This window comes from Pinus tabuliformis, chromosome 9 (genome assembly GCF_031772625.1).
Source record: "Pinus tabuliformis cultivar Carrire ecotype Pingquan chromosome 9, CPIR1, whole genome shotgun sequence".
Taxonomy (NCBI): Eukaryota; Viridiplantae; Streptophyta; class Pinopsida; order Pinales; family Pinaceae; genus Pinus; species Pinus tabuliformis.
Window position 1 is genome coordinate 975,103,978 of NC_142307.1, and position 72,089 is coordinate 975,176,066.

The following is a 72,089-nucleotide window of genomic DNA, read 5'->3' on the forward strand; positions in this document are numbered from 1 at the left end:
AGAACTCTACGAAGACAAGAAGGCGAGAGATGCAGCTTCTTCTTCAAAGACATGGAAGAAGGAAAAAGGTAAAGGCAAGGCTGATAAACCACGCTCACCTCCATCATCTCCATCATCCTCTTCTTCTTCTTCTTCTTCCAGTGCAGAATTTGCAACAGAAGAAACCGAAGAAAACCTCTCTTTTGAAAATGGATGTAAAATTTGAATTACCTATTTATGATATTGAAATGAATCCTGAAAAATTAGATAATTGGATTAAGCAGTTAGAAGTGGATTTTCATATTCAAAAAATCTCTAATGATAAAATGAAAATTTAGTTAGCTACAAAGAATGGGGGGAACAAATTTAATCTGGTGGGAGAGTAAAACTCAAATAGAAGTAAAGCGAAAAGGAAAAATTGTCTCTTCTTGGTCTATGTTTTTAAAATATCTTAGGAAACAATTCTATCCTTTGGCATACATGCAACAATTTGTTATTGATTGGAAGAAGCTGAGGCAAAGTAAAGGGCACAGTGTTCAGGAGTTTGCTCAAGAGTTAAGAAAGAAAGAATCGGCACTTGGTACTTCATTGGATACACATGAAACTTCATTAAAATACATCCACAGTTTACATTCATATTTGTAGCATACATTTTTTATGTTTAATCCTGATGATTTTGATGAAGTGTGTGTTTAGGCCATACATATTGAATCAGGTGGCAGACCATTCAAGTTTTCACAAAAACCATCCAGACAATTGGAAATCAAGGATTCCAAAGACAACAAGAAGAAGGGTAATCTAAAGGGAAAGAGATCAGCGACAGTTCAGAAGGAAGGTGAAAGACCTACTTGTACTTATTCCGAGAGGATCGGACATGATGAGTCCAAATGTTGGAAACTTCACTCAAAACTCAAACCGAAAAAAGTTTCAGAAGAAGGAAGGTGAAAAGAAGGCCAATACAACAATCCAACAAGATTTGGGCTCTGACTCAGGTGATTAAGGTAAAATAACCGCAATGGTTTCAACAGGTAAGAGTTCTGATACTGGTTCAAGTTCTAACACTTATATGCCTTCTTCAAACCAAAATCATCTAAATGAGGATAAAAAGGTTGAATTATTTCACATAAGGATAACTTCTAATAACACAAAGATAGATACATTATTTGACAGTGGATCACAGGCAAATTTAATTTCTGAAGATTTAGTTAAGAAATTGGGTTTGGAGACACATAATCATCCAATACAATACCCTCTAGGTTGGCTGAATAAAGAGACTTAGATTAATGTCACAAAGCAGTGCTGATTAAAATTTTCCATAACAAATCACTACATTGTTGAAGTAGATTTAGATGTGATTCTAGAAAATATATGTGGAGTAGTGCTAGGAAGCCCTTATCTCTATGATCGTGATGTAGTGTTTTATAGCAAAGAGCATAAATATCATCTTAAGAAAGATGGGATTGAATTTATTATCAGGGCACATAAACTTAAAACACACTTGGATTTAGTTTCATTTAATCAGATGAAGAGATTAATAAGTTCAAGTAAGAAATATGTACTTATGGCTGTGAAAGAACAACATAAGGATTGATGGAATGTTTTTTTATGTTGTGAATCTCAGTTCAAAGATAGATTAGTTAAAGTGGTATATTCTTTTCAAAATCTATTTAAGGAATCAAAAAATCTTCCTCCAAAAAGAAAAATACAACTTGAAATACAATTAATGCCAGATGCCCCTCTTCATAATATTGGAATGTATCACCTATCAGTTATAGAGAACGAAGAAACAAAGAAAAAATACAAGAATTGGTTGAAAAAGGTTTTATTCGACCTAGTTCATCTCCATGTGGCTCACCCATAATTTTGGTTCCTAAGAAAGACAAGACATGGAGAATGTGTGTTGACTTCAAGACCTTAAACAAGATAACAATCAAAAAAAGGTATCCTCTTCCTACGATAGATGATTTGCTTGATCAACTGAAAAATTATGTCTATTTCACTAAGCTAGATTTAAGAAGTGAGTATCATCAAATCCACATCGTAGAAAATGACATCTGGAAGACTGCATTCAAAACTAGACAGGGACTATTTGAATGGTTGGTAATGCCTTTTGGTTTGTGTAATGCACCAACAACTTTCATGCAGGTTATGAATGATGTTTTCCACCCATACATTGATAAATTTGTCATAATCTACTTTGATGACATTCTGATTTTTAGTTCTAGTATAGAAGAACATGTTAAGCATGTTAAGCAGCTTTTTGAAGTATTGAATAGAGAAAACTTGTACCTTAAACTTTCCAATTGTGAGTTTGGGAAAACTTCACTAAATTATCTTGGTTACATAGTTGGAGGTGGAAGTCTAAAAATAGATCCAGCTAAAATTGATGTGATTGTTAAGTGGCCAAGACCATAGAATGTGACTGAAGTTAGAAGTTCTTTAGGTGCAATTTAGTATTGGAGAAAATTTATTGCTCATTTTTCTTTGATTGCTTCACCGTTACATGCTTTAACATGTTATAAAGTTCCCTTTCAGTGGGGAGGTAAACAACAAAAATATTTTGATACACATAAGCATAAAATAGTCACAACACCAATATTAGCTTTACCAGATATTCAAGAGCCATTTGAAATTGAAACAAATGCTAGTGGTTATGCAATGGGTGCAGTCTTACTTCAAAAAGGGAAACCAATTTGTTTTCATTTAGAAACTTTTTCTAAGGTAGTAATGAATTATCCGACATATGATAAAGAACTATTTGCTTTGGTTGAAAGTGTTAAGAAGTGGAAACATTATTTAATGGGTAAGGAAACAATGATTCACACAGATCATTAGTCGCTTCAGTACTTACAGTCTCAAACTAAGTTGCAACAATCTCGTCATTACAGATGGATGGGATTTCTTCAGCAATTTCACTTAGTAATTAAGTACAAGAAAGGTGTCACAAACAAAGTAGTTGATATGTTATCTAGGCCATCTTTGAATTCTTCGGGACATTTTGGAGTAAGAAAAACAATGGCACAAGTCCAAAGGTATTGTTACTGGACTTGTATGTATGAAACTATTGCCAAATACGTTAAAGGATGTGTGATTTGTTCGACTAGCAAACCAGGCAATCGAAAGAATGGCTTATACATGCAACTTCCAGTTCCTTTGTGACCATGGGACAATATTTCCATGGATTTTGTTGGAGGACTTCCTATGTCCAGCAGAGGGCATGATTACTTGTATGTTGTGGTTGACAGATTTAACAAAATGTGTATTTTTGTTCCATGCAAAAGGCAAGTGACAGCTAAATTGACTGCAAAGATGTTCTTTGACCAGGTATGGGTTCATTTTGGGTTACCTACTTCTATTATTTCTGATCGAGACACTCATTTTGTAGGAGAATTTTGGTCCACTTTATGGGAACTCATGGAGACAAAGCTGAAGAAGAGCACAAATTTTCATCCACAAACTGACGGACAAACTGAAGTGGTGAACAAGACCGTCATACATATTCTCCAAGGGCATTGCAATAAACATCCTAAATTGTGGGATGAATCTCATATCTATGTGCAGCATGCTTACAATCGAGCCTTACATTCATCCACTAATTGATCACCATTTGAAACATGTTTTGGGTATCTACCGAAGTCACCAGTGGATTTCATGTTTGGTGAAGAGGATAAAGTGGGTGAACATGATGATTTGAACAAAGCAGTTAAGTTCTTTCAATAGATACAACAGATACATGCACAAGTGTAGGATCAATTAGAAAAGAGTCAGGCCAAGTATAAAATGCACCATAACAAGCATCAAGTCGATCATCATTTTCAGGTCAGTGATCAGGTATGGTTGTACATCAGAAAGGATAGGTTGAAAGGAGAAGGTAAGAAACAAAAACCCATCAGGTATGAACCTTTCAAGATTATGGAAAAGATTGGAAAATAATTCTTTTCGATTAAATTTACCTCATTACATGTGAATTTACTCAGTTGTAAATGTAGAAAATCTGAAATTGTATGAACCTCCGATGATCATGGATCCTGATGAAGATACACAGATTCCGACTATTGATGATTTGGAACCTGAGTATATGAATGAGTTGCAGCAAGATATCTTGGACAGGAAGATTTGATCTTCGAGGCATGGAGATGTTGAATATCTCTGAATAGGACTCAAGGGCATGAATCCAAGCAAGGCAAGGTGGATAGAAGTCAGAAAAGTGAGGGAACTGTACCCTCACCTCATATCTGCTTAAATCAAACTTTTGTAGTACAAAAGCTTTCAAGTGGTGAGGATTGATCCAGGAGGATCTCATCAGATCAGTTGCACAGGTTCAATTCATCATCAGTATGCAATTCATGGGAAACATTTAGTCCTCATAAGCAGGGTTGATTCAGTGTTTTGGTTCATGGTTTTTCATGTAGTGATTAATGCCACTTTCTCACAAAAAAATGTATAAGAGTGTTACGTAAAACTGTAAATTCATGACACTAAAAGACTAAACCTAAATCATTATACTAAGAACTATGCATTGACCTAGACGTAAAAAGCTAAGGTGCAAACCTAAACATTAAACCCTAACACTAAAACCCATTCGGGCCATGGTAATACATTAGATATAAAAAACATAACAAAACAAACCCATAGGTCTCACCGCAAGCGGTTATAGGCTCATGTGAGTAGATATGTTAACAATAGGGTTAGAGTTTGCAGCAGAGGTTAGTAAATAGCCTAACCATGTGGAAGATAAACCTTCGTAAGTTACAGTGACATGTGAAAATGGAAAACCGCCAGGTGTAACCGCAACGAAATGTACGCCGAAATTGTCAGGGAGATGTGTTCTCACATGGCACATCACAAAATACCAACTGGAACCGTCAGGTGGATAAACCAACAGATGTCAAACAATAGTTAGACCACCCTGTTCACATGCAGGCAGTCAACCTCCTCCACCCAGTCAGCAAGCCGCCTTTGAGTTCCACTTTATCATAAAGTTTAAAAATGGGTTTTGTTACAAAAAATTTTAAAACATTCATTCGAGGACCATCAACCTTATCCTAGGTGTCAGTTCATGACTAGACCAAGACCCAAAATAACCCCAAAATGCAACTTGTTCATCCCAAATTTAGCCTGGGGAGGTTTGATTTTTTTTGCAGGCTTTTAAAAAGGCAGTTTTCTCATATAAGTGCATTAGAGTTGTTTTGGAGTTTTGGTATGAATATTTTGGAGGTTAGAGGTTGTTTTGTTTTCAGTGTAACAGGAGCATCCAGAGTCTGAATTGGGAACTGTGATAGGTGTTGGAAAGCTAGTTCAGAGAGATTCCTTATGACAGTGATCATAAGTGCCTACGTGCACATTCAGTCTGGTCAATTCTCTGTGTAATAGACCTCCTTGGTTTCAATCCTAATAAAGTGGTCGCCCATCTTGAAAGCAGACCCAGAGACGTATTCCATCATGGACGAACCTCGTAATCAATTTTGTTGTCTAGTATCACTTTGTATTTACTGCTTTCATTACTGGTTTGCATCTTACTTATGTTTTGTCAGTTGTCATAAAGTTGTTCTCTCAAGTAGTTCTCTCGATTTCCGCACTTTCAGTTAACAATCAATTCATTAATGGCTAATTAATTCTACATCAGTTTTAACTTATGATCATTTTAGATCACTTCTTAGCCCACATTCCTTTATTTTTATCATTACATTTCCCATTCTTCTTAGACTTTGTCTTGTGCTTTGATTTCTCATAACAGTGCTTCAACTTCATGATGGTTTCCTCCAACAATCTAGGCTCGTCAAACTCAATCATGTCTTTGAATGACACTGACAACCCACTGAAGACTCTTTGAATGTTTGATTTCTCCTCCTCAAGGTAAGGTACATATCTCAACAACTACAAGAATTTGCTACTATACTCCTCATCGATCATATATCCCATATTAAAGTCATAAAATTCCTTTGCCCTTTCATCATAGTATCTTTTAGATAGACACTTGTTCCTAAAAAGTCCCTCAAACTCACTCCAATTCAACTCCTTTTCCAAAATGCGTCTCACATTTTTCACATCTTCCCACCAGAATTATCATTTTTCTTTAAGACTGAAAGTGGTTATCTTGGCTTTCATATTCTCTAAGTAGTCATGTAATCTAAAGAACTTATTCATCCCAAGCAACTAGGCTTCTGCATCCTATGCCTTCTTCATTTCTCCATCAAATGTAGGAGGCTTCACCTTCTTGAACTCCTCTAGCAAGTATTGCTTCTCACTCCTCCTATAAACATGGTGATAGTGATGACGATGTGATGATGATCTTATCTCTCTGACTGTGTCATTCCTGTCAAACATGTATCTTGATAAAGACCTGTTTCCATATTCCACATTGGTCATTTCCTCTTGTCCATGACCAATCCTAAGTGGTCCTTGTCTCTACAAATATAATACACTTTTAAGAAAGACTACATTAACCTCTGCTTTCTTTTCCTATTGTCTAGTAAGTATTTCCCGTGGTTGAATGATCGTGTCACTATGCGACTTACAACTTTTGATCTCTGCTTTCAAGATTCTCAATGTATTTGATATGTCAGGGGAGTACTCATCACCATGTTCTTCATATGATATATAGGGAGAATCATGTGAATTGCAGTCCACCATTTTTATAGCCATATTGATCTTCTACTTCTTGCAAGTCTACCATGTCATATAAACCAAATGTAAACATAATCAACATACCTCGGTGAAGTTTAGGGGGGATATCTTGTTTGCAAAATCAATTTGGATTAACACAACAAATGTATATATAATGAAATAAACATATCAACATCATCAACCTCTACATGACGACACTACTACAATAATGATTATATGAATGCACACATTATGAAGACATAGACAAGTGACATGTGTGCAATACAAACACACTTTTCCCATCCAGTCCAAGTGGTTGAACTTGAGAGATCTCATGCCAATCTGTGGTATCAAAGAGTGGAACCCTCTCTGACTCCAATTTGTAACCACCCCTACCACATTTATCCAATTTCACTAGCCTACAAGGGTAAAAATGATACATAGAGATACTATGACATGACCTAACCTCCTAGATCCAATTAAGGAAGCGAGGCTGACAACTGACCACATACTAACATCCTAGAAGGCCTATAGGACACTCAGAGGCTAAAGAAGCACCCCAGGTGGCCAATCTGTGAGTTAAGGCTCCTTTTCACACACATTAACCCAAAAATGCATGCATGACAAGTCCTCCATGTAGTTATAGATCTCCAACGAAATGCATAAGATTTTCTCGGTGTGGTTGTGACCCAAGTTTTTCTGTTCTAAGCATGTGGTCCCACGATCATATCCATCTTTTTAGGCCTGCCTCTAGATCACTCCCAGAATTGAGTAAGACTTTCTAGAATCATGTCTAACATGGAAACAAAGCTAAACATTCAATCTCAACTCAAAACTTAACCTAGACTAACGAGAACATACTAGGATTTCATCAGACACATGGAAAACATGTAAGCTATAGGTCATGAATTCATATCTGACCATAAAAGTATGAGATTCATATGAGAATCACCGAGAAGGCCTTAATCACTCTCCATATAGCTGCAATAACACTTATTATTCCATACATTCATTGATCGATCAATAGCTAAACGATTCATGACATGAGTCATAGAAGATACACATAATATAAACATAATATAACCATAAAATAACTAACATACAAACCATGGAAACCCAACCATAACATCACCAACATATTGCAAATAAATATACATGAAGTGCCATAGAATAATAGTTCTTATTAACATATGAAAATACCAACCAAGTCAAGGACTTCAATGTACCACCCAACCATAAATTGGGCTTAACAAAATATCTCTTTTAAAAAATCACCCCTATGCCATATTCGAAGCATGAATGTGGGATATCATGGAATAAATTAAACAAAACCAAACTAGGGCTTCTAGAGGCCACACCATCTCAACCCTTAACCAATTATTCCACCTCGCGATTGGACCTCCCTCACACCTACTGAATCGGTCCCTACCTAAGTTTTTTAGGGATCCAAGAACTAGTAGCTCAACCCACAACCTTCTAGGGTTCAAGAGCATTTTTCCAACCTAGATCCAGGACTAGTAACTCAACCCACTAAGGGATCTCGAGTGTTTTTCCAACCTAGGCTCTAAGGCTAGTAATTAAACGCAAGTTGTTATAGGGCTTCCAGAGAATTTTTTCCAACCCACAACCATAAGGAATTATGAGCACCAACCATAAAAAATCAAGTGGAAAAAACCACGACACTATGGCTATCCACAAAATGGAAAGGTAAGGCTAGGCTAAAACCAATATAAATCTAGGCAATCATCCATGATGCCAATGATAGAACTTAACGAGAAAATCACATGCATATACCATGCATCCAAAAATCAACAAGGAAATCACACATGTAGCCTGTTACCTACAAATAAAGAAAACTATAGCTATTGATCCCCTTTCTCCCTTATGCTTTCTCGCTTTCCTTTGCCTTCTTTCTCTAGATCAATTGAAAACTAGAGTGCTCCAAGCATGCTACAAAAATTCTCCAATATTTCTCTAAGTGTGCAAGAGTATGAGAGAACGAGAGAATGAATGAGAGAATGAAAGATTAAACTGACAAAATCTAACCAACCAAAAGCTTTGAATTGATCCTCCAAAGCCTTTTTATCATTGATGCCTCTATTTTCTTCATTTTTCCTTAATTTTTGTTCAATTTTCCTCTTATTAAAATATGTGACCTTTCACCTTCCTTTTCTCTCTATTTACTTTATTTCATAAATAAAATGCCATTAATTTTTACTTTTCCTTTGCCAATTCCTTTCCAAATTTCCATAGCCATTAATTAATCACATGTGATCCCCATCACTATGTTTTTCCCAACATTTAGCTTGGAATAGGTGTCCCATGACCTTGGTTTTACTTTTATTTATTTAAGAAAATCAACGAGGGATTCTTAAAAATCAATTATCTAAAAATTTGTTAGATTTTATGGGTAGGGATGGAGATTTGATGCACTTGGCATAATATCAAATGATAAGGAAAAAATGGTGGAAAATATTGTTCAATATCATGTATTTATAGCCATAATTTTTAAAATGTAGAATGGATAAAGAAATAAGTTAAAGAGGAAATGGATGAAATTAAATTTATTTTATTTCTTTATTTTAGAAAAGGATGAAGGAAAAAATGTTCTACAATCTAAATTCACAAGTTTCTAAAGAAACCTTAATAAATACATTGCCCTAATGAGTTTAGATAGTGTAGGAAGACCACGAGGCATTTACTTAGTTAACTTATGACATAACCCATGCATTGATAGGATATTAAAGAATATCCCTACATTCATTAGATTTTTATAAATACCTCTTGAAATACTTTTGTTTAACTCCTTTACCAATACATATATTTACAACTAAAAGAACCCTTATTTTCACTAGATACTTCTTTTTACACCCCACAATACCTATAAACCTCCTAATACTAGACAATGCCCGAAATACATACAATATATTGACATTATTTTACACAATTTTAAACCCTCATTTATGAATGAATGTGATGGGATATTGGTGAACAAGATGAAGCCTTTGTGCGGAATACTTAACTTTGGAAATTATTTTGTACATTCATGTACCTTTGTGGGCTACAACTATACCTTCATTTAACCATTCTTTGATAAATTCATAAAGTGGTTCCATAATTATCTCATCTTCCACCCTTAGCATGAATATTTCTTCTTTAAATCCACATATGTTCTATGTTGTCATTTGGATATTAATTAATTCTCTATATTTACCATAATGAATTTTGTATTCCATCTCCATTTTCGACTTTTGTGAAACTACTGAAGGTATCAAATCATGATCCCATAGAAACATTGGTTATATTTCATTCAAGTTTGAGTAACAATCACATTTGTGCTAAAAAAATGTTGTTTATTAGGATGTTAATTTCCACAAAAATCCTTCATGATATATTTTTCTTTGGAATTGGTTGTAGCACTTAAAAAAATCAAATCTCACTATTGTCACTTTATGGACACTTCTCAATGTCATATTACCTTGAAGAGGTTGTAAACTTGAATTTCCAATTAGATATTGGGCTAGGTATTGAATTTTGAATATTTCTTTAAAAATAAATCATTTGAGTGATATTTTTGATGTCATTTGATCAATCTCTAAATGTTGATGTATTTACATATAAATATTTTTCGATTGTGTAAACATAATTTTGAGGTAGGGAACATATGGTTCAAAAGATGTGAGACATAATGTATATGCCTTCAAGTTTTCAATGTTGAATAAATCATTGTCTTGTACTTGGACATTAAGACCATGCCCCCCTCCCTTCGTACTCCTCTTGAAATTTATCTTCCTCACGTTTATAAACTCAACACTAACCAAAATGAAAGTATATTTACAATATTAGGAAAAATAATTATTTTTCCATGCAATTCCACTTGTTATTGGGGTTTATCCCCAACACCCATTCAGTTTCACTTAAATACTCATCAAATCATTTCATGAGTTCATTAGACACATATCCAGGTACACCCATGCTACATGCCTTGACAACTAAATGATACAAAATATTATCATTGCTCACACATTCTTATGTAATAACAACATGGATCCATTCACTAATTATGTAAACTATGAATGACATGTATATGATATACCACGATGACAAATCTTGGATTCAATATAAACTGTTAGGGAAATGGTAAAGATTTACAAAAGGAACTCACATATAATAAATTAATAGGAAAACATTAACCAACAGAAAGAAACTTGGCTGACGTAAGGAGAGGTATAGAGACATAATGGTTCATTTTGAGGTAGGGGACATACGATTTATATGAGAGATCACTCATCTTTGAAGGTGTGGGTATAGTTCCCTTTTGGGATATACTTCTTGTTATTGGTATCGCTGAGGAGAGAAAAATTTAGGTTTCAATCAGTATTCTAAACAATATTTTACAAATCCACATGGCCATACTTGATAAAATTATACTATAACAATATACTCTATACCACAAATCCCTAACACTATTAATAGAACTAGAAGCAAGTGTCATGCCACTCCCTTTAAGTAATTATTATATTACTTAAGCTCCTTGTGGTGATTTCATATTCTTGGGGCTTTGAGCTAATGAGATCCCAAAGAAATACACAAATATGGAATTTAATAGAATATCTTTTTGGTAATTGTAAGAATGCATGCCATCCATAACAAACATTCATAAATTATAGGAAGAGAGTGTATTAAAAACAAAATATGTTATAATATAGGGGATCCATAGGGGTTTAATACACATTCAATCAATATTACGAAAGGGAGTAGGATTTTATCAATGGGAACATCTATGAATGTTCTTAATTTGAATGTTTGTTTGATAAATCCTTAAATATGAGTTAAGCCCTTAAAGATATGATATGAGACTAAAGTCGGTATTGTATTGGAATATTGTTAAGGTATTTTAAAGGTAAGGATTTCTATGACCAAGAGAGTATTGGATGGGGATAAAGGGAAATTCCCTAGGGCACCATGGATCCCTATAGGCAGAGAAAAACTAAAAAAGGAGAGGAGATATTCCAAGTGAATTTCATGCATTTATTATAGGTAGTATCTACACACAACTTATATGAAAAAAGTTCAAATCTTATGTGGATATTTCTCTCATTTCTTTAATATTTACAATGAGTACTTAGTCACTACAATATTTAGTTTATAGCCTAATATCTGTTGAGGAAACAAGTGGAAGAGAATTTCTAAACTAATGGGAATTACATGTGATTGTATTAGGTCTTCCTTACAATTTAATTCATTTCATCAAGTATTTATACTTCAAAAATTAAATTAAAAGTAAAGATAAAGAAGAGATCGCAATGCATAATAACAAGAGACAATAGAATTAGGTCAAAGACCAGGGGAAAACCCCACAAGAGGGAAAACCCAACTAAATATTTCTTGGAGAGATTATTTAAAAATACATCAAGACAAATATTATACTAACCCAAGAAGGTTTCCAGAAGTGCTAATTATACACAACTGAATGCCCAACAAATATCACCAAGGAGAGGTTGATCCTCTCATCATATCATAGAAGAAAGTCATATCAGAATTTAGATCTAGGCTCAGACCTCGGACCCAGGATGTAGATCACTATAATAATAAGTAGATCTTGGCCATTAGATTTCATATCACAATGATAATAAGTGGATCTTGAATACCAGATTTAAGATCTCAATGATAATAAGAATATATACTAGACTTCACATCTTGATGATAATAAGAGATCTCGAATACCAAAGTTCATATATCAGTGATAATAAGTAGATATCGAATACCATACTTTAAGTCTTGATGATAATAAGAAGATCTTGAATACCAATATTAAGATCTCAATGATAATAAATAGATCTCAAATACCAGACTTTATATCTTGAATATCAAATTTTAGATCATAAGCATAGTGAACATATCTCTAATCATTGATTTTGGATCATAAATGTAATGAGAATATCCATGGATCTCAAACTAGTTCACATAGGAGAGCATATGGTAAATGTATGTGTGTTCCAATTACATACATATGAGAGCAAATTAACCTCTCTATATAGCCATCATGTGATCCATATGAGTGATTTTCTAAGGAATCCAACTAGCCATCATATGATTTGACTTAGCACTTGTGGAGCCACTTGAAAACATAATATATATATATTCAAAAATACATTTTCACCAAATAAAAAGAATGAAGAACATGCTATAATAATATTTTTTTTCTCGAGTACAGTGATAATTATGAATATTGACCATAGGTAAAAATTCTTCAACACTCCCTCTTAGCTGGGGAGGTATTCATAATCACAATCAAGATGTAATACAAGTTGAAAGGTTCTATAAGAAAGGATCAATATTAAATCAAAATCATCAAAATATCACTAGTATCACTACTCAGTACCAAATCCCCATGGTACTTTTCATTCATACTCTCCCTAAGAGGTAAAAATTAATTAGTATCTCATAATTTCATAGCCATGATACCATATAAATCAATCAATTAGTATTGCAAAATTAGAGTACTAAATTATCCATGCATGATAATAATAATAGTAATTCTTTAGAGCCAAATGTTGGGAGGCTCCTATCCAGCTTGATAACCTCTAACCTCATTCTCCTATCTAAGTCATTGTACTTGACTCATGGACTACAAGCCTATCTAGGTCACAATACAAGGCTCAAGAGAGTGGTTATTTTCCTTTAGGTTACTCATGATAGTGCGAGTTATAGGAAAATGTCCATCTTCTTATCCAAGTCAATGTATTGACACACGAATGTTAATACCTATACGCATCAAATACATGACTCAGGAAGATTCCCATATTTCTATACAGGTGATTGTACTTGACACGGGGATGTTAATCCCTATACAATTCAAAGTACAAGACACAGAAAGATGCTCACATATCATTCTCCCTATAGAGATCAATATACAAGACATACGGTAATAACCCTATACAGGTCATAATATAAGACATGGAAAATAAATGTCTATGATGTTTATCAATCTATCAAACCATTATTCCTATATAGATCACATTGGAATAGGGTCTACAACCCTATCCATGTCAGTGTGACCCAAGAAAAACAACATGATCTAAGAAGATCACTACTCCCTCTCAGTGAGAGAGGTAATATCCACAAGTCACAACTCATCTTTGAAATACATAAACATTCCTCTAGGTAAGAATTTTAGCTATTTTTTCATTACTGGAGATATACTAGAGCTTCACTTCTCCTTTTTGTACCATGTCATGAAAGTAATGATACTAGGTACCATTATGCTTTGACTTGCCATGATACATTGGATTCATATACAACTTCACCGAATATCATTGTGGTATCCAAAATAGACCAAACAAATCAACAAGAAACTTCTGAAGCAAAATTGTTTCATGAGTTACTACACATTTTACCATGCATCTCACCTCAACAGAACTTTGTGCCATAGAAGACTGATTTCTACTCTTTATAGGAAAGCCCAAACAACCTGTGGATGTTCATTTATTATCATAAGTATTTCTAGCATAGCTAGAAAATCATAGTAACCAAATTTTACCATCACCAACATACTTCAAGTAGTAATTAATAGTACCACAAAAGCATCTACGCACATGCTTTTCTATAACCTAAAGATCATGCTTGGGTTCCATCTAACTCGAGGTGTTTGCTACAAAGTAAAGGTTAGATCCAATATTGGCCAAGACCGTTAATGAATCAATTAGCTACCTGAACATATAAGAGAATCATATTATTTCCTCTTCCTCATGTTTGTTACCATGGGAGTTGGCATGGGCTAGCATTCGAGCTATCCAAACTTTTGCAGGATTTCGATAATATTGTTCCATTTCCCAAAGGTAGCTACATCTAGCTCTCTAGACTTTTAGTCTTAAATAGTAATGCCACAATCCTTCATTTAGTATCCAACTCCCTCTTATACTGAAGAATCAAATCTTCATAACATGACAGAAAAAGGTCATCCATACAAAGAAGCAAAGAAACAAGTTCATCGTTCAAAATATCGACATAAAGGCTGAAACCAATTTCACTGAGCTTTATAAATAAATATTAAATAATTTGATGAACCAATCATTGGATTCCATCAGTTCAAGAGTGGAGCTTCTTCATGTAAATGTCCATGCACATACAGTCCACCAGGTAGAACCAATATTGCTCATCCATGTCTTAATAAAGTTAGGTAATCAACTTAGAGAAGGTTCATCTTCATCAACATTCTTCAAAATATTTTTGCATATTATCAAATTCATAGTAGACTACAAAGTTAAAACTTGTTGATTCTTCCTACTCCTTCTGTGTCTAATGTCGATCAATCATAAGTATTATTTCCATCTTTTTCTTCCATCAATTGGAAACAACCAGGGAAATATTTATTATATATATAAATAGCTAAGAAAATACTCATCTCTTGAGATTATGTCAACTCCCTCTTGATGTTGGTCTTCTTACATCCTAATCATCAACGAAGCGTTAGATTTTCTTCTTTCAATGGGAGCAATCCATCCTAGATTTTCTCTAACCCTTTTGACTAGTTGAGAACTGAAAGAACTTGAATCCTTGATCTCTTTAAAATCAATATGGCCTTATGTATTCAAATATTAGAACCCTTTCCACATCAACCGAACAAGACTTTCCAAGAAAATCTTCCCAAATACCTTTATGACCTCTTACTCTTCATATAAGATTCAAGACATCGATATGTTTCAATTTTTTCCATTGTACAAGTTTTACATTCCTTCATCTTGGCATCCATTTTCATAGCCTGCAAGTGATATATGTCATGAGAATCTCAATCCACTTATGTCCTAGCTCTACCTCTTCCCACATGCTAGCAGTAGAATAGATGTTAGACAATTTCATATATGTAGCATAATTATGTGGTTCCAATTCGACAAGAGAAGTTTTTGTCCATTTTCCTAACTTTGTATAGTTATGGATTCTTGAACAACCAAACATTCTTTGCAAAACAGCAGAACTAAGTATAAAGGGAATTTTATTGATCAAATTATCTGCCTCATCCAATTTACCAATGTTATGTAGGCATAATATTCCATTCTTGGAGAGATGCCATATTGTTCACTCATGAGATCAAAGTACCTTGATTTGTCATTAAGTTTACCTACATGAATACATGCAGATAAGACTGCAATAATTGTGATTTTGTGTTCCTTCCTCTTGCATTTGTCCATAGCATGCAAGTTCCTCCATGTTATGTCCATGTTGAGCATATCCTTGTTCCAAGACTGGAAATCCTTCCTTTATGGTCAGATTTGTCACCATTGGGATATAATCAATGTTACAAAGATCAAATCTAATACCATATAGATTGAATCTACCACTACAGAGTTCATATATGTCCTCATAGAGCTCGAATCTATCATATTTCTTGGATATATGTTATAGAATTTGGATCTACTATCATAGAGATAGGACACGCCAACACAAAACATAGAATAACATCAAAAAACTCAAACTGATACCATATATCTAGGATTTTCTACCAACTAGCTTTTGCACCAGATGTTGCAAAGGAAACGCCGTAAGGCATAAATTGAAAAATACAAATACAACAAAAGAATACTTTGATAAAGAATAAAAATATATTGAATGCTCAAATCAATGCCCCATTAACTGGAAGCATTTAGTAGACATATCTATCAACATTAGGATTATGCACAATGATCAAGAAATTTTCCATATACAAACAACAACTTCCACAACAACCTTTTGTCACATCCACATTTTAAGAAATGCATTGGAACGTGATCAGAATCTTCCATATTGCCTTTTTCATCATGCAGATAAATCTTCCATATTGCTATTTTCATCATGAATATTGTTAGTTCATTGTTGTAAAGTGTTAGTGTGTTAAATTCAATACTATAAGTTCGACAAGCGAAAAACATTCCTCAATTAGCATAATATACATTTTTCTCTCACCGTGTATTTTTCAGTCAAAGAGCACAAGTAACATATTAACATGTATTTTCCCTTCATTATTTTCATCATAGAGCCAAGAAATCTACGCCTTATCTATAAAGTAACAAAAACATTTTGAAATAAGTTTAATATTTCAAGCCAGTGTCTAACCTATAAAGTAACAAATTTTTTTTGAAATAAATTTAATATTTTAAGCAATTGACTAACCTACTTTAATAATTGAAAAATTCTCAAAGATGAATTATACTCCATAATAAGAGAGCCAACATTGGAGCCCATACTTTCACTAAAACCAAAAGAAACACAACCACTTGTTAAGAAGAAATTCAAGTAATAATAATAAAACAAAAATAATAAACATTAAAGTATAAAATGGTATTTCCAACACACAAGTATAAATATACATGCTCTATGTCCATTGTTAGATTAAATGGGTGTGGAGAAAATTAGTAGAGAACCCAAAATTGTATTTCTAATTAGGAGGGGTGGAGAAATGCTTTAAATGCGAGTTGTTGTCATTCTAATGAAACCCTTTGCAAAGGGGATGTTAAGATTCTGAGAGAGAAGCTAGGCTTGGTAGAGAACACCTTCCTTGTTAAACATTCCCCTACTGTAACCAAAAGGAAAGGGCAAGAGAAACAATAATGAGGTTTTTGTTCACAAGTTGTACAAAATATATAGGTGCTATTGATGTTTGAGTGAATAATGGGAGAGATTATTTATGAAATTGTGATAAGGCGCACCTAGTTTTGTAAGAAAGAGGCATATTAATGACAAGTACATCACATTTAGGTAGCATTTGCAAAATAACACCCATGGGTAAGTACAGCCAAAAGGATAATGAATCAATCTAGTCACAGTAAATATCAATATGATAATCCAGGTAAGATGTATTGTCACTTTTCCTGATTTCAGCCCTCTTGGCACTGGTAGGTTACCTATATCCTTGGGAGAGAGATAAGGTGGTTCCTGTAGAAAGGAGACAATGGACAACAAAATATTCAATTTAATCAATTTGATTATGGTTCAAGTCCCATTTGAGAGTAGTGGGGCTTGGCAATAAGAGATCCAATGATATCTAACCAAGCCATGGAAGCCAAACTGATGTTGAAATATTTGTCCGACAAAGCGGCCTGGTGGAAAGATGGACTTCGCCATAACTATTTCAAACAAAGTCGGTGATAAAAGGATCCCCTGTCTCGCCATTCTGCGAGTCCTTGGCCCGTTTCCTTTGGAAACACCTATCATGTATCCCACGCAATGGCAAGTGCATTAAGCTTGGGAAGACAGTATGGACCATCACCTATTTCTCAAGATGTGTCTCTCTAAGACGTGAAACCCTGGATGTTGGATCAAGGTATAACAACCCTTTTCCTTGATGGCACCTTTAAAAGAAACCTGGAATGGCAGGGGCAGGGAGCCTTCATTGACTTCAGATGAAATCAAGAGAGTCGATATTACGGCAGGTTGGTATTTTCATGAACAAACAAGTGAAGGCTCAAGCCCTCTTCAAAGGCCTCCAGCTTCCTGAAGCTCAAGGGGCCTGCTAGGCAACAATGGTGGGTGATTCAATGATTATTCTAAGAGCTACTGTGCACGTCTCTTCCAAACAGTGATACACAACCCATTGGCACAAAAGAATTATTAAAAAATGCGGAGCTTCAACAAGATCAAATTCCTTCATGTCTCAAGGCATCAAAACGATCAAATTTCTTGAATCTTCACGTCTCAAGGCATCGAAACGGGAAAAAAAATTTGGGCTCTACGTTAAGCTTGGGTTATTGTCTATTAAATGGGAGCACCTTTCACCTCTCCAACAGTGCAACTTACTCTGGATCTGTCTGGAGTTGGTTTACCCCTAATGGGTGGAAGGTGCCATACTCTGGATCAGTCTGGAGCTGGTTTACCCCTAATGGGTGGAAGGTGCCATACTCTGGATCTGTCTGGAGCTGGTTTACCCCTAATGGGTGGAAGGTGCCATACTTTGGATCTGCAAAGTATCTGTCTGGAGCTGGTCCATAACTCGCTCTGATTATGTATGGCCTAGTCTAATAGGTGGAAGGTGTCATACTCTGGATCAGTCTGGAGCTGATTTACCCCTAATGGGTGGAAGGCGCCATACTCTTGATCTGTCTGGAGCTGGTCCATAACTCGGTCTGATTATGTATGATCTGTAACCTAATTGGCACAACCCCGAACAGGCGTCAAAGATGTTGATTGACCACCAAGGCAGAAGGTTGAGGTGAGATCCCATCTAAAGTTGGAAGGAAAGAAACTATGGATAAAATCCTGGCTGCTCCTCTGAATCCGGGGTAGAATAACAGTTAGGAAGTACCTTGCTCTGGTTTCCTCTTGAGCTAGTCCACATGTCACTCTGATCATGTGTGGTTTGTAACATGATTTGGTTGGAACCTATGAACAAACCTCAAAGATGTCGGTAGACTACCAAGGGTAAGATTACGAGGAAACCCGAGAGACCTCAACTCTATCGTGTAGTAAAAACTACATGAGAACATTAAAATATGAGTAGTTCAACTATATTATTATATTTAGTCATACATCAACAGACACAGAAGACAGTTAAAACAAAAAAGAGAACATATAAATTATCTTGGTACTCTGAGAAGTGTGGCAGGGGATTGTAAACTGAACCGTATAAAGCTGCCAAAAGAATTGCGAACTTGTTTTCAAGACAATTGTTGCTTGAGAGAGTGAGACTGAAATATAGCAGAAATTTCAAGCAAATCAAATACTTCCCAGACCTTCAGAGTCGATACAACTGAGATAGGTACAATTTTTAGGAGACACCATTATACCAAATACAACGCAACGTAGGTTACCACGGTTAAAGAGAGGACATCATAACGAAACAACGAATTAAACATGGAACCGTCATTTCTAAAGGAAACAATGGTACCTAAAGCTGTTCGAAACGTTCAAAGGAAGGAGCAAAATGTCATTTATAAGAAAATAGTAAACTTCGTCCACAACAACGCTACTTATGGTGGAAATTGTTGGGAAAACCACCACAAGAAAGGAACAAAAAATGGGAAGGCTAGAAATGCAATTATCTTTGCCCTTGAAATGTTTGCTAAAAGGAGAAGAGAGTTCGAAGGAAATTAAAGAACTCAAAAGGCAGTCCTGGGAGTCATCATTGCCCGATTTGAGAGAGCTTCCATTTTTTGAAAGAGTTGTTTTAATTGCACCTCCCCTCTCCATTTTGTTAAAGAGTTGTTTCACTTGTTATGCTAGAGTTGTTCGGTTGTTATGGAGGAAAGGCATTCAACAATTTTCAAATTTGAACCTCTTTAGCATTATAGTGTTCCGCCCCTGATTCAAGCACCTGAAACTCTCTGTTTTATTTACAGGAAAATAAAGAGAGTGTTAGTCTATCTGTGTTTCTCGAGATATAATGCCCCATATCCAAAATACGAAAGCTACAGGAGAACAGTTATTACACAGTACAATCTCACCATTACAAAGGAGTCGATAAAAGACCAAATGCATTAAATCTTTCCAAGAAATTGCAAAAACATACAATAACACAAGTGAAGATCAAGGTAAATCTGCAGTACATGTTGGATTGGGGATAAAGCCAATATCATAGCATGAGATTGACAATTAAATGAGTTGTAAATAATAATGGAATGATATGGAATTGAATAGCCTACAGGCTGAATATAAACAAGAGAGTTATTATTTCATTGTTATTAATTTATTATAAAATCACATTTTTTAAAACAATAACTATTTTTATTTCAATACCAACCATTAACTAATTTCTAAGAATAATTCTAATTATTGTTGTCCACTTCATCTTCTTTCCATTTCTGTACCATGAGGGAAAAACCCAATACCATTCCTATATCTTAAAATTAACATTAAATATGTCAAAATAGCTCAAGCATATTTTTGCAAACTGAATGGAGCAAAAAATCATATCCTTTTCTAGCATGGAAAACAATCATTACAGACGGATTAAACAAAGTAGAGCGCTTTGAGATCTTCCGCAAATCTTTCAGGAATGTAATAAGAGCAAAATAACACCCATGGGTAAGTACAGCCAAAAGGATAATGAATCAATCTAGTCACAGTAAATATCAATATGATAATCCAGGTAAGATGTATTGTCACTTTTCTTGATTTCAGCCCTCTTGGCACTGGTAGGTTACCTATATCCTTGGGAGAGAGATAAGGTGGTTCCTGTAGAAAGGAGACAGCAGACAACAAAATATTCAATTTAATCAATTGGATTATGGTTCGAGCCCCATTTGAGAGTAGTGGGGCTTGACAATAAGACATCCGATGATATCTAACCAAGCCATGGAAGCCAAACTGTTGTTGAAATATTTGTCCGACAAAGCGGCCTGGTGGAAAGATGGACTTCGCCATAACTATTTCAAACAAAGTCGGTGATAAAAGGATCCCCTGTCTCGCCATTTTGCGAGTCCTTGGCCCGTTTCCTTTGGAAACACCTATCAAGTATCCCATGCAATGGCAAGTGCATTAAGCTTGGGAAGACAGTATGAACCATCCACCTATTTCTCAAGATGTGTATCTCCAAGACGTGAAACCCTGGATGCTGGATCAAGGTATAACAACCCTTTTCCTTGATGGCACCTTTAAAAGAAACCTGGAATGGCAGGGGCAGGGAGCCTTCATTGACTTCAGATGAAATCAAGAGAGTCGATATTACGGCAGGTTGGTATTTTCATGAACAAACAAGTGAAGGCTCAAGCCCTCTTCAAAGGCCTCCAGCTTCCTGAAGCTCAAGGGGCCTGCTAGGCAACAGTGGTGGGTGATTCAATGATTATTCTAAGAGCTACTGTGCACGTCTCTTCCAAACAGTGATACACAGGCCATTGGCACAAAAGAATTATTAAAAAATGTGGAGCTTCAACAAGATCAAATTCCTTATCAGCTGCGAAGCTGGCGGTGCGTCCGTCCCACTTCCGCTTTCTCATTAACCGTTTAGTTTCGCTTCCTCATTAACCGTTCACCGTTCAGTTGAACAGTTTTAGATCAACTATCACAGTTCATTCAATCGTCTAACACCATAAATCGACGGTCAACAATAGAACACGGCGGCGGCTGGGGCAATTCATTTCAAATGGGAACGCCTTACGGCGTAATTATGAGCTCTTTAATATATGCATAGTAATTTTTAAAAAGATATAGGATAGTACAACGATTTAGATAGACACATGTCGCATATCGTGCAACTTTTTTGTTTTTTTTCAATGTTCTTACTCTGCAATTCCCTCGAACATCTGAATGGGGTTTTCTGCATTTTGGAATAGATCGATGATTTCTTTGTAATGTGTGTCACGGTGGATAGATCCAAACACAACATATTTGCTTGCAGGATTTTGGGTAGAGTTGCAGGAAAGTGTGCGCTTTGATTAGCAAATAGACAACGCAGTCTAAATGCTGCTGCTTCTAACACTTCCCTGATCGTCGTGCTGAAGAAATTGCCTCAACCATTGAGCCGAGAGCTTGGGATACCTCTTTTGATCAGAAATGAAATCCACGTGATAAAGACCAAATCTAATGGTATACCCAAATGCCCACTCAAAATTATCCAGAAGAGACCACACAAAGTACCCTCGAACATCTGAGCCATTTCTGTGTTAACACACGCATAAATGGTCATCAGTTTAATCAGTTAAACAAATGAAATTCAGTAAAGGCCAATAGCAAGATAATGAAAATCGTGAAAATTTGATCTTACTTGATTGCTGCAGTAAGATAACTCAAACAATCTCCATGAAACCTTATTCTCCTCACATCGTTTAGATTTTCTTGCAGAGTCGACGAGGATTCCTCAGACTCTGGATAGCCTAGAAGGCAAAACAGAGAGATAAGATAAGTACATACTAGTGTTTGACAACCTTCGGCTCAGTTATTATAGAAAAACAAATCCTCTGAGATATTTACATAATTTTTTTACCGTTCTGTGTGATAATAATAATCGGGTTGTCATAGAATTCTTTTACATACTCCACGATTTTCTGAATTCCATGAGGTACCACAAACAAACCATCCATCGCTGTCTGGGAATCATATAAAAATGGAGGAATTGCATGAGCCATTGGCCAAACTGTACTGCAAAAATCACAAATTTTTTTTAAAGAGGTCAAGGACTGGATATTCATACCCGTTCTCCGATGGAGACTCCGTGGCGCTCTCCAGTCAGATAAACCCTGGAGTCTGGATATAAATATTGCGTGTTGTCGGGGGAAAGGGGAGGAGTGCTTGTTGCATATAAGGTTGTATAGTGATTAATACCCATATAGTCGAACGATCCCCGAAGTTTCGCAGATAGTTCCGAAGATATGGAGGGTAAGCGCGATCCTAATCTTTCACGCATTTCTTGTGGATAATCTCCAAAAACAATTGGATCCAAAAACCTGCAAACCGTGTAGAAATTAATTTCAACAATTAATATGAAATCCCATTAGCCTTTTTGAGAGAGATCATTCGAATTTTCCACGGTAGAATATGAATTTTTGTGGACGTTTCCACAGTAGAATATAGAATATGAATTTGGTCCAGGTTGGTCCTGATGGTGGAATTTTTTTGGATTCTAAATCTCTACAAAATTCATATTCTACTTTGGGATTTGAAAAATAATTCATATTAGGATTCGAAAGCTCGACAAAATTCATATTCTACTGTGAAAATTCCTAATGATCTCTAAAAAAAACCACAATCTATTCCCATTAGCCTTTGCTATCGCGAGGGATACATTAATTTTACACAGACGAGGGTATAACTCAAAATCATGGCACTCACCATCGGAGATTGAAGGATAAAATTCTGTCAACAGCTGATCTCTCTTCTGGAGAATCTTCCAAGAGTTCGTACCACGGCGCGATCATAACCTCGTCGGTGGAAATATTCCGACGGTGTATCCCAACGGCACAAACAGAATGATTATTCTAAGAGCTACTGTGCACGTCTCTTCCAAACAGTGATACACAGGCCATTGGCACAAAAGAATTATTAAAAAATGCGGAGCTTCAACAAGATCAAATTCCTTATCAGCTGCGAAGCTAGCGGTGCGTCCGTCCAGCTTCCGCTTTCTCATTAATCGTTTAGTTTCGCTTCCTCATTAAACTTTCACCGTTCAGTTGAACAGTTTTAGATCAACGATCATAGTTCATTCAATCAATCGTCTAACACCATATTCATTTCAAATGGGAACGCCTTATGGCGTAAAAATGAAATCCACGTGATAAAGACCAAATCTAATGGTATACCCAAATGCCCACTCAAAATTATCCAGAAGAGACCACACAAAGTACCCTCGAACATCTGAGCCATTTCTGTGTTAACACACGCATAAATGGTCATCAGTTTAATCAGTTAAACAAATGAAATTCAGTAAAGGCCAATAGCAAGATAATGAAAATCGTGAAAATTTGATCTTACTTGATTGCTGCAGTAAGATAACTCAAACAATCTCCATGAAACCTTATTCTCCTCACATCGTTTAGATTTTCTTGCAGAGTCGACGAGGATTCCTCAGACTCTGGATAGCCTAGAAGGCAAAACAGAGAGATAAGATAAGTACATACTAGGGTTTGACAACCTTCGGCTCAGTTCTTATAGAAAAACAAATCCTCTGAGATATTTACATAAATTTTTTACCGTTCTCTGTGATAATAATAATCGGGTTGTCATAGAATTCTTTTACATACTCCACGATTTTCTGAATTCCATGAGGTACCACAAACAAACCATCCATCGCTGTCTGGGAATCATATAAAAATGGAGGAATTGCATGAGCCATTGGCCAAACTGTACTGCAAAAATCACAATTTTTTTTTAAAGAGGTCAAGGACTGGATATTCATACCCGTTCTCCGATGGAGACTCCGTGGCGCTCTCCAGTCAGATAAACCCTGGATTCTGGATATAAATATTGCGTGTTGTCGGGGGAAAGGGGAGGAGTGCTTGTTGCATATAAGGTTGTATAGTGATTAATACCCATATAGTCGAACGATCCCCGAAGTTTCGCAGATAGTTCCGAGGATATGGAGGGTAAGCGCGATCCTAATCTTTCACGCATTTCTTGTGGATAATCTCCAAAAACAATTGGATCCAAAAACCTGCAAACCGTGTAGAAATTAATTTCAACAATTAATATGAAATCCCATTAGCCTTTTTGAGAGAGATCATTCGGATTTTCCACGGTAGAATATGAATTTTTGTGGACGTTTCCACAGTAAAATATAGAATATGAATTTGGTCCAGGTTGGTCCTGATGGTGGAATTTTTTTGGATTCTAAATCTCTACAAAATTCATATGGGATTTGAAAAATAATTCATATTAGGATTCGAAAGCTCGACAAAATTCATATTCTACTGTGAAAATTCCTAATGATCTCTAAAAAAAACCACAATCTATTCCCATTAGCCTTTGCTATCACAAGGGATACATTAATTTTACACAGACGAGGGTATAACTCAAAGTCATGGCACTCACCATCGGAGATTGAAGGATAAAATTCTGTCAACAGCTGATCTCTCTTCTGGAGAATCTTCCAAGGGTTCGTACCACGGCGCGCTCATAACTAACCCTATAGATCCTCCTTGAATTTTCTGCACACAAATGCTCCGCTCTGATTCAAATTTGACAAACTATATTCACAATATTTGGCGTTATTGTAAGTGCGTGAAAAGATTCCTGACCTGATATTTCTCCCTATATTTCTCCACTGCAGCTGTGTGGGCGAGCAAAACGTGATGTGCAGCTAGATATGGCTCTGCTGACGAGCAATTCCCTGTTATGCACAAAGAATTGGCGTGAGGGGCAGCACACCTCGTCGGTGGAAATATTCCGACGGTGTATCCCAACGGCACAAACAGAATGATTATTCTAAGAGCTACTGTGCACGTCTCTTCCAAACAATGATACACAGGCCATTGGCACAAAAGAATTATTAAAAAATGCGGAGCTTCAACAAGATCAAATTCCTTATCAGCTGCGAAGCTGGCGGTGCGTCCGTCCCGCTTCCGCTTTCTCATTAACCGTTTAGTTTCGCTTCCTCATTAACCTTTCACCGTTCAGTTGAACAGTTTTAGATCAACGATCACAGTTCATTCAATCGTCTAACACCATAAATCGATGGTCAACAATAGAACACTGTGGCGGCTGGGGCAATTCATTTCAAATGGGAACGCCTTACGGCGTAACTAACTCTGATCTATGTAATATTATTTAGATATGATGCCATAAAGTTTGGATCTACCAATAAGGAACTCAATCTACATCACAAATTTTAGATCTCTCACCACCAATATTGAGTTTTCCAACAAGGAATTCGAATATGTTGCTACAGAATTCAAATCTAAGATTAATATACCATTGAATTATCTAATCACTAATGATCTTGGACATTTGTTCCAGAATACATATATATGCTACATAATTCTAATTAGACCTTCATTGAACTTGGAACTATATGTCAAAATTTAGATAAGTGCTTGGATAGATACCACGAGAGATAACAATATAATGTAGAATTTAGCGAGAATATAGAGAAGATATTACTCCTTCAAAGTCAAATGAATCTGCTTGAGAGGTGAATTTCCTTCTACAAAAGATAATTTGAATTAGTCCTTAAACATGCTCAGACGTTGATAGAGGTTACCTTTTATGTATGGAGACATATTTGAATACATGATTCCCTTAGCCAAGTACTAGACATTGACAATGAATAAGTCACCACAGTCTTCTCAAGAGATTTGTGAAGATGATAATGTAAGATTCAAATAGATACAAACTTGTATAAAGTGATGTAGATACATTTCAAATATTTAGATGTTCATATAGAAGTCCTTTGAGAATCAAATTCTTAATCTTGAAGACAATAACCCCAGTCAATGGAAATGGGTGGATATTTGACTTTGCAATAGTAAGTATAATGAGAACATCCTTAAGCTAGGGTACAAATCATATCTTCTAGGCTTTTCTCAAGGGATTTCCAAGAGCTTCTTTCAAAGGTATCTGCTAACAAGTGATCCACAACTTTCTTCCCTTACTCTTGCTCAAATACCATGTTGATAAACTAAGTGGAAGAGAATTTCTAAACTACGCAAAATTACTTGTGAATGTATTAGGCATTCTTTACAATTTAACTCACTTCATCAAGTAATTACACTTTAGAAATTAAATGAACAATAAGGAGAAGGAAGATATCACAATGCATATTAACAAGAGACACCAAAATTAGGTCAAAGATTAGGGAAAAGCCATACAAGGGGGGAACCCAACCAAATATTTCTTAGAGAGATTCTTCAACAATACATCAAGACAAAGGTTATACTAACCCAAGAAGGATTCTACAAGTCACTAGTACAAAATGGATAATTAGTTACTAAAAAAATGACTAAAATTTGCATATAAATGACCATTTTCCAGTCAGTGACCAATAGTAGCTAATTTACAGTATCTTATAACACGACCAAATTTTAGTCATTTTTAGTTTAGTCATTAATTGGTTGGCTCAAATTTTATTGTCTAGTAGTATATTTAGTCATAGATTTGGTGATTAATTTAGTCATTGATTTAGTCATTAATTGTCAGAATTAATGACCAAATATACAACAAAATATATTACTATATGATCAGCCAAGAAAACCAATTAATGACCAAATAAATATGACCAAAATGTTGGTCATGTTATAAGATACTGTAAATTAGCTACTAATAGTCACATATATGCAAAATTTAGTCATCGTTTGAAATTGATTAACGACCAAAGAAATATGACTAATTTTTTGTCATGTTATAAGTACTACAAATTAGCTACTAATAGTCGTATCTATACAAAATTTAGTCGTCATTTGTAATCACACATTTATCATTTTCAATAGTCATTTATCAATTTTTGGTAGTTTCATATTCATTATATAAATGACTAATTCAGTAGATTATATACATTTCATTTACTTTTAGTAATAATCATTATAAAAAACTAATTTAATCATATATTCATTTTATTTGTGTTCATCATTAAATAATATAAAATAATAATTTAGTAGTTTTAGATTGATTTTATGTGTTCATTATTAATCAACATAAATCAATTAGTATGCTTTTGCAACTAAATTACAAAAAAAATGTCATACAATGTGCATGTCCGTCTAATATGAAAACACAAAGTTACATATGTTAATTACAATACTAAATAATATCAAGTGCAACTACAAATAATTTCAACCACATAAATTGTATTATATAAAATGTCACGTATTACAATATGATTTTCCAACTTAATATTGGTTGGACTACAATTTACACATGAAATATTGTTTCATCACTTCAAAACATTATCATTGGGTTGCCAAGGCATTGCAGGTGAATTCACCAACTCTGAAGACTTGACCATCAGTCTCTATGTGTGTGTCTTATCTGTGATATTGGATCTATTGGTATACCGATTATCTTCTCTCTCTCTTTTTGCATTTGTTTCTCTAGAGTTATTGCTCTCATCTTTCTCCAATTCTTACTTTCTACCATCAATATTGAGTTCCTTTTCTGAAAGCAATACAAGATACAATGTAGGGTATGAGACATGAAAGATGATGAACACTAGAATATAAATTAAAGTAGACTATAAAGGATTTATACAACTTATACCTCTACATTATCAATGGCAATGCCATTTTTCCCCGTAAAAGCAAGAAACTCAAACAAGTTTTCTTCAATTGGGTGATAGTGGCTGCTATGTGTCCAGATGGCCTATGTAAACAAAGAAAATAAAACGTCACCATAGAAAAGAACAACTTAGTAAACTTAGTATTCAACCTTCAAGGAAATCTTAGAGACAATCATGCCAACTAAGTTACATGCTAAAAAGCTCAAGCTGTATATTACTTATACAATGTGGGAGTGCCAACACAACTCCTAGAACATAGCAAAACTAAGTCCATAATAAAATGAAATGAAGTAAAATGGATACAATAATAGGATAACCTCGTATACATGTATATAACTGTATAATGTAGAAGGCTAAGTGAATAATTCTCACATTGGATGTCGATGATGTAAAAAATGCCCAAGTCTGATGAACATTTCTTCAGATAAGAACTATTGTTTGGGTCCATTATCACATATGAATAAGCTAACAAGTCTATATCAAATTATTAATGTTTTTCTTATATTTCTTGATCACTACAGTATAAGAGGATAAATTGCAAATAAAATCCCCTTCCCACTGTGTTCATGACTTGTGGTATAATATACTAGTTTTGATTTGGAGCAAATTTCAAACATCGAAAATATGTAACAGTGACCACTAGTAATCTCCAAGTTAGGCATAACAAATATGTAGCAATCACCACTAGTAATCTGCCAAATCGGATCATTTTGGAATGTAATTTTCAGATTCCAGTTGTTATATGGTTCTTGAATGGAAAATCCACATTGAATTCCAACACCAACTTCCAATTTGAGGGAACACCTGTGACCAGCCTAGTGTGTTTTTTAGGCTAGATAATTCACTCCCTCGAGGCAAGACCTCTATATTGATTTAAAAAGTCAATCACTAAACTCAAAACATCAATTATCATTATAATGAAAAGATAAAATAAGAGTAGTTTTGATCTGTTTTGAAGATTTACATGCAAAGCACCAATAGTTTTCCCATATTTACCATACATGTAACTTCCAAGATATAACACATCGATTGATCTTTTACAACAATAATGGATTCAATACAAACAAGGATTTAACATACTACAACAATACCACCAGCGTTTGATCATCAATTAGTTCAAACTAGTTAGCACAAAAATTTTAGGAAAGAGAAACAAGTGGAAATAAAAAATCCATCAAATAATAATCGATAAAAAAAAATGATAAACTTTTTGCTAAAGCTTGGTAAACAACTATAAATATTGACAATCCACTACAACTAGTGTTCTTGTTCAAAGAGCAATACTACCTGGAGAACTCATCTTCCAAATTCTTTTCTCTATCCATGAAGCTTTATGTTATCCTCAAAATAGAAGTAGTGAATTTCATTGATTTTCATAAAATACTTATGGTATTGAAGAAATATAGTTTGACCATGTGATATACAGTTCAAGCAAGTGAGTAAAAATTTGTGTACAATATTTCTTAGAAGACTTCAAGTTAAAAGGAAAACTTGCATATTTAAGATAGAAAAAGTAGCTTAATAGAGATGGTTGATATTAAAAAACAATGGACTAGATATAAAATTACAAGTATAACTAAAAAAATCCTAATTGTAATAGAGTTGATTAATTATTCTAAGTAAAGCTAACTAGATACATACAATTTTTCAATTTCAACTTTCTTTCCCATATCTGTATTGGAGGTGGAGGCTAACTTGCATGCATCTCACAAGATTGTTTTAGCAAGAGTATATGTTGCATTCTCATATTCCAAACTTTCTTTTCCATGAATAATCGCATCAGTTATTGGATGAATTAGTTGCTACATCATCTGAGTTGTTAGATTTAACATTCTTTTATCCTTACCCATCTTCTTGGTTATCAATATCATCTTTCTCCTATAGCCAACATAGGAATAATTTGGGTTTAGGAAGAATAAAGATACTCACATGATGTCTTCAAATTTGAAAGGATGTATTTTTATTATTTAACTAATGGTAAACAAGTGATAGGAAGACCTTAAATATAATTAGACCTTTGTTGTGAAGCGCTTTTTTGCAGACGCCCATGCTAGCACAACATCACTGAAAATAAATGGTCAACAAGAATTAAAACTTGTTTCCATAACATGAACATTGGCTTAGTCTTCATAAAGAAACATAAACGATTAGAAACTACCCAAAATAAACAAAAGAACACGATTGATATAAATTTACAAAATACTGACAACAAGAAAATAAGTGAATTTGCTAGGTAGTAGCTCAAAACCTTGAAATGGGAAGATGTCCTCAAGCTTGAGTTATATCTAAATGTCATGGAATCAGTTGTGACACTTGTTTCTTATGTTTACTATGAATATTCAAGGGTATAACTAGGAAATACAAAGGTTACCAGGCAAAATTTTCCACTGCCACTCCTTTGGATTTCCCTTTACATTTACTAAGCATGATTTTAAGGGTAAAGGGCAGAGGCAAGGCATCAGATATTTGGGGGCATGGCTAGCGATGGAGATATTCAAGCTATTCTCAAGCCTTTTCACCACCTAGCCAATGAAGCTGAGGTCAAGACTCCGTTATAGGTTTTAGGTCATGTTAAAGTGAATTAGTGAAGACTCCTCCATCCATCAAAGTCTCCATGCTATCAAATAACTCATCATCAAGTTGGTTTACCTCAAAGTGTCATGTAGGCCTAAATAAAGTGACACACCTCTTCATATACTCATGTTGGGAAATCCAAAGGAGTGGAAATTAAATGATTTCCCTTATTAATTACATTATCTTGTGATGTTTTGTTATTATTATTAGTTCTTTCGATTTATCTTTTCTTATCATCAAGACTAATGCCAAGCAACAAATAAAATAGTACACAATATGTAGGCATGATGTCAGGGAAAAACCCCACCATAGTTCCTTCTATAGATTCGAAATGAGACGACTATGACCCTTACAACTTAGACTCAAGACCACCTCCATCCATCAAGTCAACCTCATCATTGTGCTTGCATCAAATCCTTATCATTGTGTTTGCAGTCAGACTACATTGTTGGTACTCACACTGAAATGAGTCATTGAGGTTTCACTGAGACTATGGCACTGTGGTGAGACTTCATCATTGTTTTGCACCAAAATAAGATAGGATTGAAACTATGATAAAATTGAGACTGTGATATTTGTAATAGCCCGAAAACATGGTCACCATAATTGTCTAAAATTGAGATAGAACTAAAAATTGTCCACTGTAAACACTGAAACTTCATTTCATGGATCACTGAAAACTTCTGTGAAGTTTGAGCTTCCATTCTATAATTGTACTAAAACTTGTCTTTTAAATTATGAAAATCCTTGTGTTATGCAAAGTCCTCATCCTTATATATAGCTTTTGTCCATCTTGAAATAAGCCGACATGAGTATATGAAGAGGTGTGTCATTGTATTTAGGCCAACATGATACTTTGAGGTAAGCCAACTTGATGATGAGTTCTTTGGCAATAATGAGACTTCGATGGATGGAAGAGTCCTCATAAATTCACTTTGACAATGACCTAAATCCTGCAATGGAGGCTTGGCCTATACAAATGACCCAAGAATGAAACCCATGCTTTAATAAGTCAATTTCAATAGTAAAATTATTTCTTCATTTATTTTGAAAATTATATTACATTTGACTTCAAGTACAATTATGAAGACCAAACCTAGATACATTTTCCAACACCTAACACCTAAGTTGAAGGATTTCCATGTTATGCAGTGAAAAATCTGACTTCAGGACATGTTTCTTGAGGTAATGTCCAAGTTATGCAGTGCAAACTCAACTTCAGAACATGTTTCTTGAAGCAATCTTACACACCCCATGTTTTATGCCCAAGGAAAACCCCCAACTACTTCCCCTCATTTCAGGAATGGTACCAAGGGTAAACCCTAGAATATTCAAGGCACAAGGTCAATTAACAATGAGGATTGAAGCCATTATAATGGTATACTCATTTAAGAGCTCAACATGTCACTTGTGGGAATTAAAGCTAGGTGGAGAGGATAACAATCATCCCTTCCAACCACCCAAAATAAATCCAATATATATATATATATATATATATATATATATATATATATATATATATATATATATATATATATATATATAGATATATATATATGGTGGTGACACATTTGTTGGGCTTTGGCAATAACCATGTGAAATAAAATACAAAATCCTTGAAAATTCCACTAAGCCTAAAAAAATCCATGCCATTCTGAGTGCCAAAGGAAAGAAAATCTCCATCATTGTTTGACAAGGCTCAATCTAAAGAAACACAGTCATCCCACAACCTACAGATGTAATTGAAACAAGCCACTTTCGCACCAGAAGGGGCTACAGAAATTAAATATAAAACAAAACAATTAAGAAATTATGTAACTTGACAAAAGAAAGAGTTCAACCAAAACCACAAGGTTCCAAGGAATTTTAGGTATGAGTTGTATTAAATTCTAGTTCTGGGTGGTTGTGTTGAGAATTTAAGCACATTCTTTTTTATTATGGCTATTTCAAAACTCGCCATGATATTTCAGAATATAGTGAAGTACCTGGGTTGAGGTAATAGAAATCTCCCAAGTACTAACATTTTATTTGTGACTTCTTGTGACATGCTTAGTTTCTCTTGCACTGACAATTATAATTACTCTAATGTGATGTTACAACTAGCTTACTATAATAAAATTTTGCTAGGTTGAGATTTTGTTCCAACATAAAGATTATCATTCCACTCCATTTAAAAGTTCGCAATATTTTTTTCCCATCATAAGAGGTATCAGGGTTTTTCTTTTGTGATCGACGATCTTACAGATCTGTTAGTGAACTGAATAAATAAATGAATAAATGTTTAATTCCTTCTAAAATTTTTCACACATTATGGAAAACTATAACAAAGTTGATTGCCTTTTTGTTTTCTTATATACTATGGCATTTTTGGGAAATATTACACGATAGAAAGCACAAGTTTGAACCCCAGAGAAACATTCCATTCACTCAGAAGTAAGAAAAGGAGAAATCGCAAATACCTACCTCGGCTTCATTGGCTCGGTGATGAAAGGGCCTGAGAATGGCTTGACTATCTCCATCGCTAGCCATGCCCGCAAATATTTGATGCCTTTCCTATGCCTTTTACCCTAAAAATTATTATGAATTGTTTGAAGTCAGAACTGGCATGCTGAAAGGAATAAAAACAAGGATCGGCATATCAAGAATTCAACATAATAGATGGAAGAGAAGAAAGACCCTGTGGGATCAGTTTCTTGTTACATATAGGACCCTTAGGCTGAGAGGATTATCCGGATTTAAACAGGAACGCAACAAATTACATAGTTAACCATAAGCACAGAGATGTAGTGGAAATAATACTTCATTTCATTAATGTAAAATACTGAAATATTCTTACAAACAGGAATGGAAATAAACTAGCTCGGGCGATGGTAGCTTATCTCTGAGAAGAGATGTGGTGTCTATATGCCTCTGAAATGCCTTCCAATGAGGCTCAAGGGAATTTTTATTATTGAAAAATAAGACAAACCCTAAACAACCAAAACCCTACCCTGAGGAGATGTAACACCAAGAGTTTATGGGCCTCATTGTGGTGAGTTGGACAACCAACTTCCCAAGGTTGTGACTTGGTCATATTATCTTCGTTTGAAGTGCATGATAGCCCGTTGGAAAGATCTCTCCAAGGAATACCACGGAAACGATGATTTTAGACAAAAAATCATTGGCAATAGATTTCCAAAAAAACATCGTTTAGGGCCTCAAAACGGTTCTGGAAGTTTAGGACTCGAAAAACTACTAAAAATAGTAAATTGTGCTACAACTAACGAAACTGAAAAACTAAAAGAAGCAATGGTGGGGTTCCAAGTGGAATTGGCGGGTGACCACCAATATCCACCTAGATCATTCCTTCCCCCTTAGGAAGCAATCGTCCCATTCCAATGAGTTCCTCCATGAGATGACGGAATTTCTACTGAACTTGGCCCCTAGTGAGCCACTTACCCTGGTGAAGGAGTTGGCCTACTTTGACAACCCGATATAGTTGGATATTCTATTGGAGAGTGTGCTTGATCTGTGTGTCCATGATTCGATCAATTGTAGCTTGTTCCATGCAATCTGGATTTAACTCTGTGGGTGTGAGTTGTTCTGCAATGTCAGATGTGTCTAGTAATGGTGGAAAGTATGGCCCAAGGTAGTCCACATTGAACACTGGGTGTAGGCCAAGGAATGGGGGAATGCTGAGCTCAAATGCATTATCTCCCATAGCCTTGGTAATGGTGTAAGGACCATATCAGAGTGGTCAGAGTTTCCAATAGGCTCTAGTAAGGAGTTCCTTTTGCAAATGCAACCAGACTTTGTCGCCCACCTAAAACGTGTGTGCCACCCAATGTTGATCACATCACTGCTTGTACTTGGCATTTGATTTCTCCAGAATGTCATGGACCTACTAGTGAATATGTTAGATGTGCTCAATGAATTTGTTTTCCTTATCTATTTTGAACTGGACATGAGCCGAATCTGCGTGAGTAACTGCAAATGGCATGGCCACATCAATGGGACATAATGGTTGGAATCCCAAGCCCACCTGAAAAGGGTTGTGGCCAGTCGAGCTGTGGAGAGCCCAGTTGTAGCTGTGATGAACATAGGTGAGGCTCTCATCCCATGTGCATGGATGCTTTGAGTTGTACATGTGCAGAATGTGTACGATTATCCTATTGACAATCTCTGTCTGACCATCAATTTGAGGATGGAAGGTTGTGGACTTAGTGGGTTTGGTGTCCAACATCGACCAGAGACTGGAACAAAAGTTATTGAGGAACCTACTGTCTTGATCGGAGATGATAGACTGTGGGATCCCAAAGTGTACCCACACTTGTTCAAAGAAGAGTTTAACAATGGCTTCTACTGTGATATTCTTCTTGCAGGCCGCCATAATGGCCATCTTCGAGAACTTGTCGATGACCACAAAAACACAGTGATTTCCATGCTTAGTGGAAGGAAGGTCTCACATGTAATCCATGGAGATGGATTTCCAAGGTCGACTAGGGGTAGGCAGCAGGGTATAGAGGCCTTGCTTCTTGATATTCAGTTTGGCAATGGTGTAGGAAGTGCATGATCTGATGCACTTCCCGACATCGTGTCGAAGATTCGGCCAATAGAAATACTTCTACAATACTGCAACTGTTTTCTCGACTGTGAAATACCCATCAGCCCAACTGTAGTGTGCTTCCAAAATCTTCTTGGAATGCTCACTTGAAGGAACACAAAGGTGACCCAAGTGGCATAACGAGGCATCCTGGACATGAAAATCTGGAACATGCTAACCCTCCAAGAGTGTCTGGTATGTGTGGCTGAATTCTGGGTCACTTTTGTAGAGAACTGGCCAATCGGAAGTCTCGTGCCCACAAGAGTTGAGCATGGTGGTTAACTCCATGATCGGCGGTTGACTGAGGCAATCTGCAACATTATTGGTGTTGCCCTTCTTATACTTGATATTCAAATGGAGCTATTGTAGGTACGTGGACCACTTCTGATTGTGGTCATTCTGCAATTTCCCTTGCATTTGTATGAACTACATGGGTCGGTGGTACATGTGGATGATTTTTTCCTTCTCCAAAATGTAATGCTTATATTGTTGGCAGGCGTGCACAATGGAATACATCTCTTTGTCATAAGTGGGATACCTCTCGACTGTGTCTGAAATTGTCTCACTATGATATGCCACTGGATGCTGGTGTTGAGTAAGGACTACCCCAATAACATAGTCAAAGGCATCTGTATCAACCTCAAATGGCTATTGCAAGTCTGGTAATGCGAGCACTGGTGCCAAGCAGAGGCGATCTTTCAACTCTATGAATGTCTTCTGTTGAGATTCAGACCAAAATAATTTCGCATTTTCTCCTCCCTTGGTGACTTGACTCAAGGGTCAAGTGATATGAGAAAATCCCAACACGAACCTACAGTAGAAGTTGGAAAGACCTAGAAAGCTGTGAAGCTCTATCAGAGTGGTTGGAGATGGCTAACCCCAAATGACTTAGATCTTTGCTGGATCCACATGCACCCCCTATTCATCAATAATGTATCCCGGATACTGAACATGGGTCATGCAAAAAGTGCATTTCTCCAAATTGGCACATAACTTGTGTTGTTGCAATGTTTGGAGAACCTGTCTGATGTGGCGGAGGTGCTCTTCCTAACTCCGTCTGAAGATTAGGATGTCATCCAAGTATACCACTACAAATGAGTTGGTGAATGGCTGCAAGATGTCATCCATTAGCCTCATGAAGGTTGAAGGAGCATTTGTCAATCTGAAAGGAATAACCAACCATTCAAAAAGGCCCTCCTTGTCTTTGAAGGTAGTCTTCCACACATCAGAGGGTTCGATTGGTACCTGGTGATACCCTGACTTCAAATCAATTTGGTTGAAATATTCTTCCCCCTTTAGTTGGTCCAGGAGGTCATCAATCTGTGGGATTGGGTACCTATTATAGACAATGATCTTGTTAAGTGCCCAATAGTCAATATAGAGTTTCCAAGTCCCATCCTTCTTCTATACCAACACGATCGGGCTCCCGCAAGGTGATGAACTCGGACAGATGTGACCTTTTTGCAGCAGCTCCTGAATCTGCCTCTTGATTTCATCGTTCTCTAGAACGGAGCATCGATAGATTGGTCCATTGGGCAGCGGTGCACATGGGGTCAGATTGATGGAGTGCTTGACTTGACAGTGTAGTGGAACCCCTGCGGGGGAGGTGAATATGTCCTCGTACTCCTCGACAACCTTGTCCATCTGTAGTTGTCATGCAGAGGGGCCCTGTCTTGAGGTCGTGGCCACCATCTTATTCTTTCCTTGAGGGCATATCATCAAGAAAACAAATTTCCTGGTTTTGGAAATGAGCTTACTGCATTGTTTTGCAGTAACCAAAGAGATGGTGGTAGGAAATGCTACCTCTGGTATCCTGTACAACTTATTTCCCAAGGTACCAATAACAGCAATGGGCCTTGATTCATACACAGCATGTCGCTTCCACAAGTATGGTTGTCCTAATAATACATCACAAACTTCAAGGGGAGCAATGTCACACAATACCTCATTTGTGAAGGGCTTGATGTTGTATGGAAGGTGACATTGCTAGCTCACGCGAAGATCTTGCCCTTGGGGAAGCCACCCAATGGTGTACAGTTGTGGATGAACTGTGGTCGGTAAGCCCAGTCGCTTCATGACCTCTACTGAAATGAGGTTCTTTTGGCACCCGTTGTCGACAATGAACTATAGTGGGGAGCCCTTTACCCACATCTGGGAGTGGAAGAGACGCTCCTCCTCCTCTGGATCTTCGGGTTCCTCCTTCTAGATTTGCGTGGTGGCAATGGTGGTGTTGGGCTACGCATCAATAATCTGCTTCCCTTTGTCATTCCCCTTGTCAGTTTCTGTCTCGAAGTCGGAACATGCATCTGATTCTGAAACCTTTAGCTTGGCCACGAGTGACGGCTTGGACTGACACTCACTTGTGTTGTGAGTGGAGCTCTTATGGAACTCACACCACTTTCCCGTGTCCTTTTTTAGCTTCGCGACGTTGTTCTTTGCTTGCAACTTTAGCGGGTCATCTTGGGCCACCCAGCCTTGGCTTTGTCTTTTGTTCTGTAGTTTGGGGGCACCTTTCCCTTATTTTGGATTTTCAAATCCAAAGTCTCGCTTCTCCTGTTTAAACTTTTTCTCAAACTTGATGGCATATCGGTATGTTGCTCTGAGCGAGGAGATGTTCAGGAATTCTATTTCTTCTTGGATGTACTTGTGCAGGCAGCCATGGTATTTGAGTACCAAATGCTGCTCTGTATCCTTGATACCCAACTTTGTATGAAGGTTATGGAAAATATTGGTAATCTCTGGCACGTCTTGGTCCCTTCCCTGCTGCAGCGTGGTCCACTTTATGTATTGATCCTCATAGCTTCCGACAGGGTAGTACTGCTCCTTGATGGCATCCCAGAATGAATTCCAAGCGGGTGTGGCTGAAAATAGTGAGACTGTACTTTCATCCTTCTGCGCATAGTAGGTTTCCCACCAATCCTTGACATGGGGGGCTGCTTTGAGAAGAGAGAAAATAATCTTTTCCTGAGTGGAAAAATCATGAACAGAAAAATAACCCTCTAGCATATTTAACCATTTATCGATGGCATCTATGTCTATCTGACCCTTGAATATGGGGATTTCAAAATTAACTTGTACCTTAAATGGTGTTGCGTTTCGAGAGTAGTTTTTGGAAGCCGATCCATTACCCCTGGGTAGCCGCTAAAGGATCTGGGCAAAGTTGTCCATCATCGCATTCCTTTGTCACTCGAGGTCTTCTTCGAGCAAGATTTTAATAAGATCTCCTGCCCCATCGTTTTTCTTTTCATCCGCCATGGGAGGCCATCGGGATTTGCGAGGCTGGTCTTGTAATGGTTCGACAAGTTCAAGCCCTAACTCCTTATATCCCTACCTCGTTGGGGACATGCAAAAAAAAACAGAGAAAAAAAAAGCAGACCACTCTGATACCACTGATCCGGATTTAAAGAGGAACGCAGCAAATTATAGAGATGACCATAAACACAAAGATGCAGTGAAAATAATACTTCATTTCATTAATGTAAAATACTGAAATATGCTTACAAACAGGAATGGAAATAAACCAGCTAGGGCGATGGTACCTTATCTCTAAGAAGAGAAGTGGTGGATACATGCCTCTGAACTACCTTCCAATGAGGCTCAAGGGCCTTTTTATTATTGAACAATAAGAGCAAACCCTAAACAACCAAAACCCTAACCTGAGGAGATGTAGCACCAAGAGTTTATGGGCCCCGTTGGGGTGAGTTGGACAACCAACTTCCCAAGGTCACGAGTTGGTCATATTATCTCCATTTTACGTGCATGATAGCCCGTTGGAAAGATCTCTCCGAGGAATACGACAAAAAATATGATTTTAGACAAAAAATTGTTGGCAGTAGATTTCCAAAAAAATGTCATTTAGCGCCTCAAAACAGCTCCAAAAGTTTAGGACCCGAAAAACTACTAAAAATAGTAAACTGTGCTACAATTAAGGAAACTGAAAAACTAAAAGAAGTAATGGTGGGGGTCCAAGTGGAAATGGCGGGTGGCCACTAATATCCACCTGGATCAAAGGAGACAAGACTTGTGTGTAACACCAATGACGATCCCTTCGAAGGTAAAATGGAAGCACAGTGCGAGAACGAGAAGTAAACTATCTCCAATGGAGGTCTTGTTTACCAATGAGGTTGTCGTCACCATGTTCACTATTGTAGTTGTCTGCGAAGGTGTTTGGAGATCTTGCTTATCTCAAAAATCATAGGTCACTATCAATAAAATAAAATTGTGACCGTACGTTTATCTGGTGCAATGAAGAAAACAAAATCTTATTCTACAATAATAAATAAAATCCCCAATAGTTATATACCTCGAATTTCTGATAACAAAGAAAAAAAAGCTTATTCTACAACGATAAATAAAATCCCCAATAAAACTATATATTTCGAATTGTTGATTCCCAGAATATTTTGGAATTGGAGGGACATGGGTGGTGAAACAATTTACTTTCTATGTCGATTTGATTCCAGAATATTCCCAAAATCAACAATCAACATAAAAATACACGTTATATATGACATTACATAATTAACTCACTTGCAAGTTGAGTGTTGTCTGGCCCATATGTGTGGGACTCTGCTTTCTGTAGAGCTAATATTTGGTAATTACAACATTACTGCTATCAATCAGTGAATGAAAAATTGTGTTATCCAAATGGAAAATTTGTGATATTGAAATTGATTAATGTTTATTTTTTTTGTTTCCAGTTAATTTATTGATTTGAATTATATTTTAAAAAGATATTTTAACAATTCAGTTATTCACAATCAATTCAAAATAGTATCTACTTTGTTACTGTTATAAAGAAGGATATCAAATTTGAATTGGTTAATTTTTTGGCAAGATTCTTGAATACACCCATTCACAATCAATTCGAAACCTAATTCCCAATTAATATTTACTTCCTTAATACACCCATTCACAATCAATTCAAAACCTAATTCACAGTTAATATCTACTTCCATATAGTATCTGCTGTTATAAGAAGGAAGGGTATCAAAACGTTAGGCCCTCACTGACTTTTCTTTGAAGAGGAATTATAGTGACATTTGACCCATCTTGTTTCTGATACACCCAGGCGACGGTGAGGTCTATGAGAATGATAATAAGGTAGCATGGAGTGTAGAGCATGAAGGCAAAAGGATACATCTTGTCCACCAAATCTGCAAATGTTGAAGTAGAATCGTTGAGAAAATGCATCCAAGCCATCCCCAAGAAGACACCAGTAGCGAACTGAGTTCCCAACAAAAGAAAAATGTTCTTGTAAACCAAAATATTCAATGTTAGTCTTATGTATGAAAACAAAAAGTGTTTCTCCATTTCAACATAAGAGATTTGTGGCTTTTGTTTATCTAAAGTTTTAGAAACCTGTTAAGCAACCATTTTTGTGCTCTTCAAACAATGCACAAAGGATTCCAAAAGTTCTCAACACCAAACATGTATTTTTTTGGAGACATGTTAAGCAACCATATGTTTCCCTCGATGTCTTGACAATGAATTGTTTTGGAGACATGTTGAGCAATCGTATGTTGTCCTTGATGTCTTCCCCGATATCTTGACAACGATTCTTGAACAGATAACATGTTTGGACTGAGGTGTTATACCATTCTAAATGTTTATTTTTGATTGGTTAAAAATTGAAATAACATCAAAACATCTCACATCTCTATCTTTATAGTAAAATTTTCCATCTAATAGATAAAAATGGAACAAGATCAACAATAAAATTTAGATACATAGATTTCAAAAAGAAAACCTCGACTAAGGTAATCTAAACGTTGTAAATTTGTAATTATCAAACATAACAGTACCCTAAATAAACTATTAATCTAATCTAAGCCTTCCAAACATATCAAATGTAACACCTTAAACAAATTATTAATCTAGTTTGATTCAATTCCAATATGAGCCTTTAAATCAATGGCAACCTACCCAGATAGTGTTTCACTCTCCTAGAAGCTCTATGATCTTATTCATGCATTTACATATATTACTCCATGCGATTGGAACTAATGCGTTGGGTATAGTGCCGTGTTAAATAATCCCATGGATGTAGTTGTAAACTGGCAGCCTGCTCAGATAATGTTTCAATGTTCTAGTGCCTTTGTGCTTTACACATATTACAACTCCATGTTATCGGAACTAATGCTTTCGGTAGAATGACATGGATGTAATTAACTAATACCATGGATGTAATTATAAATTGAGCTGTAATGGAATTTACAAGATAAAGAATAAATGAGAAACGTAAAAAAGCTAGCTAGAAAAAGGGTGACATTCCATGCAAATCGATTCCAAACACCTTCTTCATATTATTTATATCCTGCTAAAAATGAAACCTAACTATAGAATTGTTTATTTATGGAAAGGAAATTTCGAGGGTAGGTGAACAATGATGCAATTATTATTATTGGTGGTCAAGGACAGTCATGTAAAATTAGAGAAATAAAAAAATAATAAAAATATAAGAAGGTAATAATATATGGATATTATAAAAAGGCAGAAATTCCCCCTGCAAATGTGCCCACAAAAACTATTATGAGGCACCAGACCTTAACAAGAATTAGGCATTTTTCTCTCAAATTCGTTTCATAACTAGGACTTCCATTCTGACTGCCTCCCTGGGCTACCACTAATGGAATCAGGACACAAGTAATTATGACAATAACTGCTCTTGTAATTGTTCTGGCAGCCATGCCTGCTACTGTGATGGATGGAGTAGTAATGGAGATTTTCGGTCAGATCTTCCAGCAATAAAATTGGGTATATATGGAATCAACACCATCTGTATCATGCTGACCAACTATGATTGTACTAGCATGTGGCCTGTACTACTGCTCGCTAAAATACAGAAAAACAATAATATTGTACTACAAATTCCCTATTCCATCCTCGCTGTCAATGTGATTTTTTTAATACATCGACTGGTTCAATGAAGCCGCTCCTGTCTTCCGCGAACTATATGTTTTTTATTGAACTGTAAGGCATATTAATTATATACAGTAAGCCAAATGCGTGTCTGCATATATGACAAGATGAAACTGTAATCTAAAGTGGACCAACACTGATATGCAGTCTTGTTCGGGTGCCATGTATGATGATTGTTAATAGATTTTGTGTGCTAGGGAAAGGAAAAAACCATTGTCACTCAAAAGTGGTTCTTATTGTCAACACTCTATTTCTGGGTATGAAACTTTCTAAGGTTCTTGCATTACATTGGTTTTCGTTAATGTTGGGTGTGATTTATTTTGAGTGTTTCCTCTTTGAGAACACTGTGTGTTTGTTTTCCCCAACCATAGCACATGTATTAGTGTTTTCCTTGCCAAGGTTGAGTACAGGATAGCCTGCAACAGTTTGTTCTAAAGTTACAAACTGGTTCAAGGTTTGATTTGTCGGGTCTGTTTGAAGACTTTTGCAAGGGGTCATTGTATTTTGGGTATTTTTTTGTCATTATTTGGGTATTTTGTTGTCATTGTTTATTCCAGGCTCCTTAAGATCTCCTAGTAGAAATGACCAACTTACGTACATTGGAAACAACATTGCTAAAAATTACTAGGCCATTTGCTCTATTAATGAATTGGAGGATGCATGCTTTGCTAATATACACTAACATCAATGTGGAACACTGCTTACAGGATTTGCCTTAGGGTACCCTGCACTCACATCTGCATTCAATTCTCCTTGGAATCTTGGAATCTCAGATTCGTATCAGATTCTTGTTCTTTTGTATTAGTATATGTCTCCTGAAACGAGATCCATTCCTCGTATAAGTGGATTTGGATCCGAGTGACAGACTCATTGCAGATTTTTGAACAAGTTTTATCGTCATCTTCAGGAACAATGAGCACGAGAATTGCATAATACTTATATGTTAACATGGTCAATCTGAGTAATTTGTTCCCAAGTACCTCAGTTGAGAAGTTTAAAGGTATAGCATTAGATTATTTGCGATCATGTTTATATCAAAACTGGATCTTAGTACTTTTTACAGTGAGTTGTTTTCAGTGTAGTCTGTCATCTAGTTTACTGTAACTCTCATATTAAGGTTAATGTTCACATGCAATATGTATTTGTTTGATGGTGTTTTTTTTAACATTCAACCATCGTCGCTCATGTATGTATTATTATAGTTTGATAATTTGAATGAGTAGTGTTCACACCAGTTTTCCACTAGGAAGTTATCTCTCTTGCAATTAGAGAACTTGAGGGTGAAGACACGAAAGAAACAACATAGAAGAAAGAGCTTGTGGGATCAGTCCCCTGTTACATATAGGAGCCTTAAGCTAATCGTGGGTCACCTAGTAACTTTTTTTCATGACTATAGATGTGCAAGAAGGCTATTAATCAGTGGAGAGGATAATTCATTGTTTGTCTTCTTATCAATATTGAATCAATCGACCTCTGAACCAGGAGTTGGCATCAAAGAAAGATGAATTGACGAAGTTGCAGTTGGGGAGGGGCTGACACTTGAGCTAAAAGAGTTGTGTGTTATGTGACACATCCGTTGATATTGATGTGTGTTTCTAGAGTCAACTTTCTCCATAATAAAAGATGAAAAATGAAGATTCAATGTGGGCATACCTTGGCATAGCTTTTTGTGATCTCGGTGAGAGGAATGAGAACATCATGAATTTTTTCACCAATTAGGATCAACCAAATACACAAGAAGCAACTCAAAGTCAGTGGGAATGATATTATTTCATCAAGAGAAATATCCAAAGCGATCCAAAAAATCTTGACCGGCACTATAAGTACTTGATTCACTGGCATCCTCGTCCTCTCTCTGAATGCAAACGAGGTGGGACTTGATGATTATAGATCTACTTCACCGACACAAATTTTTTAGTGTATGAAGATTTTAACATTCAGAAGAAGATCGAGATTGAAGGCTATCTCTGGAAATAAAATAACCAGTAGGGTTTTCAACCATTCTGCACCCCACCATGCCTCACTCTTTACAGTTAGTGTTATAAATGATAGTTATTTCAAAAATATCCTGGGACAGAGCCTATCCTTCCAGTAAAAAACCCTCTATTCCCAATTAGCAGCAGCAAGCCACTACACTGAGACAGTGAGACACACCAAGGATTAACACAATCAAGGCTTTAAAGTTAAAAATTATGTTTCTCAGATTCTAGATAACAATGAATTAAAGGAGGACATGACACTCATGAGAATAAATTCCCACAATTTAAAAATCATCCTCATCGTTTCGGCCAGAAACATGGAAATGCGGAAATAAGAAAATTGCAAACAATATACCTTGGGTGAAAAATCATAGATATTCGAACAACACATTCCAATGAGTTTTTGGAGGCATTTCACGCGGCAGTATGTTGAAATGATACTTTCAACTACAGCGTTTTCTTTTCCGGAAAACTGCCATGGGTTTCCCCGCACCACCTTTTACCGAACGGTGGTATCTCTCCAAGGGCAGTGGTCACACCCATAGGCTGACAGGTGGCGTGAGCAGTTTTGCCAAAACTACTTTCCCCAGCGCGTAAAGTGCGGTAAGAAGGGCAGTGTGATTTTGCCGACAGCCGTCCAATTGATATCAAGGTTCGATGTACAGGCCTACACCATGGAGCTATTCCTTACGTGACGTGAATTTCCATTCTCATTAATGGCCAATTTTATCAATAAAATAATTAATGAAATTTACTACAATCGTAGAATGTAGGTGAAGACTTTTAATTTTATTATTTTTTTAATTCACAGGAGTATGGCACAAGTAAAAAATGTAACGTCATTTTTGTTGTTCATTGACTATGCAATGTAATACGCAGCACACAGAAGCGTGAAAGTAAGTTGAAAAAAAATTTACACACAACAGTGTAAAATTTGTAAGGAGAGACAGAATGAAATTTCTTTCTGGAATTGAAGCGTTCTTGTGTAATCCCTCTGTTGGAGGATGAATTTTTTTTGTAACAATAGTCTTGTTAATGAATGCAATGTTTTTTTTGGTGCCTTAAAAAACTATGTTTCTCTGTGTCAAAACAGAGCATTATTCTCTGTTCAGTTATTTTGTTTGGAATTATCAGAAATTCCCAACATGGTATCAGAGCTTGTCCAGGCTCTTTGAAGGTGTCAAAGAAGCTGAAGGAAGGATTTCTTGTTGCAACAGCTTCTCCAGCAGAGTGAAGACTCAGTAAAAAATGAATCCAAGGTATTTCTCAAGTTTTTTTTTGTTACTGTTGAGGACAGTCAGTTATTTTAAATACACAGTCAAGTATTTTGAAGCATAGTTAAGAGTGCAAGAATGGCTGGAGCCAGCACTACCATGGGTATCTGTAATACCCAGCTCCCACAATTTAATGGGAAAAACTATGACTATTGGGAAATAACTATGAGAGCTTTGCTTGCTTCCCAAGACTTAAGGGAATTTGTTGAGGATGGCTATGAAGAACCAACAGATGAAAATGAGTTTAATAATTTAACTCAGGCAGAGAAAGATCTATTGAAGAGCAATAAGAAGAAGGATTCCAAAGTCCTCTACTTTTTGTATCAAGTAGTGCATGAGAGTGTGTTTCCAAGGATAGCAGCAGCTAAGATCAAGGCATGGAGAAAGTGAAGACAGCAAAACTACAGTTGCTGAGGAGAGATTTTGAGACTCTCTGCATGAAGGAGTCAGATAATATTGACTCATTCTTCACACATGTGATTGGTCTGGTCACACAGATAAGGTCTCATGGAGATATTCTTTAAGAAAGGAGGATTGTGGAGAAACTATTGAGGATCCTACCCTCAAGGTTTGATGTGATTGTCACCACCATAGAAGAGACAAAGGATCTCACAAACTTCTCAGTTGATGAACTACATGCATCACTCATAACACATGAGCAGAGATTGAGTAGAAATGAAAACTCATCTCTAGAGCATGCCTTTAAGACCCAGATGTTCTTTGGAAGAGGAAGAGGTCAAGGCAGAGGAAACAAGAGAGGAAGAGGCAGAAGCCAAAACAAAGGTGGAAGAAACAGTCTAGAAAATGCTCAAGGAAGAGGCAGCAATCCAAATCAGAACCAAGGCCAAGGCAACAGCCAACAAAGTGGAAAACATCATGCTCAAGGACAAAGGTATGATAAATCCAATGTCCAATGTCACTATTGTAAAAAATATGGGCATTATGAAAATGAATGTAGGAAGAAGCAGCATGATATGAATAATAGAACTAGTGCAAATTTCACTGGAGAAAATATTAGCCAAGATAATCTGTCTTTAGCCTGTAATATGGCTGAAGCAAAGAGTGAAGATGTATGGTTTCTAGACTCCAGTTGCAGTAACCATATGACGAGAAACATAGACCTGTTTTCTATGTTAGATTAGAGTGTGAAGTCACAAGTCACACTAGGGACTGATAATAAAGTTTCTATTATGGGAAAAGGAGAAGTAAATGTCTTAACAAAGAAAGGTGAAAAGAAAACCATATCAGATATTTATTATGTTCCTGGAATGAAGTGTAACCTCATAAGTATTGGACAACTTATTCAAAAGGGGTACAATGTTTTCTTTGTCGATGATGTATGCACCATCATGGATAAAACACCCAGCAAACAATGTATTGCTGAAGTAAAGATGACAAGGAACAAGATGTTCCCTCTCAGAATGAAAGCAGATTTAAAAAATGGAGAAGAAATAGCAGCAGTGACACAAGAAGCTTTCCAAAGCGAACCAAAAGATGAAAATTGGTTGTGGCATTTGAGATTTGGACATCTCAACTTTGGAGGTCTTAACTTGTTGAATAGAAAAGGAATGGTAGGAGGATTACCATTGATAGAGAAACCAGACAACCTTTGTGAAGGTTGTATCTTGGGGAAACAACACAGAGAAAGTTTTCCATCTGGGAAAAGCATAAGGGCAAAAGCACCCTTAGAGATTGTCCACTCAGATTTATGTAGACCGATGCAAACTCCATCACTTGCAGGAAGCCACTATATACTAACATTTATTGATGATTTACTAGAAAAACTTGGGTTTATTTCTTGAAGAAAAAAGTGAAGTTTTTGAAAGATTTTGCAATTTCAAGGCACTTGTAGAAAACCAAAGTGGGCTACATATCAAAGTTCTAAGAACTGATAGAGGAGGTGAGTATATCTCCAAAGAATTTATATGTTTTTGTAGAGAAAATGGAATTCATAAGCAGTTTACCACTAGGTACACTCCGCAGCAAAATGGAGTTGCTGAAAGGAAGAATAGGACAATCATGGATATGGCGAGGAATATGTTAAAGGAAAAGCATTTGCCAAATGATTATTGGGCTGAAGCTATATACTGTGCATCATACATTTTGAATAGATGCCTTACAAAAGCAGTCATGAACAGAGTGCCGGAAGAAGCATGGAGTGGGACAAAGCAAGGAGTCACCCACATGAAAGTTTTTGGATGTGTGGCTTATGCACACATTCCAGATCAACTAAGGAAGAAGTTGGACAAGAAAGGGGAGAAATGCATTTTCATTGGATACAGTGAGGAATCCAAAGCTTATAGGTTGTATAACCCATCCACCAAGAAGCTTATTGTGAGTAGAGATGTTCATTTCATTGTGGAGGAAGCTTGGGATGGAAGCATAGAGAAAATAGTGAACGTTAAAAACTCTTTGTCTCATGATGAATATGATGAGGAGATGGCTGAAATACATCCCCAAACAGCAGCACCAACACAATGGCAGCAAGAGACACCCTTGAGGAGAAATGAAAGGGCTTCTCCAAGCACACCACAAGGAGGAAATTCAAGTGCTTATTCAAGCACTTGTACACCAAATGAAAGAGGTAAGAAGTTCAGAAATTTAAGTGACATTTATGAACAAGAGGCAACAAATGAAGGTATGAACTTTTTGTTTGCTTTATATTGTCATGTTGATGACCCTGTTCATTTCGAAGAAGCAATTAAGGATAGGAAATGGATAGAAGCTATGGATGAGGAGATCAATGCCATAGAAAGAAACAAGACATGGGATTTAGTTGAACTACCAAAAGGAAATGAAGTCATTGCAGTTAAATGGGTCTACAAGATGAAGAGTAATGCTGAAGGCAAAATAGAAAGACACAAGGCAAGACTGGTTGTCGAAGGATATAAGCAACAGTATGGGAGAGACTATGATGAAAATTTTGCACTGGTTGCTAGAATGGAAACTGTGAGAGCAGTGCTATCCATAGCAGCACAAAACAAGTGGAAAGTTTTCCAAATGGACGTGAAGTCAACATTCCTAAATAGAGTGTTAATGGAAGAGGTTTACATTGAACAACCTCTTGGCTATGAAAATAAATGCCAAGAGCACAAAGTGTACAGATTGAAGAAAGCTCTTTATGGGCTGAAGAAAGCACCAAGAGCGTGGTACAGTGGGATAGATTCCTATCCACTGGAAAATGGATTTGAAAAGTGTGAGGAAGAACCCACCCTCTACATCAAAGAAAAGGATGGTAAAATACTAATTGTTGTGTTATATGTTGATAATGTTATTTTCATAGGTAATAATGATTATATTATTGGAAATTTCAAAATAGTCATGAAAGAAGAATTTGAAATGACTGACATGGGTTTGCTAAGATACTTCTTAGGAATAGAAGTTGAACAAAATGGAAATGGGATTTTTATCTCACAAGCGAAATATGTTAATGAAGTGTTGAAAAGATTTAATATGCAGGAGAGAAAGGCAGCAATCACTCCCACAGTGATGGGATTAAAACTCAGCAAAGAGGACAACAGCAAGGATTTTGATCCTAGTTTGTACAAGAGCATAGTTGGCAGCCTCATGTATTTGACTGCAACTAGGCCGGATATAATGCATGTTGTTAGTTTGATTACCAGATTCATGGAGAGGCCAAAAGAAGCACATTGGCAGGTAGCAAAAAGGATTCTAAGGTATGTTAAAGGTACTAAAAGGTTTGGCATTTTATATATTGTTTCAGAATGTTCAGGTTTAATTAGATACACTAATAGTGATTGGGCTGGAAGTGTAGATGATCGGAAAAGCACATCCGGTTATGTTTTTCACATGGGTTCAGGAGCCATTTCATAGGCTTCTAAAAAACAACCTATTGTAGCGTTGTCTATAGCAGAGGCAGAATATGTGGCAGCTACAACAGCAGCGTGTCAAGAAATTTGGATGAGAAGGATGTTAAGGAGTTTATGCCAAGAGCAAGAAAAAGGAACTGTGATTTTTTGTGACAATAGTTTGGCTATTGCATTATTCAAAAATTCTGTGTTTCATAAGAGAATGAAACACATTGACACAAAGTTTCATTACATCAGGGAATTGGTAAACAATGGAGAAGTTGTTTTAGAACACTGTAGAACTCAGGAGAAGGTTGCAGATATTCTGACCAAACCATTGGGGCAGAAAAGTTTTGAGTTTTTGAGGAAATGTCTGGGTATGACTGATAAGCCAGCAGTTGAAATTAAAGTGGAGTGTTGAAATGATAATTTCAACTGCAACGTTTTTTTTTCGGAAAACTGCCATGGGTTTCCCCGCACCACCTTTTACTGAACGGTGGTATCTCTCCAAGGGTAGTGATCACACCCATAGGCCGACACGTGGTGTGAGCAGTTTTGCCCAAACTACTTTCCCTGGCGCGTAAAGTGCGGTAAGAAGGGCCGTGCGATTTTGCTGACAGTCGTCCGATTGATATCAAGGTTCGATGTACAAGCCCGCACCATGGAGCTGTTCATTATGTGATGTGAATTTCCATTCTCATTAATGGCCAATTTTATCAGTAACATAATTAATGAAATTTACTACGGCCGTAGAATGTAGGTGAAGACCTTTAATTTTATTATTTTTTAATTCACGGGACTATGGCACAAGTAAAAAATGTAACGTCATTTTTGTTGTTTGTTGACTATGCAATGTAATACGCAGCATGTAGAAGCATGAAAGTAAGTTGGAAAAAAATTTACACACAGCAGTGTAAAATTTGCAAGGAGAGACAGAGTGAAATTTCTTTCTGGAACTAAAGCGTTCTTGTGTAATCCCTCTGTTGGAGGAAGATTTTTTTTCTGTAACAACAGTCTTGTTAATGAATGCAAATTTTTTTTTGGTGCCTTAAAAAAACTCTATTTCTCTATGTCAAAATAGAGCATTATTCTCTATTCAGTTATTTTTTTTGGAATTATCAGAAATTCCCAACACAGTATTCATGGGAATCTTCACCATTTTTATGCAGATTTAGCTTGTCCACAACAAATTCAAATTGATTTTTTCGTGAATCTTAAACCCTTCACACCCTAGTTGCTAGAGAGGCTAGAATATCGCTCCAGTATCTAACATCTGGTATTTTCAGCCCAAAAATGATCTTAGTATGAATTAACCGTTTGCCCCATTCTCCAGTTCCCATGCTTCAATGTTATGTTACCTTTGCCTCTACCTTTTCTACACCAACAGATGACAAGGAATTAGTTGATGTATTTCTTTGATGTAATAATTCGATCCTAAGGATTTTGTGACCCCACATTCACAACAAATGGAATTGCTTTGTCATTCAATACATCCATCTCTATTAGCAGGGATGTAATAATCAGTAACTTCATCACTATCCCTTCCAAATTATCCATCATCCCTATCTTCTGGCAGTTTGTGTGGGCACACTCAATCATGCCTCCTCAAGAGAATTGCAGCCATAGCCCAGATTTTGACATGCACTCGTGACTATTGCACATGAAAGAGCTTCAAGGCTAGAGCATCCAAGTGCTACTCCTTGCAAATGATGAAAAACACCTCTGTCTGGCCTCTATACAAATTGTCGGCGCTCATGAGGTGCATTATCAAGGTTGAACATTAAAAAAAAGGATTTTTATAAACCCCTCAAGCATATTCTTAAATGTATTTCTGCTTAAATTTCAGTAACCTTTCAGCCTAACCACTTAAATTTTAATTTCCCTCTTAAATTTCATTAACCTTTTAGCCTAGCCACTTAAATTTTAATTTTCTTTGTTTTGGGTGGGTTTGGGTGGCTTTTGGTTCTTTCAGATTGATTATGTAAGCCCTAAATTTGCTCGAGTCTTATTTGTGTATAATGGTAATATTTTTGTAATATCATAAACCTCAACTTTTAAGATGTAGGATACATAACACATTGGTATTATAACCCATTGCTTACTGTAATACATAATTTTTTATTTACACTATAAGTTTATTTTTTTGGGATAACATCTTTTATTTATTATTAGAAACCCTTTTTTTGGAGGCATGGGTGAGAGTTATAATGCTTTATTATTAATTTGTCAAATTAATCTTTTAGTATCTTTATGTAATAAATAATTTTTATTATTATACTAAATACATAATTTATTATTTAAAAAGTTTTAAATTTTATATTTATAATATATATTTTTAGTATTTTAATTAAAATTCTATAAATAATCTTTTTATATGAAAATTTTTAATGGTAAATATACTTATTCAAGAACAAATTATAACAAGAGCTATTTAAGATATCTTAGATTGGTAAATTTTGAATGGCAATATCTAGTGGATTCGCGTGCCTCTTTTTTTGTGATATATTATTATTATTATACAATTATTTGTTTTTATGAAATTCATTTGCATTTTGATAGTTGGAACTAATCCATTGCATGCAAGAATTAACAACCTAATGGGAATAAGTACATTCTTCATTCTTGTATATTGACCCTTATCCAAGCACTTCTTTGCACATTTCTTTGTGATGGTCATAATGATGACTTTTTGGTATAAAGGGTATCATAATCTAGTCTATTGGGATCTTTTTATTTTTGTGAGATCTATGATAAACAATGTTATTAGAATATGTGAAAAGAGATTAAATCATATGAAAACAAATCGAAAGGGGTTATTCCTCCTTACTCACCTCAAATGTCATGATCCTCCTATAAATGAGGACAACAAAGGTATTTACATCTCCACACATACATATAACAAAAGGAAATGAGCAAAATGAGGGAAAAGATAAATCTAACTACGATATAAAAGATGCCTTTGGTCTTTGGTAGAAGGATATCAATCTCACACCTGACAAACACGATTGAACCCTTATTTTGAGGTGATAATTTAATGAGACGATCAAACAAATTCATGTGAAGAAAGTATGATTCTCAACACTCAGATAGGCATGTGAATGCAACATGTCATAATAGGCCTCTTGAATATAAGTCTTTCACTAGTTACAGGCTTCGACAACAGAATGCAACTTCTTGTCATAGGTTGGGTATCTATGAAACCCATGATAGAGTGTTTGGCTATGATAGACCATCAAATGCCTATGGTGTGTGTCTAGCTATAGAAGGAAAAAAATTCTCAAAAGGGGAAGTTTTCAATCGTTCTTCACCACCTGCAAGTCAAAGTATTCAGCAAGGCAAGCAACATAAACTAAAACTACTAAAATGCATTAAACAAGACATAAGAAAAACGAAAAACTACAACAATGTTAAAATTCCTCCCCTAAAATCTTTAAGGATATCAATACAAGAAGTTTAACTATTAAAGGGAGTGTAATGGATGGATGCGACAAATGACATTTCCATCAGTAAGTGATCTGCAAGGCTATGCGAGAAAGAAAATGGTAAGAGAGAGAGGATGACCTCTAGAAAATATGAGGGCATCTACTGTGAAGGCCCTTGAGAAGATATTAATCAGGATGATGGTGTCAAAATTGGATCTGGAAGGGCATATAAATCAAATGCAGATGGACCCACAAGCGAACCTGATGACCATACTCCTTCACTTGGTGGCAATTGAATGAGATCTCTAGGATATGGAAGATGGAGAGATCGATCAGGTCACAACCTCAATCAATAGGCATATTGAAAAAAAGGTTTCCTCTTATTTCACCAATGACACTTTCCAGCTTGAAACCTAAAAATGTTTGAAACTTGATGTTATCAGGGTTCAAAACTTCTAATATTATATAACTAAAAATCTAAAGGGAATAAAAATAGGGCATAGACACATAATCAAACATTGAGCATGGTCTCACTCTTATAAACTATATTTTACATTTTAAGCGCTAGATAGAAATGATTCTTTGAAGAGAACATTTGCATGGTGAAGTACCATAAGGTGGCCATTGTCAAAACCCCAAACGTCATCTACCCTCGGGTGTTTCCATGCATGATTCTTCAATAGATTAATGAGTACCACTCCTTTTATAATTCTTAGACTAAATCACAGATTGAAATCGCCGCAAACCCTGAAAAAACAATCAATGGGGTTTTGGGAAAAAAAGGAAAATTGAAAAACAATCAATGGGGTTTTGGGAGAAAAGAGGAAAACTGAACTCAGAAGGAAGTGTGGAAGAATTGTCCAAGTGAAAGTCCAGAGTTGAGATGGTTTTTGTGTACTTTCAGCTTGTCACAAAATCTCGCTCAAATTTATTGTGCTTGGAAATGTCACTAAAATTTAACGGGCTTAGAGGGATTATATATTTTCCCTAATTTAATAATAATATGATGCATTTATGTTGTCATTAAAATTAAAATGGTGTAAAAGAATTTTTATCTATTAACAATAGTCTTGGTCTAAAGTTTTATTTGTTTATTTTGAAACATGTAATCTTACAATTTGATTTCTATTTTCAATTTAATTTTAATAAAAATTACATTCCATGAAAATTGATTAATTTATATTTTTTCAATAACAGGAAACCCTTGTTGGCATTATGATGCATGTGTTGTAATTGATGTCAACCTAGTTGTAGCAGAACAAATCACTTGTATATGGTAACTAGATGAATCTACAGAAGAGATATCAAATGTGACAAAATGCATGGAAATTGTGTTTGCAGATGTGACAAAATGCAATGTAGTTCAAAGGAATCAGTTCAGAAGTAATGTACAATGGCAACTCTCTCAGATGACAATTCACAGTGCAGCAAGTTAACAGGAAAAAGAATGAAGAAAGAAAGGTATACGCAGGTTCACCTTGTCGAAGCTGCGTATACATGAAGGTTTACTGAACAAAAGGAGAGTATACATACACATGCACTTTCACAGAAGGAAAAGCATTTATATCTTGGAAAAAAAAGTTTTGGTCCAAGGTATTTCTTGGTCCAAGGCATTTGACCCAAGGTAATTGGTCTGAGGTATTGACCCTAGGTTTTTGGTCTATGGTATTGGTCCTAAGTAGTTTTGGTCCATGGTATTGAGAAAGGCCTAAAACTATATAAGGAGGAGAAGATCATTAGGCCAAGTAGCGTAAGGATTTGAATATCTTATGAAGTGTTGGATCATATATGCAGGTTAATGAGCTTCTGATGGGTTTCTAGATCTGATCGAAGGATGCACCTATATGGCTAATAAAGGTTGATGGACCAGGATCATAGAGGCTTAAGAGTATTATCATTATGTGGTTTGATCTTGAATAATCTAGACCTGAATACTGATGCATGTTTTATTCTGTAAATGTGATGATCTAGGTAGGACTGAAGTCTGGAATAGTTGTGATGTTTTAAGTTATCATTTACAGATCCGTGCGCAGGTTATCTTTATTAAAAGAGTGTATACACATTGGTTCAGCATATCAAAGTAGCATATACATCATAAATTTGAATTTGCAGATCTGTACGCTGGTTCCCTTTGGTAAAAGTGCGTATGCACACTGGTTCAACACATGGAAATAGTGTATACCTTATGAAGTATGATATTTAAAGTTTCAACTGTCTCTGTTTGCTATTGCAGAGTTCTGGGTTCTGCTTTGTGTTCTAGTGACTGTATTCTGGTGACAGTGTTCTGAATGATCAGATTGATTGATTGTGATTTGCTTCAGTGGTGATGGGTTGTCAAGTGATTGATTGATTCAGTTGTGGTTGATTCGGAAAGTGATGATTGGGTTTTAGTGATTAGTTGATGTAGATGTATTGATGGTTGTATTGCAATTATGATTTTTTGAGTTTCAATGTTGTTGATGGGTCCAATATGAAAATTGGATGAAACGTGGCCTTCAGATTATGGTGATGTGTTCCAGGAATATCCAGTCTGAAAATTCATGAAACGTGGTCTCCAGAGGAAGAAAGAAGGTTGTAGCCTTCTGTAGGTCGATGCCTATGTACTAGTAAACATATAGGCTAGTACAAGAGCTAGGGGGTTGTAAGCCCCTTCCAGTAGAAGCTAGAGAATGAGAGAAGGTTGTAACCTTCTGTAGGTAGAAGCTTGCATACTGGTATGAGTCTACACTAGTACAATGTTGTAAACATAATTTCTTATTATTAAAAGAAGACAGAGGTGACAATAGCAGGTGGTTTTCACCCACATTGGGTTTCCACCTTAAATCTTGGTATTCATGTGTGTTGCTTATGTGTGATGGTTCGTTCTGTTATTAACTACACATGGTTACTATTTAATGTTTAGTAAATTATTGATGCCTAGATTAAAGATCAACATATGATGAATTAACTGAATCATAAGTTCACTAGACATACGTTGGTTGCCTTAAGAACAATTACGTGCACACACGAGTTCCCTTCACTGAAGTAGCGTATATAAATATGATTATGGAAATGAAAAACATATTGATTTGCTAATATTGATTCACCCCCCTTCTCAGTATTATTTCCAACAATTAGTATCAAAGCAAGTCCTTTGGCAGAAGCTTGATCGCTTGAAGGAGATCCATAGAAACAATGGGAAAGATGAAAGCACCTCAAAAGAAGAAGGCATCTCAAAGGAACTATGACAGTGGGAGAGTCGATTAGGGATTATGTGGAAGCAACTCTTCAGATTGAGAATCACCTCAGAATGAAGATGGACAAGAAAAAGAACTATCAGGTATGAATTTGTTATGCTCTGGTGATACATTTCTCTGTCCATTTGAAGATGATGAAAGTGACAACGAAACAGCTTAATTTGCTCTTAAGGGTGAAAGAGAAAGATATTAAATAGAGGCAGAATTTAAAAAACTCACAGAAAATATTAGAGATCAATAAGATCTATTGGACAAAAGGGAGTATGCCTCCAAAGAAAAATCTACCAGAGTAAAAGCTCAACTGGAGGAAGGAAACAAAGTAAGGAAGCAGTACAAGGAAAAGGAATATCAACGTCAAAAGATGCAGGATGAAGTGACATCATTAAGAAATGAAGTAAATAAAAGGAGGACAACAATCAAGAAACTTAAAGATAGATCCAGTTACTATGAAGGTCTTGAAGCTAAGATCCTCTCTCTCAAAGAAGATCTTGAAAAATCAAATAAGCAGAATAAAGAACTACTCCAAGCTCTTGAAGAAAAATAAAATGAAGTTCTTGAATTAAGGAAAAAGTGGAAGAAGGAAGAAAAGCTAAAGAAATCATGAAGAAGCAATATCTTGAAAAGGAAGAGCAATATCAGGTTGAGGTAAATATACTAAAGGTAAATTAGAAGAAAAGGATAAGCTTTTACGATTTCAAGATAGTACTAAGATTTTGGATGATATTCTTAGTAATCAAAGGTCTCCTACCATCAAATCTGGTCTTGGTTTTCATGAATTTTTTGAAGGTGAATCTAGCTCACAAGATGAGGCAAGGAACTCTAATCCAAAATATGAAATGCTCAACAAGGAGATTAGAGGTCAACCCAATCAACAACCAAGGAAAAAAATTCTTCAAAGAAAATCTTTTACTCCTAACTATGGAAGTGATAGTCAGTTATTTCCTCAAATGAATAATGTTGAATGTTTTATATGTCATAATCTTGGACATGTTGCAGTGAGATGTGGAAGTAGGGACCATCACACAGAAATATCATCATCTTCTAGGTACTTTAAGGGATATTGTTTTTCTTGCAATATGTTTGGTCACAAAGCCATTGACTGCTATAGAAGAAATATGAAACATGCAAGATGTTATGCATGTAACGAGTTTGGACATATAGCAAAGGAATGCAGGAGAAAATTTCAGACACCATACCAAAAGGAGAAAACATCGTCATCGAAGACATGGAAGAAAAAGGAAGTACAATAAAAAAAATGTGGCATGGCACAGTGTACAGACATAACAAACTCAGGGGGAGCTAAAAGTGTGAAACTTCAATTTTCTAACTCTCATACGCAAGATCCATGAAGAAAAGCCACATATATATGCGAGTTTGAAGCTACACAGTCATGTATATGTTGTTCTAAGGAAAAATGCAGTGGGACAGACTCAAAAAAATTGATTTCATATGATTCAGATAATTATTAGTTATCTCTTTTGTCGTGGTGATAGATGACTACAGTCTGCGGATGTTATTTAGAAGTGTTTTTGGTCCTCACAAGTTGTTGATATCTTGATGTATATCTGATTGATGATGATGCCTTGATACTTCTTACTGATATATGCAATTATCAGATCTGACAATGAACAGGAGGAACAGGTTCAGGGGGAGAACATCTTATGCTTCTAATAAACCATTATTGGCATTATGTTTAAAAGTCTTTTGGTACCTAATCAATGATGATGATGCTTATGTGGCTAAACGATACATCTTGCTATGTTACGGTTATGAGTTGCCCACGATAAAATCTTAGATGATACTTGGGGTCACATAGTTGGTATTCAGATTAGATTTATGGATGATTGTGAATGACTTTTTGATGATGCATATAGTACATACATGTTGCTTACATGGTGATCTTCATAAGGACAAGAAGAAGTACAAATCTTGAGTACACAACTTCATTATTTGATGATGAGCCACTCATTTCTTTTATGTTATTTTCATCATGCCTTCAAAAATGCATAAAGTTCATATGGTGCAGTTATGATGCAGGATTCCTATAGTTCTTGGCTCTCACATGGTTGAGGATTGTTGATGTTGATGATATCAAGAAATCTTGACAAATAAGCATGAGCTCATGATACACATTGCTATCTCTTTGATGGTTATATAGTATGCAGGATACATGGATGATTACTTAAGTTGCATATTGATAAATATTGTTGGTTGGCCAAGAGAATGGTGTCATTGTAGGTCACATGAAGGCATAGCTATTTGAAGACATGGATATTTGAAGACATGGCTTACTTAGACACATAATGATGATGATTTCTTACCTTATGATGATATATTTATACTCATTGATTATCATGGTTGATGGTTATCAGATGTGGGACGTTCCCCAGTGATGAAACATGGTTGATATATTAAGGGTTCTTGTAAAAGATCATGCAGTTCTTGATGATGATGTGATGACTATGGTGTTTTCACATATGATATGATGTGAATGATTTTGTGTTACTGCTTGGAGATATGAAATATGCTTATTTGATTCATTGAAGGTTATGATAAGGCTCTTTCTACTAAGGAAACGAAGCAAGTTGATCTTGATGAGATCAAGAGGATGAGTTGATATCTATATACAACATACTTAGTCATAGGTTGATGATATTTACTTTTTCATATCTTCGGAACTAATGATGGACATATACAAGTTACAGGTCTGGATGTTTTTGACAGATGATATGGTGCATATCATACATGGTGTATGATAGTTGCTGATGACTATCATGGCCTTGTTTAGACATTTGGTCTTTGCTATAAATTTCACGCATATCATTCGATGTAAAGGTCATATAAAGACCCATGATGTAATAATTTGTCTTTTGATGAGTCCTTTCTGGTCATATGATGTAATTTGTATCCCCACTTTGCATGGGATGGCTGATGTAATTATATTTCTATCATGTATAAACAATTGGTATATCCCCACTTGGTTGGGAGGATGAGTCAAATTCGGTATATCCCCACTTGGTTGGGAGATTGATATATGTATGAGTCGTTGGTGATAGGAAGGTCAAAGTCACTTAGTTGAGCTATAGAGTCATGTTATTCTTTTGGAAAATATTTGCAGACTCTACATGTGCTCAAGGGGAGCATGGATGATATATGTAGTGCCCACTCTAGTTTTCTGACTCTATTATGACATTATCTTACATACTTTAGTCTATGAGGAACTCAGGCTGAGGATCCAGAAACGTGACTCTAATATCAGTGAATGTGATGGTTATGTATGTTCTCTATTAATATTATGATTATGATATAATTAATGGTTATGTGTACTCTCTATTGATATCATGACGGTGATAGTAGTAAAGGATAGACATATTTCTATTGATGTTATAATGATGATAACTTTGATCTATATGTATAATTCCATTAAGGTTATGATGATGCTAGCCATGATGGAGGTATCCCCTATGTTAGCTACTTACATTAGTTCTGGTTCACAATGAACAATGATGTGAATGACTAGGTGATGGTAAAAATGCTATTATGACAATGACTAACACTGAAAAACCTGGTTACTGATTATTATTGAGTATGGCAGGAAACCACCAGAGGCACTCGCACATGACGAGTTGACGACACCTGGTTTGATGAAAATTTATATTATTTTATCTTGGAAGTTCTAATCGATTTTGAAACCTGCTATATATGTTTATCTATATTCTGATGATATGATAATGGTTGCAGGCACAGATGAGTTGCTTGGCCGAATGACTCACATATGGGTGATGGGGTTGTACAAGTGGATGGAACTACATGGGAGGGGTGGGACAGTGTCCCTGATCTCACCCACTAGCACTCCCGCCGTGACTTGGGCTGGAAGGGTTGAAACACCTTCGCCTTGAAGATCATGATGCCATGAGGGCAAGTCCCCAAGTTGGGGCGCTCATGAGGATTTTACCGGGGGGCGCGCATCAAGGCGGATTCCTTGATCCCCGACACCATTAGTCTCACTATAGCAGGCAACATAAGAGATGCTAGCGGTCTACGATGTTGCACCTATACTTTCCCCTCGTAGTCATTGGATGCTTGAAGGGCAAGTGGGGTGGCACCCTTGGAACTTCAGGGGAATTTCTTGAAGGGCACGACCAACTTGGCATCCTTGGCATCACAAATAAACTATTAGGTGTGGCACCCTTGGAACTTCTAGGAAAGTTCTTGAAGGGCACAACCAAACTGGCACCCTTGGCATCACAAATAAACTAGTAGGTGTGGCACCCGTGGAACTTCTAGGGAAGTTCTTGAAGGGCACAACCAAACTGGCACCCTTGGCATCACAAATAAACTATTAGGTGTGGCACCCTTGGAACTTCTAGGGAAGTTCTTGAAGGGCACAACCAAACTTGGCATCCTTGGAATCATTAAAAATAAATAATAATAAATAAATATAAGCAAGGAATGAAAACTAGGTAAATTTACATCAAGGGTAAATGATGATTAGAAACCAATGTAATTAAATCAAAAATAAAACTTGGAATAAGGAGGATCATAGGAAGAATTAAAATAGAGTACCTTGAAAACTCTATCCTTCCCATGTTGGAAAATACTAGGAAGATTATGTGGTTTAATTAGGAAAAAGGGGAAAGACAAACATAATGGTAAGGATAAAGATTAATCCTAAACTAATTTAAATCTAATTAAGAAATGAGGAAGGTGAATTAAAATGAGAATAATAAATTAAATTTAGAGAAATGTAGAGAAGCTCCATGTGTCAACAACCAACATAAGAATATCCATCTAGGAGATAACCTGAGTTAAATTAGGGAGTAGATTGGGGATAAAATCTTGACTCATTAATTGACTTCAAGTAATGAACACAAATTAAGGAATAAAAGGGGGGGAAATAAAGAGAGAACTAGGAGAAGAAATAGGAATCTTGTTGAGGTGAGGAAAATATTAGTTTTCAATAAAAATTTAAGTAAATAATTTTGGGAGACCCTTGATGTGAGAATGACACGTGGGTGGGTGAATAATCAAGCTATTGAATTATAAATAAATAATTAATTATGCATGACATGACAAGTGTCACCTTGAGCACTCCTATAAAAGAAGGGGAAAGCGATGGGAGAAGGGACTTTTAGGGGGAACCCTATTGTTGGATGGATGAGATGATGTCAGAGTAGTGATTACGAAGCTATAGTGAGTTTGGTGAGGTAGAGGATTTTAGAGAGGGGACTCTGAAGCCAAGGTGTGCTCTCCTCTACCAGCTAGTGCTTTCCTCCATTGTACAACCCCATTGCAGCTCGGGGGTCCGCGGGGAAGAAGAGTACCCAAGGAGTAGGCTGGGAGGTTAACCGATGGGTCTTCGCATTCGGATCAAGTGCATCATCATTCACTCGCGGAGGTGACCAGCTACAAGGGAATACCAGCAACAGCAGAGCAAGTGGAGTCTCGCCTTCTGGTGAACGGTACATATGTATTTCATTACTATTGATCTTAGTTAAAAGTATGAAAACGTTATGATATGTTTCCTGAAATGAGTGGCAAGAATGTGTGTGTTAAATAAATTTGAATTTCAATGCGTTTCTTTTCTGGTTGTATTTGCTGTAAATAAATAAATAAATAAATAAAATGTATACAGTCTGGGTATGGTCCTCAGAATATAGTGCATCTCAGCATGTACAAAGTGGGAGTTTAATTAGAGAATTCAGCATGTGCTTAGGGGGAGCATGAGCAATGTTTATATTTAGGTGTTCAGATATGAAAGTCTTCTTTTTGGTCAGCCCTTTGCCCTTTATATCAAAGGGGGAGAATATCTTGGTCCACCCTTTTGCCCTTGATGTCAAAGGGGAAGAGTATTTTGGTGTTGTTGGTTATCTCTAACAGTCTCTACAGCGTGCGGTAATCAACACCTCCATGGTTGCCATCAAGTCCAAAGGGGGAGATTGTTGGCATTATGATGCATGTGTTGTACTTGATGGCAACCCACTTGTAGCAGAACAAATCACTGGTATATGGTAACTAGATGAATCTACATAAGAGATATCAGATGTCACAGAATGCATGACAGTTGTGTTTACAGATGTGACAAAATGCAGGGCATTTCAAAGGAATCAGTTCATAAGTAATGTACAACGGAAACTCTCTCAGATGACAGTTCATAGTGTAGAAAGTTAACAACAAAAAGAATGAAGAAAGAAAGGTATCTGTAGGTTCACCTTGTCCAAGCTGCGTATACACGCAGGTTTACTGAACAAAAGGAGCGTATACGTACACACACACTTTCACAGAAGGAAAAGTGTGTATATCTTGGAAAAACAAAATTTTTGGTCCAAGGTATTTCTTGGTCCAAGGTAATTCGTCTGAGGTATTGACCCTAAGTATTTGGTCCATGGTATTGGTCCTAAGTAGTTTTGGTCCATGGTATTGAGAAAGGCCTAAAACTATATAAGGAGGAGAAGAACATTAGGCCAAGTAGTGTAAGGATTTGAATATCTTATGAAGTATTGTATTATATATGAAGGTTAATGACCTTTTAATGGGTTTCTAGATCTGATCTAACGATGCACCTATATGGCTGATAAAGGCTGATGGATCGGGATCATAAAGGCTTAAGAGTATTATCATTATGTGGTTTGATCTTGAACAGTCTAGATCTGAATACTGATGCATGTTTTATTTTGTAAATGTGATGATCTGGGTATGGCTGAAGTCTAGAATAGTTTTGATGTTTTAAGTTATCATTTACAGATCTGTACGCAGGTTCGCTTTAGTAAAAGAGCATGTACACGCTAGTTCAGCATATCAAAGTAGCGTATACATCATAAATTTGAATTTGCAGATCTGTACACTGGTTCCCTTTGGTAAAAGTGCGTATGCATGTTGGTTCGACACATGGAAGTAGCATATACCTTTCAGTTGTCTCTGTTTGCTGTTGCAGAGTTATGGGTTCTGCTTTGTGTTATGGCGACTGTATTCTGGTGACAGTGTTCTGAATGATCAGATTCATTGATTCTGATTTGGTTCAGTGATGATGGGTTGTCAAGTGATTGATTGATTCAATTGTGGTTGATTCAGAAAGTGATGATTGGGTTTTAGTGATTGGTTGATGCAGATGTATTTGATGGTTGTGTTGCAGTTATGATTTTCTGAGTTTCAATGTTGTTGATGGGTCCAGTATGAAAATTGGATGAAACATGGCCTTCAGATTGTGGTGTTGTGTTCCAGGGGTATCCAGTCTGAAAATTCATGAAATGTGGTCCCTGGAGGAAGAAAGAAGGTTGTAGCCTTCTGTAGGTCGGCATCTACGTACCAGTAAACATATCAGCTAGTACAAGAGTTAGGGGGTTGTAACTCCCTTCCAATAGAAGCTGGAGAACGAGAGAAAGTTGTAACCTTCTGCAGGTAGAAGCCTGCGTGCTGGTATGAGTCTGCACCAGTACAATGTTGTAAATATATTTTCTTATTATTAAAAGAAGACAGAGATGACAGCAACAGGTGGTTCTCACCCACATTGGGTTTCCACCTTAAATCTTGGTGTTCATGTGTGTTGCTTTTGTGTGATGGTTCATTCTATTATTAACTGCACATGGTTACTGTTTAATGTTTAATAAATTACTGATACACATATTAAATATCAACATATGATGAATTAATTGAATCATAAGTTCACTAGATATATGTTGGTTTCCTTAAGAATAGTTGTGTGCACACGCAAGTTCCCTTCACTGAAGTAGCGTATATAAATCTGATTATGTAAATGAAAAGCATATTGATTTTCTAATACTGATTCACCCCCCTCTCAGTACTATTTCCAACAACCCTATGATAACTCAATTTTTAAACTATCCATCTCCAGTTTCTATCTACGAATACATCCTAACTTACCGCTATTATTCAAGGAGAACCACATCACCTGGAATGAACCATTGGTGGTTTGTAAAAGGGTAGGCTTTCATGCTTTCCATATGGCTCTGTGTCCTCACCCATTATCATATTTCCTTATGTTCAACAAAGATGAGATCTTAGCCAAGAAGAAGCAGTTTTAGGGCGTACTGTAGGCCTAATCAATTAATTTATATTTTAAAGAATATATTGAAATTAATATTTTATTCTTTTTATTTATCAAATTCTATATTAATACGAGTTGTATTTAGTGCAAGATTGGCTAGCCTTACATTGATGAAAATGACCCCTGATTCTCTTTCTATTTCCTTTTCAAGCAATGTTTTCCTAGTTCCAGTAGGGCCATACACCAAAACACCGGAGGACTAAGGAACTTGCACTGCGCAAACAAATTAGGCCTCTGTAATGGAAGAATAACAAGCTCATAAAGTTCCTATTTAACCTATTCTAACCCTCTAATTGAGTCAAAGGTTACATCAATATCATCTATATTTATAACATAACAAGCTATCACAAAATGTAAGAGAAAGGAATTGCAATCCAAAAAATAAAGTGCACAATTAAAATGACTAACATAGATGACTAATTTGTATTATTGTAGTACTTTTTAAGTAGTCGTATTTTTGCTCCTAAACCAAATTACTCATTCACATTGGTCATTTTTAGTTGCATTACTTATTGTCTAGTCATATATTTTAACCCGAGACTAAATTAGTCATTTATGTTAGTCATTTTTAGTTGGGTCACTTAAGATTTCTCATTTTTGGTAGTATTTCACTTGGAAAAGTTGTTATGACTAACATTTTTAGTTACCTAGTCACTAATTTCATAATTTTCTACTAGTGAGTGCTAAGTCTCCACAACTAAATGTCCAACAAAAATCACCAAGGAGAGGTTGGTCCTCTCATCGTATCACATAAGACAATCATATTGGAACTGAAATCTAGGCTTACATCTTAGACCTAAACTTTGGATCACTATAATAATAAGAAGATATTGGACATTAGATTTCAGATCATAATTATACTAAGTATATCTCGAATACCACACTTCGGGTCTCAATGATAATAAGTATATCTCGAATACTAGACTTCGGATCTTAGCAATAAAACCCAGATCTCGAATACCATACTTCATATCTAAGTGATAATAATAAGATATTGAATAGCATAATTCATATCTTGATGATAATAAGCAGATCTTGAATGCCAAAATTAACATCTCAATGAGCATAATGAGCATACCTCTAATCATTGATTTAAGATCATAAATGTAATGAGAAGATCTACCGATATTGGATTAGTTCACATAGGAGAGAAAATAAGTAATGTGTGTGTGTTCCAATTACATGCAAAGGAGAGATAATTAAACTCTCTATATAACCATCATGTGATCTGAATGAGTGAGTTTCTAGGAAATCCAACCAACCATCATGTGATCTGAATGAAATAGTTTCAAAGTAAGCCAACTAGCCATCATATGATACAAATGAGAGAGTTTCAAGAAAAGTCAACTAGCCACCATATGATCTAACTAAGCACTTAAGGAACCATTTGAAAACATAAATAAAATAATAATAATAATTTTCTTTTCAAAAATACATTTTGATCCAATCAAAAACGTCAAGAACATACTATAAATTATTCTTCTCAAGTATAATGATAATTATAAAAAACAACCATAACTACACATTCTTCAATAAAATCTTGTCCTTGAAATGAGTTGTTAGAAACAATATTCCAGCATAAAGTTAACCGTGGATCTCCTTTAAAACTCTTTTTAAATTAACCATAGATCTCCTTTAAAACTCTTTAGAAAGGTAAATTTCTATCAATAACCAACCTACTATGGGTAAGAAAAGCACTTAAAATTCATGAATCTCAATCCCTAACATTAATTAATAACAAAGGTGAAAATGCAAAGAATCTCTTAGACTCCGCATATATCATCTTTCCAATAATTCAATGAATGAGTTAGGAAAGAAAATTAATGAACCTAATTCAAACATGCATCAAATATATACCTTTTTTTTCAACCAACTAGACACATTTTGCAGCTCAATAAAATAGAACATATGACAACATCATATTTCGTGAAAAGAATATCCAAATGCCACATCGTTAACATATGGACCATTAAAAATAGAAATACAACTCATCTCCACTAGCTTGTGTGCACATAATATTTTAGTATAAATGTACAAGACATCAAATCAAACCAAATAATTGTTCAACCCAAAATATAATATATAATATAAGTTCAACTATGAACCTACACACCATTAAAATATGTCAAATTCATTGTAAAACACATATGCTAATAGGATTCCTCGAGATGATTGATTCTTCCTTGATTTAGTTCCAAGTTTGACACTAACACATAAATTTCATTTCCGTTACCTAAATGTCATTTCGAGGTAGGGAAAATATAATTCATATAAAACGATTATGCATATCTCAAGTTGTAGGATAAGGGTTTACAAATGATTATAGGTACATGGGTTTATAATGATTATATTATAAGTAGATAATGATTAAAATGAGTACCAATATTTGTGTGATATGCATTTGAGGTTAAGATTTATTCGGACGAATGGGTAAAAAATGGTTATCTATTAATTATAGGGTTATTCACTTTTAGGGGTGTGTGGCTTTGCAGGGCCTTAGGGTAAATGTAAATTAAGGGTAAGGTGGTTATATTCATTAGGTAATAAGAGAGATAGGGAAGCTAGGGGTTTTCTGCCTTTATGTGGTAGAAGAGTTAGGTGTCAGGAACATTAGGGTAGTGATGCAGAGAGATAGGGAAGCTAGGGGTTTTCTGCCTTTATGTGGTAGAAGAGTTAGGTGTCAGGAACATTAGGGTAGTGATGCAGTAGTTATAGTTAGTGGATAAAAAATTAGAGTTGCATGAGTGGGATGTAATAATTAAGGATTATAGAAAATTAAGAGTTTATGGGGTCATAATAGTTAGTATTTTTTAAGGTTAGTTATAAGATATATAAGTTTAAATTTACCAATTTGTAACTATGCAACTAAAAAACTTTCTATGATATTTGTTATAAGCTAGATACCAGTAAATTTGAGAAATTTTGATGTGATATAAATGCCATCATTATAAATTATTGATATAAACTAATAATATAGTATAGAGATAAACATATATAAAAAACCAATGAATATGTGAATATAAATTAGTAATCTTTATTACCCATAGTAGTAAAGCCATTTTAGTGTGATTTATCATGTTAATTAGGATTTTCATGTTGAATTCATTTTTACAATATGTATGGATTTTTCAATGATGGTTCATGACACTTGATCAAATAACATGTACAATATAATTATTGATAACACGAACTACAACTAGTAGTTCACATTTAGTCCAACTCAATGATGCACGTGACTAAAAGCGTATAGCATTTCCCAAGACATGTACTTTATCCAAATTCAACTAATTTTATCATTGAATATTGGATTAGATGGTTGAGTATTGTATATTTAATATTCAAGCAATGTTATAATTTCATCTTATAATTCAACATTGCCTAATTGATGTGTGTTGATACCACACCTTATTCAACATGGGACAAAGAAATTCACTTTAATGATATATTTACTTTATTTCCATTTAGATTCAAGCTCATAACCTACAAGGGTGAATTAATATCCTTAAATGTACTATACTTAGGTTACAATATTACCATGTTTCCATTTTATAGGTTTAAACATCTATATAAACCTCTTATGTGTAAAAGGAAATTATGTTTCCATTTTGCAAGATGAAGTTAATTGGCATTCGTATTGAAGAATGGAAGTTTTGAACATTAGAACCAAACCCGTTAGCATAAAAATCCTCACAAAAATTCGCCTTCACGAGTTGATGTCTATCATTATTTACCAAACATTTAATTTATATGGATGCATTAGTAGATATTATTACATAAATAAAAATAGATTATATATATATATATGTACATGTACATGTACCATAACAAATTGTAATATAATTCCAATAGCTCATAACCTCAATAACACTTAGTTAAAACAGAGTATGTTCCAAGTGGGTTTTGAGCCTTGTGAGGGGTGGTGGGATAACATTTAACCTACCTCACTATTAGAGATAGACCCAATTGATAATCATACATAAGTAAATATGTAGCCATTAATTATTATATGATATTAAATATATAAATTACTATTACATAAAACAACAACAAAAAACAAAGCATATTCTATCCTCCATGAAGATCTAAATCTATAAAACAAGAATGAACCAATTAACACTATGGAAGGAGGTTTGATTTTGGTGCCACAATGCCCTATTGCAAGGATTTGGAAGGAAATCGATTAGCTTAATAGACAATTGAGAGTTTCCATTTTAGATTAGGAAGAATTTTTTTAGTTTTCTCTCTAATTTTAGATGATAAAAGACGTTTGATGATAGGCTTTATGAATTTTGATGGGTATGTGATCCGAATTGGATCCTTAAAACATTTCCATGATTGTTTCAAATTATGTTGGGCTTCAAAATCTTATGAATGACGAGCTTATTAGAAATGACCTCTAGACAATGGCAATTTGTGGCCAGCGTGGAACAACGAGGACCCTCGGTCAAAGTGCGCTAACCGTTGGCCCATGGAGACCGTGCATGGATGCAAGTTGGAAATCAGAAGCCCGGATCCAAAAACAGAGGCAAAACCCTTAGGAAGGAAAGCCCTGAGCAAAGCGCTAATCGCATATTGTAGGGCAAAACCCTCAGGAAGGAAAGCCCCGAGCTCTTGATCACGAAGAAAACAAGAAATCGTGTGGAAACTGTCAGAAGGTGGGTCCCATGCCCAAAACCAGCAGGATATCACATGTACTTCAAGCGGTAAGCGAGTTTGGCCGAGTTCAGCGCGATGCCACACACCGGGTGACGTGTGTCCAGTGGATGAGAGAGAAAACTTCTTACATCACGTGAGTAATAGTCGAGCAACTTACCCGCGCGATATAGATGGAGACTGTAGGATCTGGAGGCTCCAGATTAACAGTGGAGAATCAACCCGATGGATGACCAGATTCAATGGGGGCACATAGGGAGTTGAGTTTCAACATGACCAATGAGCTGGCAAAAGAATCAGTTTCGCGGGCCACCTCTCTGCGAAGCGTTACACAATGATGATGATGCAGAGTAGGGGAATTCCAGCAGATAGAGGTAGGTGATCCAGAGAGCCAGGAAGTGGAAACAAGCAGTCAGGGAGCAGATTGGCTTTAAGCCACAAACAAGCAGAGAGCAGAGGAGGCAGTAAAAGAGAACAAAAGTAGAGAAAGAAGTGAATCACAGAGAACAGAGAAGCCGAGATGACCTACAGAGCGAAGGCAGCATTGAGAAGACAGAGACAGAGAGAGCCCAAGAGTCTATGAACTCCAGAGAAGGCTTGAAAGGTTCAAGAAACTCCTCTGTGTATACCTGTCAGGTATTGAGTACCAAATTGGACTCATACCACTGAGACTAGTTGAGGTCGAGATTCAATAAGGTGGAGTCTACGTACTCTAGAGGCTTGGGGGGATCCAAGTACCACCCTACTGATCATCATCTGTTAAGTGAGACTCAAATTGAGCTCCTTACTGTAAAAAATCTACTTTAAGAAACAATAGAAAGGCCACCATTGAAGGCTGGACCAGGGGACGTAGCCAAGGAGGATTGGGTGAACTCCTTATTAAATTTGTTGTTTTTTTGCATTTGCTTACTATGTTTCTCTTATTGTTTCAAGTGTCTCTGTATTTTGCAATCTTATCAATTCGTTGCTTAAAATAACATAGGCACACCCCAGCACATGACTCTGTAATACCTTCATTAATTAATTGAGATCACTCATGAGTGATTTTCAGATCAAGTGGTATCAGAGCTCATAGGTTGTTTAAGGTTAGACAAGCTTGTGCTGGATTTTGTTGTTGAATGCTAACTAGATCAAAGCTTAAATTAGGAGAAGGAGAGTTGGTCGAAACTAACGCGGAGATTGGAAGAGTCTATCCTCAGAAGAAAATGTCAGAAGAATGTCCCTTGGGACCAGATCCCCATTTTATAGATAGTTTCCTGGCCATGAGGTCCATGGTAGAGGAAATGTATAAGGACTTAGGAAACATAAACATGAAGATTCATCAGGCTCCAAACAAGATAAAGGAGAATAAGAATCTCTCCTCCATGACCCCTCAAAAGGAAAAGGGAAAGAAGAAAGATTTCTCACACCTCCTAATAGCCCTGAACATAAAAAGAAGACATCTTTGATTAAATTAGATGTTAAATTTGATTTACCAATATATGATGGAGAGTTGAGTGGAGAAAAGTTGGATAACTGGATCAGACAAATTGATGTTTATTGCAGAGTGCAGAGTATCAACTCAGACAAGAGTAATATTCAGTTGGCCAGCCTATGCCTCGGAGGCACTACCTTGGTATGGTGGGAAGGCAAGACCCAATTTAACATGAAGAAACATGGTAAGATTTTTTATTGTTCGGAGTTAGTTTGTTTCTGCAATCAAAAACTAGTTCTATCCACTAGCTTACATGCAGCAAGCCATGATGAGCTGGCAAACTCTTTTCCAATTGAAAGGGCAAAGTGTATAGGGTTACACCCAAGAATTTAGGAAGAGAGCTTTGATTCTAGGAATTTCATTAGACTCACCTAAGACTCTGTTGAAGTATATAGGGGGTCTACACAGTTACATGAAGCACACTATCCTCATGTTTAATCCCACTAGTATAGATGAGGTATTTGTTCAAGCTATGCATCTAGAAGCTAGAGGAAATAATGGGAATCCAGAAGTTGGAGGATCATCCAAGCCCATTGCAAGCAAGAATAAGGAGAAACGAAAACAGAAATGGAAAGAGAGGAAGGCCAACACTGCACAGAAAAGCAAGTCTTCATGCAATCACTGTAAGAAGGATGGGCATGCTGATGAGCATTGTTGGATTCTATGTTATGAAACCAGCTCACAAAAAGATAGAAAAGATAGTTGAACGCCTTAGAATTCAGCCTCTTCAAGGGGGCAACCTCCTTTACATTACACAAATGAACAATTCTTGGATGATTCAAATGACAAAACCTCCTTTCTATATATAGGAGTCTATGGAGTCACAATATAACCCAGCCGACCTAATAATAATAATACAAAGCCACAAAAATAACAATAGAGGGATTCTATGGGGCACAGAAATAAAAATATGGGGACAATAGGGGCTCAACAATATTAATAAGGGATACAACTATAATAGTAATGGGGTAATCACTAGTATTATAAGGACCTAACAAGCCCCTCTCCTTCAAAAAAGTGTTGTCCTCAATGCTTGAGTAGTTTTGGATGCTTCTGTATAAAATTATCATCCTCGCATGTGGAATCTTCAACAGATAAGTTCTTCCACTTGATGAGATACTCCGAAATTGATCGATTTCGTAGCTGTTGAGTTCTTGTTTTTGTGACTGCTTCCAGTTCCAATATAATTTTTCCTTCCTCATCAAGTTCTGGCAATATTGTTTGAACTAGGAGCTTGTTGCCTATAACCTTCTTTAAACATGAAACATGGAATTCTGGGTGCACTTGAGACGCTGCAGGAAGCTCCAATTTGTATGCCATAGTACCAGTCTTTTGCAACACCTTGTACGGACCATAATACTTTGGTGATAATTTATTATCCTTCATAGCTTTCTTGAGGGACATTTGTTTATATGATCGTAGCCGTAGGAATACCCAATCACCTACATCAAAACTTCTTTCGCTGTGATGTTGATCTGCCTATTGTTTCATTCTATTCTATGCCAACACGAGGTTATCCTTTAAGAGTTGGAGGACTTGTTGTTGATGTTCCACTGCTTGAACCTTAGAATTTTCTCTTAAATATGTTGTGATGGATGGTTGCTGATATCCATAATGTGCCAAAAATGGGGTCATTTTTGTTGTTGTATGGAAGGAAGTGTTATACCACCATTCAGCCAGAGACAACCATTTCACCCATTGTGTTTGTTTATCAGAGACAAAGCAATGAAGATATCCTTCTAAACATTTGTTTACTATCTCAGTTTGCCCATCAGATTGAGGATGATAAGATGAGCTAGGAGATAACTGAGTACCAAGACAAGAAAATATTTTTGTCCAAAAATTTCCAGTAAAAATGGGATCTCTGTCACTTACAATAATCTTTGGGTTTCCATGTAGTTTTTG

General features: G+C 36.0%; 1 protein-coding gene across 1 annotated transcript; it reads right to left on the bottom strand.

Annotated features, from left to right (window-relative positions):
* Positions 1–21,659: 21,659 nt before the first annotated feature.
* On the bottom strand, positions 21,660–25,559 carry LOC149151985 (coniferin beta-glucosidase-like). Its single transcript, XM_089443337.1, has 6 exons — positions 25,224–25,559; positions 25,018–25,133; positions 22,685–22,937; positions 22,478–22,580; positions 22,259–22,367; positions 21,660–22,152 (listed from the first exon to the last, which is right to left on the bottom strand). The coding sequence occupies exons 1-6, from the start codon at positions 25,557–25,559 to the stop codon at positions 21,951–21,953; spliced, it is 1,119 nt and encodes a 372-aa protein (XP_089299463.1). The 3' UTR covers positions 21,660–21,950.
* Between the last annotated feature and the right edge of the window lie 46,530 nt (positions 25,560–72,089).

What these genes read in the sequence shown, in the direction of transcription:
- LOC149151985 (XM_089443337.1), bottom strand. Translation starts at nt 25,559, where the DNA reads ATGAGAAAGCGGAAGCGGGACGGACGCACCGCCAGCTTCGCAGCTGAT. An exon ending in GAGTCTCCATCGGAGAACGG is followed by an intron (nt 22,581 to 22,684) that starts GTATGAATATCC and finishes TATGATTCCCAG; the next exon opens with ACAGCGATGGATGGTTTGTT. An exon ending in TATCTTACTGCAGCAATCAA is followed by an intron (nt 22,153 to 22,258) that starts GTAAGATCAAAT and finishes GTGTTAACACAG; the next exon opens with AAATGGCTCAGATGTTCGAG.